This window comes from Chrysemys picta, chromosome 4, assembly GCF_011386835.1.
Source record: "Chrysemys picta bellii isolate R12L10 chromosome 4, ASM1138683v2, whole genome shotgun sequence".
NCBI classification, from domain to species: Eukaryota; Metazoa; Chordata; order Testudines; family Emydidae; genus Chrysemys; species Chrysemys picta.
The window spans coordinates 53942758-53997993 of NC_088794.1; the positions used below are offsets into that span (position 1 = coordinate 53942758).

General features: G+C 47.9%; 1 protein-coding gene, 1 long non-coding RNA gene and 1 pseudogene across 2 annotated transcripts; all 3 read right to left on the bottom strand.

The window, feature by feature from the left end:
- Positions 1–1769: 1769 nt before the first annotated feature.
- LOC101944640 (adenylate cyclase type 10-like) lies at positions 1770–10818 on the bottom strand. Its single transcript, XM_065594065.1, has 7 exons — positions 8711–10818; positions 6796–6903; positions 6236–6407; positions 3477–3762; positions 2880–2883; positions 2546–2750; positions 1770–2462 (listed from the first exon to the last, which is right to left on the bottom strand). The coding sequence occupies exons 1-7, from the start codon at positions 8792–8794 to the stop codon at positions 2299–2301; spliced, it is 1023 nt and encodes a 340-aa protein (XP_065450137.1). The 5' UTR covers positions 8795–10818; the 3' UTR covers positions 1770–2298.
- A 2217-nt stretch (positions 10819–13035) lies between these two features.
- On the bottom strand, positions 13036–29885 carry LOC135983387 (uncharacterized). Its single transcript, XR_010600981.1, has 3 exons — positions 29492–29885; positions 17701–18034; positions 13036–15752 (listed from the first exon to the last, which is right to left on the bottom strand). It is a non-coding gene; the product is annotated as an uncharacterized LOC135983387 (long non-coding RNA).
- Positions 29886–30010: 125 nt separating this feature from the next.
- On the bottom strand, positions 30011–39180 carry LOC135983383 (adenylate cyclase type 10-like; annotated as a pseudogene).
- Between the last annotated feature and the right edge of the window lie 16056 nt (positions 39181–55236).

The window sequence follows — 55236 nt, forward strand, 5'->3', positions numbered from 1 at the left end:
CGGCGAGGAGCCCAGGGCTGGGACGGGGGAGCAGCCAACATTTTTTTTGCTTGGGGCGGCAAAAAACCTAGAGCCGGCCCTGGTAGAGAGGCTAGATTTGTCAAAGAAAAAGGTTTTCCACCGCCAATCAAAGGTTCACAAGGGAGTTCTCCCCTCTTGCAGACCTCAGGAAACCCACTGTAAGGTGGTGTGAAGTGACCACCTAATCTCCCAGCCAAGCCCCCCGTTCTCACCCAGTCCCCTCACTTTGTAGGCTTTCTGAAGTCTGTACGAAGGGAGCTATGGTCCTGGAGACCTTAGGCCAGGTCTACAATTCAATGTTTTACCGGCCCAGTTAAGTCAGTTAGGGGAGTGATTTTTTTAATGAGATAGCTGTGCCAGCCAAAGCCCTAGCACATAGCAGCTATACTGGGCGGGGAAAGGGCTTTTGCCAGTACAGTTTATGTCATTCACAAAACTGGCATAAGCTGTACCAGGAAAAGAATTTTTTTGCTGGTATAACAGCATCTCCATTAGCAGGGTTTTGCCAATTCAGCCATACTGATATAGTTATACTGGCAAAGGTTTTAAGTGTACACAAGGCTTTAGATGTGCGGAGTGCCAGGAGGCTAAAAGGAGCAGGGTGATTGGGGTAGAGATGAGGGGAATTCCTCCATGCCGGCTGAGTGAAGTCTGCAGAACCCCAGTTAGCCTTGTTGGCCAACTTTACAATCTCCCACTTCCCAGTATAAGGCTCCAGATTTGTATGAGAATATCCCAAAAGCGTCAACGTTCACACAGATATCAACATCCCTTCATCGGAGCTACAACCCCTTTTCTGTTAAATCTTTTAGCTCTCTTCTTTAAAAGCATATCAATTGCAGTTTAACCACAAACGAGATGCCAGAATGGCGCCACCATTTTCTGGAAGTGTTGACATGGCAACCGTCCCTGTCCAGGAGTGTCTTTGCAAAGCACGCCTTTATCTGTTGTCCTCATTACCCAGTACTTACCAGCATAAAGCAAGAGTTCTAAACAGTAAGAAAAGAAACAAGCCATCCCAATGATTGTCTCCTCCACAACAGCCAACTGCTCCAGCCAGCTCAGTACTTGCACACAATCTTGGTACCTAGACATCATGGAGAATTATTGCACGACTCATTTTATTCTGAGGTGTTTCTCTCCTATCCCTTTATTTCCTTTCCTCTTTCCATGTCTCATTCTCTATCCTCCCATCCATCATTCCACTCATATATCTATCCTATTTTTCTCTCCAAGGATCTTTGGTCAACGAGCTTATGGAGAAGGGCTTCAAGGATGCCTGACAAGACACTGAGTGGATAGAGACGTTCCACTGTGGTCCTTCCCAGGTGCGCAAAGTATCCCTATGTGCATATAAGTGTCTGCAAGGTCCACTGTGGATAGCTAATTGCCTTTCCAGCTGGTCATTGACAAGGAAAAGCACCAGGAGCAGTGCATATAGATGCCAGGTGGCCAACCTATTACTACAGACAAACATGCCCCAGCAGAAGGAACAGTTGTGAGAACAAGTGTGTTCAGGAAGCCACTGTGGCTCAGAGAGAGTTCTTATAGATTGATGTCTAATAAGAGACAGACCAGTCTTTTAATCTGCCAGGGATGGGAGGAAATAAGGCTGCCACATGACTCCAGTTGACACTTCTGAGCCTTGTGACAGAGGTACCTGCATCCCAAGTATGGGGATCCAAACTGCCTCCTCATGAGGAAAAAATTCACTTCAGAAGAAAAGTACCAGCCAACCAAAGCAAAAAGCCAAACTTAGCCTGTCCATACTTCCTCACTTCCTGGCTCTATAGACCAGGGAGGTCCTTGGTCGCCCTCATAATGTGCCTCCCACCTCTTTCTGTCAAGGGCACATTGTTATCATCGATAGTAATTCACATTAAGAGCTGTTAGGTATGGCTCAGTATTATCCCTCCATCTCCTCCTTGGTCAGCCATGAGGTCAGACACCATAAATAGGGCCCTGTGTAAATCACATTTTTGTGGAGGACATGGAAATCGAGAAAATGCCCCCAAACCGTGATCTTTTACATATTTTTCCTTACAATTGACTAAATGTACTTATCAAATTCATTCCTTGCAAACTGTCGGGAATTTTCTTTTAAAAAAAAAAATTGATTTATACAGGGCCTTAAACATGATGTCCTTCCTAGAGACACTTCCTAGAGACACTGGTCTGTCTTCTGTCATTGTAACCACATGCCTTGCCTACTGAAGTCATTGGGATTTCTTTATATTTACTATACTTGTGTCTCCATCGACCTCCCACAGTTCCCTATTAGATTTCTTCTCCATACACCATTCTCCTTAGCCCATCCATATGGGAACATAAATTTGCATCATACCTGATGCTCAGAAAGAAAGCTTTGAAGAGCATGCAGAGAACCAGATAGTCCAGCTTCGGTTTCTTCAGACGCACACACATTTCATGGGTTCGATAGCCTGTGGAGAAAACAAATGTATTAAGTGTCTCTCCCTTAATACTGACACCTTCTCTTCACAGTATACGATGAAAGCAGACTTACCTAATTGAATAGATAAGGGCAGGTTACCCAAGCAGAGCTTCATATAGGCCAATGACTGTGCTAATTTAACTGTTGTTAATAGCCCTCCTCCGATAACCCGGAGGTGAGAGCTACGCTGGATGGCCATCAGCTCATATTTCATCCATTTATCTTGGTTACCCATCATCTGGCAGCAGAGTGAGAATTCCGTATAGGATGAAATGATCTAAAATGTTCAAAACAAGAAAAAACAAGAGCCTGAAACTGTTGACTGAATCGTTATCTGGTATAGGCTCAAAAGGGACACATGGATGAACCAGAAACCCCCACATTTCTTTGTTTCTTTTTCTCTTACAACACTGACCATTAAAAAAAATTAGGATTATTAATATTAACATTTATTATGCTCATGTCTAAAGGCTCCAGTAAGGATTCCCCCCCTGTGCTAGGTGTTGTACAGACACCGAATATAAACTAGTGTACATGAAATTAGCAATAGCTTAAAAATCAGAACCAACCTAAACTGTTACAATAAAAAAAATGAAACTGAACCTCAGATCAACTCTTTTGGGAGGCTTAAAGAGCTCAGTAAACATTAATTGTTTGTCATTTCACCACATCTCTGCCTCCCTAGTTCTTACCAAAGGCAGAGGTGCTGCAACATGACAAGGAAGACCATGGGCATGTTTTACCAGCCAAGACAGAAAGAAGCAAGGCATGCTGGAAATCTGACAAGAAAGCTGGTTTTCCATGAGATTTCCAGCCCCAGAGGCTTAGACAGTGTGAATGAGGTTCAGAAAAACATCAGAACATTGGGATGATTATCCAAAGCAAGCTTTTACAGGTCAACCCATTGTTTGTTGAAATCGGACATCTGCTCCATAACAGTCAGGACTCTTCAATCCCCTTTGGGCAGGGTGTGTCCTGTCACCACAGTTATTTCCAGTGCTGCTAGTTACTTCCTCTTCTTTGGGGGCAGGAGGAGAGGGTTCCCAGTGGCGAAGGTGGACCCATCTGGCTCTCATCATCTGATTCCTCTGCTGAGTTCACCTTCATGAGTGCTGCCAGGTGACAGAACTTCTTGCTGTTTGTAGCAGTGTCCAGGCTGAAAAGTTGCCACAATAAGGAAAGGCAGTGGCCCTGCTGGTACAGGAAACCTAATTTCTTCTCCCTGTCACACAAGAGACACATCTTTAGCCAGAGCAGATCACAGCAGCACAAAGATCTCACTATTGCTACTAATTAAACAGAGAGCAGAGGTGGGAGGAGGAGGAGGCGGGATCCTGAACTGGACATTTCTTCCTCCTCCTAGGTAGGAGAGGAGGCATGGAGGATTCCAGGGGCAGGAGAGGGGAAAGGAAGAAGTAGCAATCGGATGATGGGGTACCAGTTGGGAGAGGGTCAGTCAACGGAGGGGTGGCATTGTGGGGGAGGTGGATGTAGCAGCAGGGAGGTTGAGGGTACCTGTGGGCATTGGGAAGGAAGGGAGACATCTGCTCCCCCACTTTGGCTGGCTGCAGAAGGGAGCAGCACAGAAGAACCTGAGGCTGCTTTATGCAGCAATGCTGAGAACCCTCCCCCTTCCCTGGCCACTACAGATCAGCTTTTAGGCTCCAGCCAGGGAGGATTAGCAATTGTAGCCCTGTGCCAGCAGGGGTTGCTCTGTCAGCAGAGGGGAACAGGAGGGGCTTGGCCAGGGTATGAGGGAGCACCATTGGCTGGGTCAGACGCTTCTCCCCCACTATCCAGCAAGCATGGGGGGGGCACAGTTATGGGGAGCATCACAGGGGATAGCTGTGAGGGGGATATGGGGAAAGCCATGCTGTCAACTCTCGTGATAGATGGCATTTTTCCTAAAGCCCCAGCTCCTGGAGTCATGGGATCACAGGAGAACCTTGGCTGCCATTTATTATTTCAAAAGAACAAGGTTCATGTTGTGAAGAAAAGCTTGAGAGACTGGTGATCTTCGGGGAAGGAAAGAGAAGCCAGAAGGGCTGGGAGAGAGGAAAGAGACTGGGGTGGGAAGCTGTTTGGGGCAGAGAGAACAAGAGGGCTATTGGGGAGTCTGGACGGATTTCACATGGAGAGAAGCCTGGAGCGGGAAGGAGGGTGAAAACTCAGCTCACCATCTGGAGACTGCTGCAGTGTAGGCTGGGAACCTGCCACTGGGGACACTGTAGGGGGAGGCCAAAGTAGATGTTGGGTGTTTTATTGAGGGGTATCGGATGAAAGGCAGTTGTGCTAGGACATTTTGGTGATCCAGGAAGGAGGGTTGCTTCGTGGCAGAGAATTACTCTGTCCATCTCCCCCCACCAGTGGCTGTAAGAGGTGAATGTAATGGGGGGAAGGGGGGAGTTGCGGCAGCAGGAAGCGGGTTCCAGCAGAGATGGGGAAGAAGGTGAGCAGAGGAGGAGGGTGGCAGCAGCAGGGGAATATGATGAGGTACGCTGGGGATTCCTGGGGGAGAGGTGAGACAGCCTGACTCCCCCCTGGTGCCTCAACCCAAACTCCGTCATCCCACCCCTCAGGGCTTCACCTACTCCTCCTGGAATCCAGCCTTTTCCTGCTCACTTTTTTCCCCACTCCTGAAATCCCCCTGCTGGACTGTCCATCACTTCTACCTGTCCTCACTACCTCACCTTCACCCCCAAGCACCCCATCTTCAGGCTCCCCTTCTCCCCTCCTACCTTAACCCTTCACCTCTGCACTTCCTCCTTTCCACTGCCTTAACCCTCACCGCCTGGTACCCCGGGCTGCCTCACTGACCTCTGCCACCAACCCCTCCCCTGCTGTTTCACCACTGCCTCCCTCCACTGGGGCTCCCTCATCTCCCCCAGCTTCCCCCTCCACAGCACCTCCCCCATTATGCACCCCACTCTGATATCTCCCCTTCCTGGGTACCTCCAGCCCCTCATGCTGATACCCCCACCGCCTCATCTCTCTCTCTGCTTGAATCCCCAGCAACACTATCCTGCACGGCCCAAAGGGTCTCTCCATAACACCAGATGCTTTTCCTTGCTCCCTCTGCCCCCGTTGGCCCCAAAGCCCATGGCCCCCAAAAGAGCTTCTCCTAATCTCAGGTGCCCCTTCACCTAGGACATCCCCGAACCACTAAGATGATGACTTCTTGCTCCACAACCTAAAAGAATGCTTGTAAACACATTACGCAGCCATGCAGTAGAAAACATTCTGTTAAAGCATTGGCACTGTTCAAGTAGATTATTTATAGTGCAAATAAAAACCTTAAAACTTGTTTACATATGTTGCACCCATTTTTATCACAAACGGGTAAATTGAAGCACTGTTCCCAGACTGAAATATGAGTTTTTCTCCGACATTAGCAAGGACAGGCCAACATTTGGAAATAATGCCTTCAGCAGTAGCAGGGAGTATAAAACTATTCTCAAAAGCAAATGCATTTCTTTGCAATCGATTCCTGTTTTCCAAAATAAATGCTTTGCTTTAAAGTGGGAATGCACGTATCTGTAATTGGGAATGCACGTATCTGTAATTCTCTCTTCCCTACAGTGTGTAAACACCATTTTTTAAAACCCCCACTCTTCACATGCTTAATTTGAAGCATGCAAGTTACATGCTTCAAATTAAGCATGTGCTTAAGTGTTTGCAGGATCGAGGTCTAAATGACAACCAGAGACTAAAGTAAAATCCACCCAACTTGGTTTTACTCCAGTTCTACTTCCTACCCTTTACTGCGACTATACAAGAATTGCTGTTTCTTCTGGTGAAACGCGTGCTTTGACACTTCCATCAGAGTCTTAAAAAAGACTCCAATCAAGGTAAATGGGAATCTTCTGTTTAATAAAATCAAAGCCTTCCTGATAAATTTCTTTGCCAAATTCATTTGTCCCATGTTATAACCGACCTGCAGAGGGGAAGCGAGAGTGAGACAAAGACCGTTTGTTATCAGTCAACTGCATGTTCCGAAATGGTGGGGCTCTCAGCTGCCATTTTCTAGCATGACATCAATGCTGGAGCCAAGGGCAGAGGTGGGGAGTAGAGAGTGGGTTGGGTTAAACCTCATTGAAACTGTTGTGTCCTCCACTCCTCATTTAAGATAGCTGTGAGAGACAAATCAGTGGCCCCACCTAAGGCAAATGGGGCATGCGAGCCCATCCAGTAGTTTGGACTTTTAGTTTCGGATGAGGTTGTATGGACATAGGAGGGAGACACAGGAAACCTGCAATCATCTTCCATAGATGGCCCCAACCAGATACATGAAGAGGTTCCTCAATGTCTTGCTGTCTCCTTACCTCACCCTTCAGGCTGTAGAAGGTAGCTTCCTCAAACTGGTTAATTACAGTCGCTCTGAAGTCCACCGATTTGATCAGATTCTCTGCTGTATTCAAATTGCAAAAGGCCTTAAGCAAAGCAAACCACAGAGAAGGGTAGGTGACCATCTGTGCCGCACACTTTCTCCAACCCCACCACCAGCTGAAGAGAAACGGCTGGATTCTCTGGTCTGCTACGGCCACTGCAAGCAGCAGGAGATGGCCAGTGGAGAATCCCCTCTGCACAGGTGGAGGCAGCAATGTGTCTCCTGCTCCCCTCCTCCCACACCCCGTGGCAGAGGAAGGAGGGAGTGTTCTGAGGGCAAGGTGTGAGCAGAATGGGGTCATGGCAAAGCTTTATGCCTGATCTTCTACTGGTGGAAGCCTAAGCTAGGGTTGCCCTCATGCAGCTATCGCACGCCAGGGCAACATGGCACTGAATCACGGAGCTGCGGCTGTGCATCCCGTCTCTTCGCCACCCTAGCTGTGCTCACACAGGGGTGAATCAAGCCACAAAGCAAAGGGAGCTCTCATCACTCTGTCTAGGACAGCAACATTGCTTTCTTTCCCCTTGGAGTAACCCAGGAGCTGCCTGCAGAGCTGGGACATAATGCCCATGGGTTTCTTTGGCTGAATGTATGGAGGAAATGTAGTACTGAAGGACTGATGGCACTGAGTCCCAGTCACCCTTCAACCCCCCCCTCGCCCCCCACACAGCCCTGCCAATGTACCTTATTCCTGACCTGCGTACTGCCTCCTCCAGGCTATTCCAGTTGTGGGCACCTTCCACAGCTCGGTAACATACTCTAATTCTGACTAGAAGCACCCTATCTCTCCCATGAGCTCTCCATGGTAGAGATTGCTAATTCATATGATGATTTTTGTCATATGACTAAATGTCACCCAGAGACTACGATGGGCCTCCCAAAATCATGTCCCTAATGATCTCCTTATCCTCCCCACCCCCACCCCCTGTGCCCCAGCCTCTAGAGGACTGGGGCTAGTGCCCTAAACCACGCCTTTAAACATTCCTCACTCCCCTCCCACTACTATATTCACTATACTGGGGGGTTGGGTGAAACCGCCTTGAGGCTGGTGCATGTGATAGCTGGCCTTCACTCCGGACAAATGTGTAAGGCACTCAGCTCTTTTCTGGAACAGACAGCCAAAGCAATAGGAGCCTCCCCCCAAAACACAGGCCACGGGCAAAGCTGGAGCAGGAGTTGATCCATGTGACCTAAGCAGTTTCCTGGGAGTCTGATAACAAACATAGGGCTTGGGATTGACTGGACTGCACAGGCGTGTGTGGGTGAGAAACACCACAGAAAGACCCAGAGAAGGCAGAAGAAAGCCAGGAGAGCCACAGAAGGACTTGTAGCATGACCCTGAGAAAAAGGTGCAAGAGCGAGAGCGTTGGGGCAGAGTGCTGTCTCGAAAGAAACTTGGATTTGTGAGCAATTAACTGTCTCCAGCTGTTTGAGTCCTACAGTGTTCAGGGAAACAGAACTTTATGTACATTCCTTGTAAATCAAGAGGATTGCATCAATGAAATGCCTGACTTAGTGTTTCCTTCTAACTGAAACAACCCACAGGATCCCAAATTTTGACTTAAAGCTCAGGTAAAAAGGGGTAATAATATTAAACTGTATGTATGCTTGTAGTCTCTCATGTGCTATGTCTGTGACATTAAAATCCTGCGCCACAGCTCAGGGTCTCTAGCAAAGTAGGAAGGAGAGGCAAGGAAAATGTAGCGCCTAACACTACCAGTCTGAAAGAACCAAAGAACGTGTGTTCCTAGATGAAATCTGGGGTAGCCTGCTAATATGGCGAGAAGTAAAAGGGAGACCAACGGAAAGGACATGAACTCGCATGGGATCAAGGAAGCAAAGCAGCTCACCATGTAGTTGTTTGACAGATGTAAGTAAGCCGCTGCACACTCCAACAAGTAATACAAGCCTCTGGCGTATTCTCCCATCGCCATGCAGTGCCGGGCCAGGGGCACAAAAACAGACTCCACGATCTCTTCACATTCACAGGATCCCAAGCGCTTGATCTTCTCCCAATCCCTGTCAGACTGCTGAATGATCTCGTCCAGCCTTTCCAGAAACTCCTTCTCTATCTCTTCAGCTCTGGCCGGAGACAAGATGGCAGAGAAGGGGCAGGATTCCCAGGTCACAAGGCTTTCTTGTATATCTGTGTTTGGCAGAATTCACAGTTCTAATTCCCTGGTGCTGTTTTTATGTTGTTCTTGTGACCCAGGGGATGGTGCTCTCTGTCCCTAAACTCCTAGCCCCTCCTGTGCCTTTATGGCACTGTTCTGGAGGAAGACTATGGTATTCCTTTATGCAGGGCAAGTTTAAGGCAATCTGCGACTCTTGGCACACCCCCACATGGGGTCTTGTGGCCACTAGAGGATGGACATGTGGCAATGCTCCCCCACCACCACCTCCACCAGACATGGCAGAGCCCCCCTTCTCCCTTGGCCATGCCCTGTCTGCTGTGGGGTGGGCTCAGGCAGCTTCCTCCCTAGCTACAGTGGCTGCTGTTCCCCTGCAGACTCAGGCAGACGTCACATCCCTGCATCAGTTACTCTCCCTTCTTTTTTTCCAAGCTCTTTTTTTTGCAAGATCTGGAAACAGATTTCTTAAAAATGAAAGCTGAGATGCAGACGTCATTGCAGGATTTCTGGAGGGAACCCAGGCCCACGGCACAAGCCTGTGACATTAGTCAGCCTTGGCACCCTGTGCTTTTGGCCAGGATGCAGGCAGCCCTTTCCCTGCCTCGCTTGAGAAGACAGAATTCCATCGCTTCTGACAGCACCAGCACCTAATCCCTCCTAAACAGAATAACCGAAACCATTTCAGCTTGGAGAGCTTCCTGTCTCTTAACACGCCAGAGAGAAAGCGGAGCACAAAAGTTGGCTAAAATGTACCTGACTGAACAGCGGCTCTACAAGATAACTTTGTAAGCAGACCTGAGTACCTTACTTTGGATAGAAAAGAAATGTGACCTAATTGATTAATCTGTATCTCCTGCCCTTGGCTCATCTGCAGCAGGACTGTGAACCATAGCTGGCCCAGACAGTATGCAGCTTTCATGACTAGCTGTCTTTCCCGAGCAGGACCTTGAAAATGTGAATTGAATGTAAACAGATGGAGAGATGCCTGCCTGAGTCTGCAGAGAGCCTGAAACAATCATTCTGAGAGTGTGTTCTGCCACATCCATCTCAACCAGGGCTCCATCAACTCTGATCTTCCATGGCTGCACAAGTTGCCATTTTTTCCAGGATACCACAGAAACCACCATTTCTGCCATGGAATTCACTGTTTTGCTGCATTCAGGCACTCACCATTTTATCTTCCTGACCTGGCTGGACCTGCCTGCAGCTACCTCTTGCTCTGCAGATTTCCCCACAACAGAGAGTTATTTCAGTGCATGTCCCTGCATGGTTCCATAGAGCCAGGGAGTAGGGAAAGCACCAACTCCATGGAACAACACAGGTTGGTGAGCTAACCAGGCTGAAGAATGGTACAACAGCCAAGGTCTGAAAAGATGAGCCACTAAGCCCGCTCCCAGCTTCCCACTTCCCTGGCATCCATTGGGGAAGAGGGCTCTGGGCCAGGAGCTAAGGTTTGGGGTGTGGAGCCAGGCCATCCAGAGGGTGTAATGAAAAATCCATTCTTGGACTGTTGAAAATAAACAAATTCTACTGCAAGAATGTTTAGCTATGAGTCACGGGGGGATGGGAGGGAGAGTGAGTGGGAATGAAGGGCATTTCCCAGAGAGAGAGAGAGAGAGAGAGAGAGAGTAAATCAGGGTCAGCAACTTTTCAGAAGTGGCGTGCCTAGTCTTCATTTTTTCACTCTGATTTAAGGTTTCACGTGCCAGTAATACATTTTAACGTTTTTAGAAGGTCTCTTTCTATAAGTCTATAATATATAACTAAACTATTGTTATATGTAAAGTATAACATCATCATTGGACCTAATCACATCAGCCATACCATCAGGGGCTCGTTCACCTGCACATCTACCAATGTGATATATGCCATCATGTGCCAGCAATGCCCCTCTCCATGTACATTGGCCAAACCGGACAGTCTCTACGCAAAAGAATTAATGGACACAAATCTGACATCAGGAATCAAAATACTCAAAAACCAGTGGGAGAACACTTTAACCTGTCTGGTCATTCAGTGACAGACCTGCGGGTGGCTATATTACAACAGAAAAACTTCAAAAACAGACTCCAACGAGAGACTGCTGAGCTAGAATTGATATGCAAACTAGACACAATCAACTCCGGTTTGAATAAGGACTGGGAATGGCTGAACCATTACAAACATTGAATCTATCTCCCCTTGTAAGTATTCTCACACTTCTTAACTGTCTGTACTGGGCTAGCTTGATTATCACTTCAAAAGTTTTTTTTCTCTTAATTAATTGGCCTCTCAGAGTTGGTAAGACAACTCCCACCTGTTTATGCTCTCTGTCTGTGTGTATATATATCTCCTCAATATATGTTCCATTCTATATGCATCCGAAGAAGTGGGCTGTAGTCCACGAAAGCTTATGCTCTAATAAATTTGTTAGTCTCTAAGGTGCCACAAGTACTCCTGTTCTTCTTTTTAAGGTTTTTAAAATGTTTAAGAAGCTTCATTTAAAATTAAATTAAAATGCAGAGCCCCCCCGGACTGGTGGCCAGGACCCGGGCAGTGTGAGTGCCACTGAAAATCAGCTTGCGTGCCGCCTTCGGCACACGTGCCATAGGTTGCCTACCCCTGGAGTAAATTAATGCTGCTGTAGAATGTAGGAGTCCCATTGTGCCATGGAATGCATGGGGCCCTGACAGTAGGGATGTTCCATTCTGAGAGAGTCCTTCACACCCTCCAAACTCCCAGGCTCCATGGGTATCTTGCCCCCCATCAGGTAATGTCTTCCCCCACAGGTAGCAGCCAAATGCATATATTCCACTCACAACCTCTGGAGCCCCTAGGAATCTATTTCTTTGTAAAGTGGTCTGGTGAATGAAGACCTTGTTCCCGTACTTAAGATTTTCCTCTGGCAACATCTTGTGTTTCTTTAGTGCCTCTGGCAACATCTTGTGTTTCTTTAGTGCCTTTACAGTCTCTAGAAAGAAAATCAACCACTGGGTTCAATGCAACATCATATGTCCTGGACTAAGAGCCGCTTTTTACCATTCTCTAACACTAAGATAATGAGATGAAATTCCATAACATAGGAAATGTCTTCACTGCAGACTTAGTGTGTGACATACCAGGCCAGGAAACTCCGAAGGCCACAGTTAATGGGAAGAATCCCACCCACCCAGAAATCCTCCAAATGCCGATAGCTTAAAGAGAAGAAACACCCACTACTCTCAAAAATGTTCTTTATGGTCCAGATCTTTAGCTGGTGTAAATCAGCATAGCTCCATTGATGTCAGCACAGCTATACCCACTTACACCAGTATATGATCTAACCCAGTGGTTTTCAACCTATTTACCGTTGTGAACTGCATATGTAGCCCACAATGTGTTATGTGGGCCACATCCAATACTACCTCTACGGCCCTGAGGATGTCACATGGGCCGCAGCTCTGTGCGGATTGGGCCACAAGCAGCCCGCGGGCCGCAGGTTGAGAACCACTGGGTGGGTTTTTTGCCCAAACCTATTAGTCCATAATGCACTTCATCAAACTGTTAAAGGTTCTTTTCAGTGCAGCATTTTAGGTTTTGGCTACACTAGCACTTTTGTTGGCAAAACTTTTGTTGGTCGGTGTGTGTGTGAAAAACCACACCCCGACTGACATAAGTTTCACCATCAAAAGCGTCGGTGTGGACAGGGCTATGTTGGTGGGACAGCATCTCCTGCCGACATAGGGTGTCGCTGCTTGTTGGGGGTGGTTTAATTATGCAGATGGAAGAGCTCTCTCCCCCCAGCATAGAGCGGCTACACGGGAGACCTTACAGCAGTGCAGCTGCAGCGGTACAGATATGCCGCTGTAAGGTCCCTAGTGTAGACATAGCCTTAGTTAGTCAGAGGGAAGGGGGAGAAATTCAGTTCCCTCTAGTCACCTATTTTTGTTTGTTGCTTTCTTTTAAACAGTATTTTTCACTCCTGAATTTTTCAGGCTAATATATGATGCTGAGGAGGCAAATTTTGCTCTCCGTTACAAAGATGCAACCCCCATTGAAATCAGTGGAAGTCCTATATCTAATAAAGGTGTGATTTGAGCTAGACAAGCACAGTTCTGTTTGGGCTAGAAGCTGTTATAGTCAAGCATGAATTTGGTCTTTAATTTCTCACTGCTGCACTGACTGAGTCTAAAAAGAACCCATGGCTCGTCTGTTACATTCCAGGAAGATAAGCTTGAATTTACCTTTCTCAATGTCTTGTGGAAGTAATAACTCTAACTTCTTGGAGAAAGTAGAGGTAGTGATGTCTGAAATTCAGAGAACAAGGGAGAAGGCATATCTAAGAGTGCTTGCTGCACACATCCTTTATTCAAGACAAATGGTTCTCATACATGCTGCCTACATAGAGAAGAATCTTTACTGGCATTGGGGATCATGAAAATTTCAGGAGATGGTTGCCTGGACACAGAGATCCTAGTCAAGGGTGCACCTGCTCAACATGAAAAAGAATCAAAGAATAAAGTTCCTCTGAAAAGCAACCTTAGAGTCATCACCTGCCTTTGCTTATTGGAAAGAGAGTGTGATGAACTTTCATCGTGACCCCACCTGCAGTCTGCAGCTGAGAAAGAGAGTGCTGCCTCTATGAAAGTGGCTACCATCCCAATAGACTTGCCATTGGACATTAGCCATTTTCTGTTGTACTCTTTTGTACATGACCACTTGAACGCTCCCTTCATTTCTTTCTGCAAAAGGACCACAACCAGCATAGTATGACTGTCTTTTGTGGGACATATTAAACTCAGGTACTGACCATTCATGGTCATGAAAGTTTTCATAGCACTTTTCTCAAAAGTTAGAGGTGGCAACCGTGATGTCCTGACCTCATTTCTTTGTGGAAATGTACATTCGGCTTCATAAACACTTTTCAGAGTGTCATTTGAAATGGTTATTCCTTCTCTCCTACTCCTTAAAGCACCCTGTGGGTAATGTTGCTGACACAGAGTAGTTGCAGTACTCCACCCCAGAGATGGCTGCATTTCTTGGTGGGTGAGTAATCCATGTTTAAATAAACTGTAAAACATGACACCATTGAAAGACACTGTATAAATACTGTAAGAAGTTTTACTGTATTTTCAGTGCCCTGTTTGGCCCTATTTTATTACCACAATAAGCGTAATGCCCCTACTCCATTTGTTACATTCTTAGATCTGGTGCGATGAACGGCTCAGTGGTGTAGGGGAGAATATATAGAGAGAGGTTTAATTATTATCACAAAACACCACCACACACGGTACCTTTAATCCACCTAACTCCTCTTTTCATTAAGAACTAAATGTCCAGTTCTTTCGCAGAATCTGTGCAAAGCTGTACGTTCTCATAAATTAACATACTAGGTCAAATTCACTTTAGTCCAACTCCACTGAAGTAGGCTTACTCTTCTCTTAAATTATTTGCAATAGGTTTGGTACATATTGCACATATTTTCCTACTCGTACTGTGAACAGCAGCATTCTTTAGAGAGAGCCAATGTTTCAACATTCAGACTGCCTGAACTGAAGCAGGCTGAAAGGAATGACCCAAACTGGAACTTGATCCGAACACCTGGGCTTGGATCCTTCTTCTTGCCTCACTTGCCGTAGGATCTTACGGAGCTCAAGTTTACATTTCATCTGAACAATGGGAAGTCTCCAGCCGGGCAGCAATCCCTAGCACCATGGTAGGGCACTGGTTCAGTACTGACTCAGGGGACTAGGCCTCAAAGGTATTTAGGCACTGAGCTTCCATTGAAATCAATGGGAGTTAGATGCCTAAATACCTTTGAGGGGCTGGGCCATAGTCAATTGCTCCCTGCAGGGCCGGCTCCAGGCACCAGCCGAGTAAGCTCGTGCTTGGGGCGGCAGATTTTTTTTTTTTTTTGCTTGGGGCAGCAAAAAAGCCTGTGAGGGGGCTTTCTCCCCATCACCTGCAAGGCAAGGGAAAGAACCCCAATTAGTCATACTCCACACTTGGGAGTGATTAACTAATTGCCTCCTGGCCAGAGGAAGCATAGCAAGGGTGCTCAGGTGGGGACAGACTACAGTGGCCACTGGTTTCTGATCAAGCAAAGCCCTAGCAGCAGGTTTAACAGACAGGAAGCACCAGAGGAAGAACTCTACAGGAGTGGGTTAGGCCTCTGCAGGAGAAGTCCTGAGGCAGGGCCAGCAAGGGAACTACAGTGGATCCTGAGGCTGCAGAAGAGGTATTAGTTTGAAGATCTGATTGGACTTTCATTTGGACTTCTTCATGTTATCCCTGAAAGGGGTTTAAATTTCCATGTGCCTTGGTCAGATGGCCATGCCACAGCGTACCCAGAAGGGGCGAAGAGGAAGCCTGAGAAAGGCCATTGAAGGGCAGGAAGTGAGCCCAGTAGGTGAGGCCAGAGACAAGGACCCTGTGCAAGGCAGCATGAGGGGTGCCCACTAGGTGAGTATGTGCTACTAGTACTACACTGCCCCTGAATCCTTCTCCACTCTCCATACCAATACTTTACCTGCCTCTTTCATTTTCTTTTTTGTGCTCTGTCTCATACCTTCACCCATACTATTTCACTCAATCTCTCTCCCTCTCAGCCACTTCCTTTTTCACCCCTCTTTCTCTCCGCAGCTCCCTAGGTTTGAGTGTGGTGGTCTTGCCTCGTTCCCTCCAGGTTACTGTGAGTTCTGTATCTGATGGGACGTTTTATCTTCACTTGTCCTCTGGACACTTTCAGGGGAGCATGTGCTTGTTAGGGAAGCCTCGGCTGTCACAGCTTTTCTCTCCATCCCTGCCAAATCGGAGAGAGAAACACATATTAATAAAGAGCTGTAGAACAACTTCTCATCACTATCCGCATGGCAGTGGCCAGCGGAAGCTAGTGGGCCATTGTGCTAGGTGCTATACTGACACAGACTACAAAGATGTTCCCTCTCCAAAAGCACTTAAAATCTAAACATTTAAAAGACAAAACTCTAAAGATTAAGTTCTTACTGGCCGTGAAAAACGCATCACGGGCTGTGAAATCCCTTCTTCCCCATGAAATCTGGTCTTCTGTATAGTATAGGGTAAAAGTACACCAATTTTACAGGGGAGACCAACGTTGCTCAAACTAGAGGTCCCAACCAAAGAGGATTGTGGGGGGGGGGGGTCACAGTATTGCCACCCTTACTTCTGCCCTGCCTTCAGAGCTGAGTGGTCGAAGAGCAGCAGCTGCTGGCCAGGTACCCAGCTCTGAAGGCATCACCCCATCAGCAGCAGCGCAGAAGTAAGGGTGGCAATACCAAAACCCCCCTACACTAACCTTGTGATCCCTCCACTCCCCCTTTTGGGTCAGGACACTTGCAGTTACAACACCATGAAATTTCAGATTTAAATATCTGAAATCATGAAATTTATGATTTTTAAAATCCCATGCCCATGAAATTGACCAAAATGGGACCGTGAATTTGGTAGGGCCCTACCTTTGGGGGTTACACAGCCAGTGCCTGTTATGCTCTGTGGAACAACTATTATTTGCATTGCCATAGTGTCCAGGAGACCCAGCCACAGATCAGGACCCCCCTGTGCTAGGAGCTGTACAAGCACAGAACAAAAGGTCCCTGCCTCAAAGAGCTTACAGTGGACCAAATTCTGCAGCAGAACTCCCAAATTCCACCAACAGGGTGAATTCCTTGGAAAATTCTATGGCTGCTGAAACAGTCCACAGGGTCCTGATTGAGATGAATGGGACAGATCACACCTCTCAGCCATTTTTCCTCAAAGCCATTGTTTCAGGCTCTCTGCAGACTCAGGTAGGTGACACTGCATCTGTTTCCATTTTCTCCGTCATCATAAAGCCTATAAACATATCTGTTCCAACAGGAAAATTCAGATTATGAAGAACAGTTTTGGGGCAAGGACTCAGTTCCCCAGCAAACCCCGCAGCCATGGAATTGTGGAATACCCTAGACCCTGTGTCTAGGTGTAGCTGAAGGCAGAATTTGGGCCAGCCCAGGTTCCGCCTTCACATATTACCAGCCCAGCTAACATAGCCTCCTTCCCTGCACACAGTCCTTCCACTCCACACCTCTGCCTGCTTCTCACTACTCCTTCACAGCCCCACGCTGCCCCCACCACAGTCCTTGACTTTCCCCTACCCTTCAGCTCCTGACACCAGACCTAAATGAATTTATAATCTACATATGAGTCAGAAAAGTGGGGGACGGGAAACTGAAACACAGAGAGATGAAGTGACTTGCAGGTCAGTGGCAGAGCCAGAAGTAGAGCTTAGGTTTCCTGTCTGTGTCAGGCCAGTTTCCTATCCTCTGGACCCAACTGTCTCTCTCTAGATACCGCAGGAGTGACTTGAATGCATTTACAATAGCATTCCTAATGCTGCAACAGCTGAGTTTTTTGTACAGAATTTTCCTTATTTTTTTAAAGAAAAAAGGCATTGATGATTACCCTGAAACAGATGCTTCTCAGGAGTTTATTTCAAAGTGTGATGCGAGATTCCATTGTGTAGGCTGTGACTGTCAATAGATACATTTAAGATGTAAGAAAGTACTAAAAACTACAGGCAAAAAAAATCTAATGATCTGTACAGTTCCTTCCTACTAGAGACAGCCCCTGCACTTTATGCATGTTAACAAGAAGGATTCACAGAGCACTCTGGAAAGATCACCAAGAACACAGACAAGGAGCAGTGGGATTTCAGCACACTCTGATGCCCCGAGTCTCTGGCCAGCTCCACGTACCTGAGTCTTGTCCAATTGGTCTCACTGTCCCGGGGCAAACAAGTAACTCTGTGGAGGGCATATCCTGTGATTGTGCTTTCTGGGTGTCCTTTCTTTTATTAAAACACTTGAAGATGTGGGAATCCACCAGGGCTGCAAGCATCTGATTCATCTTCCTCTTGGTCCATTCGGGAATGATGTGGAGCAGCAGCTCAGTCGTGAAAATCAGCCCGATGATAGCCGCACATTTCACTACCAGCTGCTCCGAAGAGCTCATGTTGTCTAACTCAGCCTGTGCGATGCCTACTGAAAACGAGTCATTCAGTAAATCATCACTTCTCCATGCTGGATGCTCCTGAGAGACCAAGACAGTAAGATTACAGTGGTTAGCTTTAGCGTTGGGAGTGAGAGGAGGATGGATGTCCTGTCTGGATCCTGTCCTTTTTACCCTACAAATGAACTGACCTGAGGAAGCTAACACGTCAATTCTCTCTTCTGAAAGCTGCCTTCACCAGCAACTACTGATAATGGGCAGTCACAGGGAATTCACACACTGGATTTTTGTACTGACCATGAGTTAATCCAGGAGCCACCATAATTGCTCAGTACCTTAATTTGACTGTAGAATTTATTAGGAGGGCTGTGTTTATATTAATTCTTAATAGTTTGTCATTTAAATGAGACTTAAAGCGGCTTCCCAGAACAGCATCAGAACTCTGCTGCACCGAGCTAGAGTGCCAACTACTGGACTCGAGGCTTGGCATGACTCCAAGACTAGACCAGCGTATTCAGGGATTAGATTGGGGCAAAAAGAAGGGAGAACCTTTTACAGTACAAACGCCAGAAGAATGCCTGTTAAGCAGACTGTAGTGAGACTGAGTGGCCTCCCTCAAAGCTGGAGAGCAAGGGACCAATACACTCCCCCTAGTGGGCAGGGCTAAATCATAGAATCATAGAATCATAGAATATCAGAGTTGGAAGGGACCTCAAGAGGTCATCTAGTCCAACCCCCTGCTCAAAGCAGGACCAATTCCCAGCTAAATCATCCCAGCCAGGGCTTTGTCAAGCCGGGCCTTAAAAACCTCCAAGGAAGGAGACTCCACCACCTCCCTAGGTAACGCATTCCAGTGTTTCACCACCCTCCTAGTGAAATAGTTTTTCCTGATATCCAACCTGGACCTCCCCCACTGCAACTTGAGACCATTGCTCCTTGTTCTGTCATCTGCCACCACTGAGAACAGCCGAGCTCCATCCTCTTTGGAACCCCCCTTCAGGTAGTTGAAGGCTGCTATCAAATCCCCCCTCATTCTTCTCTTCTGGAGACTAAACAATCCCAGTTCTCTCAGCCTCTCCTCATAAGTCATATGCTCCAGACCCCTAATCATTTTTGTTGCCCTCCGCTGGACTCTTTCCAATTTTTCCACATCCTTCTTGTAGTGTGGGGCCCAAAACTGGACACAGTATTCCAGATGAGGCCTCACCAATGTCGAATAAAGGGGAACGATCACGTTCCTCGATCTGCTGGCAATGCCCCTACTTATACAGCCCAAAATGCCGTTAGCCTTCTTGGCAACAAGAGCACACTGTTGACTCATATCCAGCTTCTCGTCCACTGTGACCCCTAGGTCCTTTTCAGCAGAACTGCTACCTAGCCATTCGGTCCCTAGTCTGTAGCAGTGCATGGGATTCTTCCGTCCTAAGTGCAGGACTCTGCACTTGTCCTTGTTGAACCCCATCAGGTTTTTTTCTGCCCAATCCTCTAATTTGTCTAGGTCCCTCTGTATCCGATCCCTACCCTCTAGTGTATCTACCACGCCTCCTAGTTTAGTGTCATCTGCAAACTTGCTGAGAGTGCAGTCCACACCATCCTCCAGATCATTAATAAAGATATTAAACAAAACCGGCCCCAGGACCGACCCTTGGGGCACTCCACTTGAAACCGGCTGCCAACTAGACATGGAGCCATTGATCACTACCCGTTGAGCCCGACGATCTAGCCAGCTTTCTATCCACCTTACAGTCCATTCATCCAGCCCATACTTCTTTAACTTGGTGGCAAGAATACTGTGGGAGACAGTATCAAAAGCTTTGCTAAAGTCAAGAAATAACACATCCACTGCTTTCCCCTCATCCACAGAGCCAGTTATCTCATCATAGAAGGCAATTAGGTTAGTCAGGCACGACTTCCCCTTCGTGAATCCATGCTGACTGTTCCTGATCACTTTCCTTTCCTCTAAATGTTTCATAATTGATTCCTTGAGGACCTGCTCCATAATTTTTCCAGGGACTGAGGTGAGGCTGACTGGCCTGTAGTTCCCCGGATCCTCCTTCTTCCCTTTTTTAAAGATGGGCACTACATTAGCCTTTTTCCAGTCATCTGGGACCTCCCCCGATCGCCATGAGTTTTCAAAAATAATGGCTAATGGCTCTGCAATCTCACCCGCCAACTCCTTTAGCACCCTCGGATGCAGCGCATCCGGCCCCATGGACTTGTGCACGTCCAGTTTTTCTAAATAGTCCCGAACCACTTCTTTCTCCACAGAGGGCTGGTCACCTTCTCCCCATGCTGTACTGCCCAGTGCAGCAATCTGGGAGCTGACCTTGTGCGTGAAGACAGAGGCAAAAAAATCATTGAGTACATTAGCTTTTTCCACATCCTCGGTCACTAGGTTGCCTCCCTCATTCAGTAAGGGGCCCACACTTTCCTTGATTTTCTTCTTGTTGCTAACATACCTGAAGAAACCCTTCTTGTTACTCTTAACATCTCTTGCAAACTGCAACTCCAAGTGTGATTTGGCCTTCCTGATTTCACTCCTGCACGCCTGAGCAATATTTTTATACTCCTCCCTGGTCATTTGTCCGATCTTCCACTTCTTATAAGCCTCTTTTTTGCGTTTAAGATCAGCAAGGATTTCACTGTTTAGCCAGGCTGGTCGCCTGCCATATTTACTATTCTTTCTACACATCGGGATGGTTTATTCCTGCAACCTCAATAAGGATTCTTTAAAATACAGCCAGCTCTCCTGGACCCCTTTGCCCTTCATGTTATTCTCCCAGGGGATCCTTCCCATCTGTTCCCTGAGGGAGTCAAAGTCTGCTTTTCTGAAGTCCAGGGTCCATATTCTGCTGCTCTCCTTTCTTCCTTGTGTCAGGATCCTGAACTCGACCATCTCATGGTCACTGCCTCCCAGGTTCCCATCCACTTTTGCTTCCCCTACTAGTTCTTCCCTGTTTGTGAGCAGCAGGTCAAGAAAAGCTTTGCCCCTAGTTGGTTCCTCCAGCACTTGCACCAGGAAATCTGCCACTCCCCCCTCACTAGAAGTCCTGAGGCGGGACAGAAAGTATAAAAGGAGAACCCCAGAGCTCAGTTGGGGCTGGAACACTGGAGGGAGCAGCAGATCAGGGCTGGCTCTAGGTTTTTTGCCGCCCCAAGCAAAAAAAAATTTGGCTGCTCCCCCGTCCCAGCCCTGGGCTCCTCGCCGCACCCCCCTGCTGCCCCAGCCTTGGGCTCCCCCCCTCCACCCCCATCCCCACCCCCTGCCGCCCCAGCTCTGGGCTCCCTCATTCCTCCCCACCATTGCCCCCCACACACACCTCCTGCCGCCCCAGCCCTGGGCTCTCTCCCCTCCCCACCTGCACCCTCCTTCTGCCGCAGCCCTGGGTCACTGGTAACTCGCTCCCACGGCAGGTCATTCAGCAGGAATTTTAGATGTGCACAGAACACAGACAGGATTGGTTCCCATATGGTTACAGAACTGCAGTAAAGTGGAACAATTTTCAGCTTGTGTGATTGGAGGATATCTGGATGCCTATTATAAGACTGTCCTACATAAATGAGGAAAAGTTGAGGTGCCTTTATTATTCTTTTCTTCCACTCTTTCTTTCTATGGGGAATTTGCCAATGCAATATCACTGTCTTCCTTTTACACAAACAAACAAACAAACAAAAAGGCAATAGCTGTTGAAAATAGCAATTCCAGTCCTAATAACCACTGGGAAGCATTTCTTGCTCAATTTTATCCTACTTTTTCTACAGCAAGTTACAGTGGATCCGTATATTTGATTTGGGAGAAATGAAGTAACAGCTGCCCAAACTGAGCTTGAGCACTCCTGAATTTTGAGGTGTTCAAATCTGGAAGGCAGGTGCTGGGGGGGGGGGGGGGGGGGGGGGGGAAAAGGGGGCTGTGGCTCTGCCGGGGAGCACGGCAGCCTATATGCAGCAGTGTCTCTGGCGCTGCACGGAGCCAGACGCTGGTCTGAGTGGCACAGTAAGGGGGCTGGGGGGGTTGGATGGGGCGGAGGTTCGGGGGGGCAGTCAGGGGCAGGGAGAAGGGGGGGTTATATGGGTCAGGGGGGTGGGGGGGGCAGTCAGGGGACAGGCAGCGGTTGGATAGGCATGGGCATCCCGGGGGTTTGTCCTAGGGTGGAAGTTGGGGGGGGTGTCTCAGGAGGGGGCAGTTGGGGACAAGGAGAAGGGAGGCTTAGATGGGGTCCCAAGGGGCAGTTAGGGGCAGGGGTCCCAGGAGGGGGCAGTCAGGGGACAAGGAGCAGTGGCGCTTAGATAGGGGGTGGGGTCCTGGGGGGCAGTTAGGGGCAGGGGTGATCAGGGGACAGGGAGCAGGGGGGGTTGGATGGGTTGGGGTTTCTGTGGGGGGCAGTCAGAGGGAGTGGATGGTGGCAGGGTGGGGCTACCCTCCCTCCCTGTGGAGTGTCCTATTTTTTTAATGTTAAAATATGGTATCCCTACTCACGGTGCAGCTCTCCATTCAGGGCAGGCTGCAGCATGAGGTCTCAGCTACCTCACTCCCTCCCCCTCTTTCCTGTTGGTAGTGGCCAAGGGAATGCTGGGAAATGTAGTTCTTTCCCTGCTCCAGGGCTGGCTCTGTAGGCAGGGAGCTAACCAAGGAACTACAGCTCCCAGGGCCCCCTGTTGGTTCTCAGCTCCCATGCTGTATCCCTGCCGCCCCTGCAAATGGGCTGCCCCAAGCACGTGCTTGCTTTGCTGGTGCCTAGAGCCGCCCCTGAGTGGGGACGCAGCTGGGCTGCCGACTCTCTCTGAATCCAAGCACTGCTTCCAAGAAAGGTTTCATTATTCTTAGCCTCCTGCACCCAGAAGCTCAAGTTGAGATGGAGTGAAGTAGTGTCATGGGGTTTCCCTTCAGAAGAGCGCTAAAGGAACATCAATAATTAAGGAGTCTAATGTGCCTGGTGTAATGGGAGGGTGTATTAATATCCATCGGTGAGAATTGGAGAGCTAAGAAGGAAATGAGGCACAGCAGTCTATGATTTCTCTAGTAAAGAACAATGCAATGCAATGCCTATTAGCCTGGCTTCCTGAAGCTGCTCAGGGATCTGAAGGTAACAAACAATTCTGTATTGTAAATGGGTGAGAGATGAGAGACAAGTAGGAATAGACAGATTCAATAAAGCTTGCAGAGGAAAAGATAAGGAAAGCAAAAAAAGCAGAATGAGTTAATACTAGGCAAAGGCTGTAAGGGGAATAAGAGTTTCTATAAACATGTCATGGGAAAAAGAAAGTAAAGCCATTAATAAGTAAGAAGGTGAATGAAATCGACGATTACTCTGAGCTCCTGCGCTGCTTTTTAAAATCTCTCTTTAGCAAGCTATACATTAACAATGGCCCAACTCCTGCAAATTGCTCCCCACATACAGACTCCCATTGACTTTAATGGGGCTCCCTCCACATAGAAGAATTTGTAGGAATGGAGCCTTGGATTTGGACAATGAGAGCAAGGCAGATATTATATAAACAGTTGTTGATGAAAGGAGGTATCAGGATATATGAAAAAACAAAACACATGCAACCTTGGTCTCTGAACTCAATACTAGCTAGCTACACCACAATTGCTATGAATGTGGGCGGGGGGGATTGTACTGCACCTTTAAATTTCTGACAGCACAGATGATGCAGCATGTTCCAAAGAAGGGACCCAAACTGCTCCCTCATGGAGACTTTACTTTTGTTCTTTCTTAGTTTGTTGTGCCCCTTAATCTGAACTGAAAGTCATTTGGACTGAGTCTAGAGGGTTGTCTAGGTGTATGGAGAAACATTGAGTGCTTCTACATTTCCATGGTGCAGTTCCCAGTCTCCTAGTAGCTGGAGCTGATGTGGAAGTGGGAGAGAGATGCAAGTGAGACACTATAGTTACCCATTCTCTCAAACATGAGGATTGATTAAAGATATGCCAGTTGAAGGTATTTTTACACTGAGCTATTTGCTGTCCAAGCAGCTGTTTGTCTCCTTGACTAAGTTGGCTTGAGTTGATCTTGTGTGGGGAAGTACAGGACTTTGGAGATTAAATTCAATAGGCCAGCTGTGAGATGATGCTCTGGATTCAGGCAAGGTTGATGCACATTGTGGCTTTGAACAGACAGGACAGCACACACCCCCTTTGTGCTGATCAAAGGAAATTTGCCCTTTCATCACCCCTCCCCCTCCACCATTGTAAAATGGGGGTGTGACTCTTGGAGCCCCTCAGTGCCAACTAGCAGAGGGCCCCCCTACTGTAACTCACATCAGGTCTGACACACTCATTGTCCCAACACACTGTTGTCATGATATATATCTCAAAGGTGTCATGAAAGATATCGTATGTAAACTGGTGCCATGCTGGTCCCAAAAATCATTGTGTGATCTATGTACAGGTTGAGTACAAAGAGTTATAGATGTGTGCTGGAAATATATTCATGAAAAGTGTTTGAGAAGTAGAGCATAAAATCCAGCCTGCCCTAGGCAAAGGCATGTGTATTTACCTGTCTGACCAGCTGGGCTACCAGCAGAGGACAATGGAAGTATATTTACGTATAAGGAAAACAAAGACATCAAGCTAAACAAACGGGGGAGAAGACTCTGGACTTTGAGTAATATAAGGGGAACAAAAAGACCGTTTAGTTCTCTATCACTGCAGGGAGAGTAGAGTACAGCACCTTTTGAGCCTATGAAAGCTGGATTCTCTTGGCCTGAAAGGCAAGAGCTGCTGGAAACATGATGTAAGTGAGAAACTGCTTAGGCAAAGATTGCAACTTGCTAAGATTAAATTTTCATCATTAGAAAGTGTGTTTTGTTTTGTTTTGTTTGTGGCCTTGCCTGTCTCTTTTCCCCTTGCTTAGCAACACTTAAACCCAAGGGCTTTGTGAATAACCTTTGTCTTATTTTATAGCGAACAGGGGCTGCTAACAGGGAGTTTCGCAAGGGAGTTTGGAAGGGGAGCAGGAAGGGGGCGAGGGTCCCTTGCCAGTTCCATCTGTTTTCTCTTGATTCCCCTTAATACCTATAAGCAACTACATTCATAACTTTTTGCTTAAACAACCCTTTCAGCTGACGGGGGCTGCAGACGGGAGTTTGACAGAGGGAGGCTTACGATGGTTAGGAAGACCCGCAACACCTGTGCCAGCACTGCTACTGTCTCCTCCACCTGTGCCTGTAGCCAGACAGAGTGCCTGAGCATGGATGCCTCTACGCAGATCCTGGTGTGGTTTTGCAAAGACTGTAACTTGCAATTTCCACTTACTGATATCCAGGCTGCGGGGACCATCCAATGTGAGAGGTGCCTGCTGGTGGAATCTCGCAGGCAGCAGGTGGGAGAGCTACAGGAGGAGGTGGCTAGGTTGAGGAGCATCCGAATCCACGAGCAATTCCTCGACAGTGTCCATGTGGAGACAGCTGAGGTAGCTGTCCCAGTACACAGGACTGCTGATACACCACTGGAGGACGAGGAGATGGCTCAGGGTGGACACTGGCAGCTGGTTACTTCTGGCAGCAGGCAGTGCTCCACCCCTGCTCCGAACCCTCCTGCTGTGGTTATAGGTAACAGTTATGCTCTTCTTGTTACAGGAAAGAAGGAATCACTCCCTACAGTAAAGGAGGAGAAGCCTCATATCCCTAAGGCTGGAGGGTCTGCTGCCACCACTGCGAATAGGAAACGTAGGGTAGTGGTGGTCGGAGACTCTCTGCTGAGGGGGACGGAGGCGCCCATCTGTCGCCTTGACATTTCATCTCGTGAGGTATGCTGCCTGCCGGGGGCCCGTATCCGAGACGTTACGGAGGCATTGTCGAGGATTATCCAGCCCTCTGACTACTACCCCATGCTACTCATCCATGTGGGCACAAATGATACTGCGCGGTGTGACACTGAGTGGATCAAGAGTGACTACAGGGCTCTGGGAGTACGGGTGAAGGAGTTTGGAGCGCAGGTGGTATTCTCTTCGATTCTTCCTGTCAAAGGTAGGGGCCCGGGCAGAGACAGATGCATCATGGAGGTGAATGCCTGGCTGCGAAGATGGTGTCGCCAGGAGGGCTTTGGCTTCCTAGACCACGGGATGCTATTCGAGGAAGGACTGCTAGGCAGAGATGGTGTTCACCTTTCGAGGAGAGGAAAGACCCTATTCGGACACAGACTGGCTAACCTAGTGAGGAGGGCTTTAAACTAGGTTCGACGGGGACAGGTGAGCAAAACCCACAGGTAAGAGGGGAACATGGAGACCGGGGAGATGGGTCGGAAACGAGAGGGAGTGTGGGCTATATTGGCAGAGAGAAAGGAGAGTCAGGACAAAACTGGGAGGAAAGATCAAACCAGTATCTTAGATGCCTATATACAAATGCGAGAAGTATGGGGAATAAGCAGGAAGAACTGGAAGTGCTAATAAATAAATACAACTATGACATTGTTGGCATCACTGAAACTTGGTGGGATAATACACATGATTGGAATGTTGGTGTGGATGGGTACAGCTTGCTCAGGAAGGATAGACAGGGGAAAAAGGGAGGAGGTGTTGCCTTATATATTAAAAATGTACACACTTGGACTGAGGTAGAGATGGACATAGGAGATGGAAGTGTTGAGAGTCTCTGGGTTAGGCTAAAAGGGGCAAAAACAAGGGAGATGTCATGCTAGGAGTCTACTACAGGCCACCTAACCAGGTGGAAGAGGTGGATGAGGCTTTTTTCAAGCAACTAACAAAATCATCCAAAGCCCAAGATTTGGTGGTGATGGGGGACTTCAACTATCCGGATATATGTTGGGAAAACAACACAGCGGGGCACAGACTATCCAACAAATTCTTGGACTGCATTGGAGACAACTTTTTATTTCAGAAGGTTGAAAAAGCTACTAGGGGGGAAGCTGTTCTAGACTTGATTTTAACAAATAGGGAGGAACTCGTTGAGAATGTGAAAGTAGAAGGCAGCCTGGGTGAAAGTGATCATGAAATCATAGAGTTTGCAATTCTAAGGAAGGGTAGAAGGGAGAACAGCAAAATAGAGACAATGGATTTCAGGAAGGCAGATTTTGGGAAGCTCCGAGAGCTGATAGGTAAGGTCCCATGGGAATCAAGACTGAGGGGAAAAACAACTGAGGAGAGTTGGCAGTTTTTCAAAGGGACACTATTAAGGGCCCAAAAGCAAGCTATTCCGCTGGTTAGGAAAGATAGAAAATGTGGCAAAAGACCACCTTGGCTTAACCACGAGATCTTGCACAATCTAAAAAATAAAAAGGAGTCATATAAAAAATGGAAACTAGGACAGATTACAAAGGATGAATATAGGCAAACAACACAGGAATGCAGGGGCAAGATTAGAAAGGCAAAGGCACAAAATGAGCTCAAACTAGCTACGGGAATAAAAGGAAACAAGAAGACTTTTTATCAATACATTAGAAACAAGAGGAAGACGAAAGACAGGGTAGGCCCACTGCTTAGTGAAGAGGGAGAAACAGTAACAGGAAACTTGGAAATGGCAGAGATGCTTAATGACTTCTTTGTTTCGGTCTTCACCGAGAAGTCTGAAGGAATGCCTAACATAGTGAATACTAATGGGAAGGGGGTAGGTTTAGCGGATAAAATAAAAAAAGAACAAGTTAAAAATCACTTAGAAAAGTTAGATGCCTGCAAGTCACCCGGGCCTGATGAAATGCATCCTAGAATACTCAAGGAGCTAATAGAGGAGGTATCTGAGCCTCTAGCTATTATCTTTGGAAAGTCATGGGAGACGGGAGAGATTCCAGAAGACTGGAAAAGGGCAAATATAGTGCCCATCTATAAAAAGGGAAATAAAAACAACCCAGGAAACTACAGACCAGTTAGTTTAACTTCTGTGCCAGGGAAGATAATGGAGCAAGTAATTAAGGAAATCATCTGCAAACACTTGGAAGGTGGTAAGGTGATAGGGAACAGCCAGCATGGATTTGTGAAGAACAAATCATGTCAAACCAATCTGATAGCTTTCTTTGATAGGATAACGAGCCTTGTGGATAAGGGTGAAGCGGTGGATGTGGTATACCTAGACTTTAGTAAGGCATTTGATACGGTCTCGCATGATATTCTTATCGATAAACTAGGCAAATACAATTTAGATGGGGCTACTATGAGGTGGGTGCATAACTGGCTGGATAACCATACTCAGAGAGTTGTTATTAATGGTTCCCAATCCTGCTGGAAAGGCGTAACGAGTGGGGTACCGCAGGGGTCTGTTTTGGGACCGGCTCTGTTCAATATCTTCATCAACGACTTAGATATTGGCATAGAAAGTACGCTTATTAAGTTTGCGGATGATACCAAACTGGGAGGGATTGCAACTACTTTGGAGGACAGGGTCATAATTCAAAATGATCTGGACAAATTAGAGAAATGGTCTGAGTTAAACAGGATGAAGTTTAACAAAGACAAATGCAAAGTGCTCCACTTAGGAAGGAAAAATCAATTTCACACATACAGAATGGGAAAAGACTGTCTAGGAAGGAGTACGGCAGAAAGGGATCTAGGGGTTATAGTGGACCACAAGCTAAATATGAGTCAACAGTGTGATGCTGTTGCAAAAAAAGCAAACATGATTCTGGGATGTATTAACAGGTGTGTTGTGAGCAAGACACGAGAAGTCATTCTTCCGCTCTACTCTGCTCTGGTTAGGCCTCAGCTGTAGTATTGTGTCCAGTTCTGGGCGCCGCATTTTAAAAAAGATGTGGAGAAATTGGAAAGGGTCCAAAGAAGAGCAACAAGAATGATTAAAGGTCTTGAGAACATGACCTATGAAGGAAGGCTGAAAGAATTGGGTTTGTTTAGTTTGGAAAAGAGAAGACTGAGAGGGGACATGATAGCAGTTTTCAGGTATCTAAAAGGGTGTCATAAGGAGGAGGGAGAGAACTTGTTCACCTTAGCCTCTAAGGATAGAACCAGAAACAATGGGTTTAAACTGCAGCAAGGGAGGTCTAGGTTGGACATTAGGAAAAAGTTCCTAACTATCAGGGTGGTTAAACACTGGAACAAATTGCCTAGGGAGGTTGTGGAATCTCCGTCTCTGGAGATATTTAAGAGTAGGTTAGATAAATGTCTATCAGGGATGGTCTAGACAGTATTTGGTCCTGCCATGCGGGCAGGGGACTGGACTCGATGACCTCTCGAGGTCCCTTCCAGTCCTATAATCTATGAATCTATGAATCTATTACAAAACAATCTCAGTGCTGTGTATTAAAGTGAAGTGTGAGGCTTCAGCTAACCTAACAGGCTGGTGTGTGCTCTGTCTCTTTGGAGGCAGTGAGCGTAAAGTGAGAGGGACTGGATGCTGCAGGGAGACGTTTCTGGGGAACTTGGCAGCTGGGACTCACTGATTGTTACCGGCAAGCCAACATTTAGACTGGCAGAGTCTTGAGGAGTTTGCTGGCAAGGCAGACAGACTGGTGTGTCAGGGACCTGCCACACAGTTTAGCAGCACCAAAGCTCTTGCTCTTGCTAAGGCAGAGTGGTAACAGTGGCTCACAGTTCTGAGTGTTCTGAGCATGACGTCATAGGGGACACTTACGGTTTCTCACTGATGCCAAGATAATGATAGACCACGCCAGGATTCACAACTCCTTTCATCTCAGTCCGGGGGAGCTCTTCAAAGAAGTAATGAGGCAGCCTGGAGTTGGCATAGGTCAGAGCATCACAGGACACTAACCCCGGATAATACAGCATCATCCGGGCAGCGAGATTCGCCTTCTGGCCAATGACTGTGTGGTGGAGAGAGCAAGAAAATGGGCACTGAAAAGTTAACTGAGCTCCCGCTCATCCTCCTGTGAACAGCTCCATATGTATCCATGCATACATACCCCTCCACCAGCAAAAATACGCAGCCTACACACACACTCTGTGGGTACCCAGGGGATACCAAACATGCACAGGACCAGAGAAACAGACTGTACCTGTGTATTCGTGCCTTACATGATGGCCAACTACTCTGCAGAAACACTGGCCCGCTGGTAACCCCGATGGAAACTAGCCTAGCAAGCAATGAGAGCAACATGGAGTCAGCAATCCCAAATGTCCAGTCCCTCTCCCCACCCCCACTTCTGTAGTGCTAATTTGTATTGACTATCCCCACATCAGCCAGCTAGGTCTCCCAACAGCCTGTGTGCAGCTCTGTGTGTGTGCAAAAGGGATGGAGAAGAGGGCAAGGAGCTTCCCTCACGCACGTCCCCATGTAATGACAGTTCTTGTGCTTCCCGGAGTGCAGAATGCCATGAGCTGGCATTGCTGTTGGAACTAGCCTCCCCAGAGAGATGGGCCACAGCCCCACCTGCTCTCCACCCCAGCTAGCAGAGCTGACTCCAGGCTAAAGGGAGCCCATGTCCATCCTTTGCAAGTGTGCCACAGAGGCCACATTCCTTAGGCAACTCCACAGGCACAATGTCTCTTTGACCTCCCCATGGGTGGTGAGTCCCTGTTCTCCCTGTAATGCAAAGCCACAACTGAACCCTCATTTCCTGGTGTGGAACTGGAGGTGAAGCCCTGGCTGAAAGTTCAGGGAAGTATTCACATTTTCTGAACACATTCATCTGCCCACAGTAGAAATCCTGCATGCTTAAAATGCTTCCATGGGTGGGAGAGTGGTGAGATGGGTGTAGAGTTTCAGCCCTCCCACCTTGTATCATCCAGCTGTCCAGGCTGTTATACCACACCCACTGCTATGGTATGTGTATGTCTCCCATATTTATAATGGGTGGACACAGCAAAAAACTGCTTAACTGTAATTGTCCCTGGACACTGATCTCGCAGGGTACTCACACCTGGAATTTAATTCTCTCACGTGTGACTGGTTGAATTTCCCTGGCTCTTCATGGTTTGCATGCCCCTTAAAAGGAGTGGCTACTGGGCAAAGCACAAGACATACACACCCCTTACTGGCTATCACGCACTATTCCCGGCTGAATATAAATGCTGCCCTCTGAGTGTGCTAGTCTGAATTCTCCTTGCTGGAGAGTCAGGAGCTGGAGGAACGTCCCAGCAGAAAAAGGGAGTCAGGTTACACAAAAACTTAACAAGGTTAGTGCCAGTGGTGTAAAAAGGGAGTGGAGTTTGGATTGGTTTTGACATTTATAGACACAAAAGGGGACAAAGGCTCTGGTCCCACAAACATGCAGGAGTTTTATTTGAAGCCTCGGTGAAGTCAGCAGTGCCTGCGTGCCAAGCCACAGGCCTCAAAAATTCAGCAACCAGACCAGAGCATGCTGGAGGATAGCAGAGGGTGAAGGGCTCTCTCCAAGCACTGCTGGAGTCCTGCTGGCTGACAGGCCTCGGGGTCCCCTTCAGCAGGGAGCTCCTCCACCGACGGCAGCCAAGAAGGACTTGATGGGTCCTTCAGAGGCCAGTGGGGTGGGGGGTGACAGTCAATAGAGGTTTGGCTCATGCTCTTTGTCCTGTTACCAATGCTCTCAAGGGGAAAAATGCCTTTAGAGATCAAAGAATTTGCCATTCTCACGCAAATAGAGCTGAGAATCCTGCCCAGCTGGCGTCGTTAGTCTTTTACTCTCTCTTTTCTGCAGGGACTGGACTTGTGGATTGGAGTTTCTTGGGCTGTTGTGGGATAGGTCAGTGAAGGTGGTTGGCTTTGCATTTTGCTCTGAATGATGCTGAGGTTCACGGTCATCCTGAGCAGGTTCCAGATTCATGGCCAGTCACCACAAAAGCTCCATCAACTGCACCTACCAGTATCACCTCTGAGGCTGAGGTTCTATTACTCCAGTGGCACATAGCTGTCTTAGGAGGTCTGGGTCATGTAGAGTGAGGGGGAGCCCAGGTAAACTGGGCTAATCCCAAATTTTGTCTCCCAGCTGTCATGTCACTGCCTCCTGCCCATAGGGGGGCCCTCCTGTTGGGACGAGGGAGTTTCAATGACAAACAAGCCCATTAGCACTCCTGTAGGCAACATGGAGAACTGCACCTTCCTGCTTACTTTATTTTCATGAGCATCTCAGAACAGAAGTTGAAGATTTTAAATGCGCTGTCCAAGGCGTGGGCGCTCTCGTCAGCCTGCTTATCCCCAGGGAGCCCGAACACACACAGGAATGTGCAGCCCTGCCAGGGAGGGGAAAGAAAACACCAGAGGGGTGAGGGTTTTTCCAAAGAGCAAATCAGTATCAATGTCTGTGGCAAACAGTTCCACTGTGCTCCAGCTCTCCCACCCACCTGTTAGAATAGTGCTGTCATACAGTACCCCCAAAATGCTCTGGGAGACCCCACCACCGCCTCAGACTCAGTCTCTTCAGCACCAAGCTTTTTATCATTCCTCCTGATCCCTGCCCTCCTACTCCCTTCTCTATCCCTAATGACAATGCCACTGTCCCTCCTGCCTCCTACTAGTCCCGGAGTCTCAGGGGAATGTTTGCCAGCTCCAGCTGCCCAACTGGAATGGCCTTGAAGCTCTGACCCACTTTGTCAAACATAAAGACTGTTGATTTTGCCGCTGAAGACGTGGATGATGTTTGAGATCTTCACATTAGCATCGTGGATGGCCTTGCACAGATGCAAGGTATTGGCGCTTTTGTCAAACTGCAGGTTCACAAAGACAATTGTGACCGGCCGAAGCTCAGATAAATATTCTAGAGGTTGGTTGTCGTCAATCTGAAAGAGAAGAGCCAGATGTACTCAACAGTCCGTACTCCTGGTGAGCGGGAAGCATTCACTACTTCATATACCCCTCCTCCAGCTGGGCTGACTCTGCTCTCAGATACAGGTGCTAACTCCACGAGGGCAAAGATGTTTGATCAGCTATTGCCATAGGAAGGAGGGGGCCCCCATCAATGGGAAGCACTCTCCAGTCTCAGGACGATGATCCTTTCAGCACAGGACTAGGAAATGAGGCTAGGCACCAAGGGGATAAAGGGGGAGATAGCTGAGCAGAGCCTGTCAATGTGACTTTGCTACAACCCAGGTCTCCCCATAAACTTTAAAATTTTAAACAGAACAAAGGAAAAACTTTTTCATACACCTTACAATTAGCCTGTGGAACACATTGCCTGCAGTCAAGAACTCGGCAGATTTCAAAAAATTATGACAACATCCAGTGTTATAATAGTAAGGATTTTTTTTAAATAAAACCCAATAGTTTTGGAAGGGATCTAAACCCTCATGCCTCAGGTCATAAACCAAGGGAGGGGGAAGGAAAAAACTTTCCATGTGAACAAGTTGATCCACAACTACCCACTGCAGGGTTTCTTGTATTTTCCTCTGTATCAGAAAAATTCTAGCTGTGTAAAGCACAGACCGTCAAGCCAAAAAATAAAATTCTGTGAAGTTACTGCAGTACCTTCTCCACAATGTTTCTCATCACATACTTCCGGAGGGACTTCTCCAGCTCATCATTAGGAGACAATGTGGAGGTTGCTCTGAGGATACCTAGGGGAGGAAATTCAATGCTTTCAATAGCAGAAGGAAGACTTGTGGTTAAACCGTAGGGTTTTATTCCTGGCTTTGCTCAAGGGCAGACTTTTACCAGTAGGGACTGGACAGTGCCTGGATGGGGTTGGAGATTCTTGTCTAACCTATTTCACTTACAATCTTGAAAATGCAAATCACAGTTCCATAGGCACCGAGTTTCTAATCTGCCGGGGGGGGTTCCCCCCCGGCTCCCTGCAGGCCCCGCCCCCACTCCACCCTTTCCCCCAAGGCCCCAGCTCTGCCCTGCTTCTTCCCACCCCCGCTCCGCCCCACCCCGCCTCTTCCCTGCCCCTTCCCACCCCTTCTCTGCCCAGTTCCATCCCTCCCCCAAGCACACTGCACCCTTTCTCCTCCTCCCTCTCCCCCAGTGCCTCTTTGCACAGCGAAACAGCTGATCCGTGGTAGGCACTGGGAGGGACGGGGAGGCGCTGATCGGTGGGGTCCACCGGTGGGCAGAAGGGACTGGGGGGAGGTTCTGGTAGGGGGGCTGCCAGTGGGTGCTCAGCACCCACTATTTTTTTCCCGTGGGTGCTCCAGCCCCAGAGCACCCACGGAGTCGGTGCCTATGCACAGTTGGGATTTTCTATTAGAAAATTCCTTGTGTGCTTATATCAGCACCACTGAAAGCTTGCTCACCCAGGAAGACTGTAGGCACTGAGCAGGGTTCCCTATAGTGTCTCTTCTTGCCAGCCAGGGGTCTCCATAGAGCTGACACAGAAAGTAGGGAGAGGGTCTCTTCTCCTCCACAGTCAGCGTAGCTGGTGTCCAGACAGTTTGAAGACAGCAGGAGGGAGAAGGAATTGAAATGCAGCTGGCTGCCTCGGGATTTTGGTGGCAGGGAATGGAGGAGGACACAGGAACTCAAAGGGGTACAGGGCAGGGGCCCCCATGTGCAGTCCATTCACCCTCTCACATTTACACTGACGGAAAACAAAGGAATCTCAGCCTGCCGTCTCCCTGGGGTCAACACAGTAGAAGGAAGAGGTACTCACTGTTACTTTTGTAGATAAATCTCTGATAATTTTCATATGACTTTACATTGTGCCTCTTCATATAACCTTGTGGTGGGTCTACCCACGTGTGACCTCTGTTTTCATGGGACTTTGCATCAAAGCCTCATTTAGAAACTTTGCATTGCCCTTGGTATAATATTATAGCCCCTAAGGATAGAATAAGATAGAAGAAAAATTTCTTTTTGCTAGCAGTAGAACAAGAGCTCTCTCCCCCCCCGCCCCCTTTAATCAATTGCCCTGTTGAATGAATGAGGTGTGGATGAGCAAGGCATGGAAGGCAGCACCTCCAGACAGCCTCAACTGTTGGAGAACAGGAGTACTTGTGGCACCTTAGAGACTAACAAATTTATTAGAGCATAAGCTTTCGTGGACTACAGCCCACTTCTTCGGATGCATATAGAATGGAACATATATTGAGGAGATATATATACACACATACAGAGAGCATAAACAGGTGGGAGTTGTCTTACCAACTCTGAGAGGCCAATTAAGACAACTCCCACCTGTTTATGCTCTCTGAAGTGGGCTGTAGTCCACGAAAGCTTATGCTCTAATAAATTTGTTAGTCTCTAAGGTGCCACAAGTACTCCTGTTCTTCTTTTTGCGGATACAGACTAACACGGCTGTTACTCTGAAAACTGTTGGAGAGAGGCTGGGAGCCAGACCCAAGGACAATAAAACGTGTCAAGTGGGCTCATTAAAGACAAGCAGACATACGGACGGCCTCGGGGAGGGGGGGGTTAGAAGCAAGCACCTTCTTTTGGAAACACCCTCTTTGCAGCATTGGGACAACACTCAAAAGAAAGCAGCACAAAGGACCAATGGACACAGACACAGAGTTTGAATCTGGTATAGATTTGCATAAGAGGAAAGCTGCTATAAAAGTGAGGTGTCTTGCAGAGGACCCCGGGTCTCGTCTTGTCAACATGGGAGCATTGATCCGGATCGGCAGAAGCCCAGCTCCACCCCCTCCCCCATCTAACTCACCTGGCCAGTGAAGTTAAGGGGAGCAACTAATTGGTAACAACAAGACGGAGTGTGTTTGTGTGTGTGTGAGTGTAAGTGTAATATATTATATGCATATGATACAGTGTTAATGAATACATGTATTACTAATAAATGTGGCGTTTTGTCTTATTCCCCCTGAAAAGATCCTGTGCAGTACTTTACTACATTTTGGTGGAGAATGCGAAAGGGGGAGCAAGCATAGAATCCACAGTTATTATAAAACTGGTGTGCACACCGCCAGCTTTAGCAAGCCTGGCACTATAGGAAAAAGAGTGTAAACTTTCAGTTAATTAATCAAACTCTGAAGGATATAGGAGTTTAGGTTTAAATTGTGTTATAGAGGTACATACACCCTCAGCCGTAGCAAGACTGAGCTAAAGAGGAGAACTTGGTGTTTCTCACTCTGATCCGGGGAAGGATTTGTATAATTGGTGTATGAACCCTCGGTGGTAGCAGACCGAGTAATACAGAGGGAAGCTTAGTGTCTCTCCCTCTGGCCCAGAGTGGGTTAAAAACATAAGATACAGATCTTGTTCTGTTAAACCAAACTCTGAAGGATATAGGAGTTTGGGCAGTGTAGTGTGGTTTATGTTTGTTTGGGGTTTTTTTTTTTTTTTTGGTAAGTAATATTGTGGTAATTTCACAATTTTGAAGAAAATGTTTAAGGAATGGGACCAGGAAGGGTGGGGGCTAGTTGGAAAGCCCACCCTTCTTGCTAAATTAGTAGTGAAACAAGGCTTGTGCCCATGGAAAGAAACTGTTTATTGGAAAAAGCAGGATTGGGCCCAGGCAAGCAACAGATAGAGAAACTGAAAAACAGGTTGGGTACAGAGAGTTAAAACAGCACTCTCAAATCTTACAGCAGCAGTAACATCAGGAGAAGAAACATTTGAGACCCCAGAAGGGGGCAGACCTTTGGGACCCCTCTGGAGATTGGGAAGGGGGATATTTGGGTAAATTCCTCCTCCCAGGGCCAAAATGCCATTGAAACAGTTAACAACAGTGCTTGCTTCTGCCTCAGATCTCCAGGCCATGGCAAAATGGCTGGAGATTTTAAAACAGAAAATTTTTTCTAGATGGAGTGTTAACGCCCTTTTACTGAGAGAAAGGGAGGATTTACACTCACAAGAAATGCACCACTTAATTAGCATTTGTGCAGCCCCAAGTACCAAACACACTGTGGCAGAGACTAAGCAGGTTCTGCCATGGTGAAAGCACTGTGCTAATTTGTTTCCAAGCTTCTATTTTTCAGGCTCTGAACCAGAACATCAGGAGAGCTGGTACCAGCTGAAGAGTTATAAAATACCATGGTTATAGTGTCATGACAAAGTCTGTGTTCAGTGTTCTGTGTTGCATGTTCTGTGTCTGTCTCTGATGGTGTCCTGTGCTAGCATTGGGTCCAGAAAAAGAGGGGATACTACACTAGACAGGGCAAATGTCTTTTCCTCTCTCTTCTTCCCCCATGTCCATCGAATTTATCAATCACCACTTGTGTCCAAAACATTTTGGTCCCCAGTACATCAGGTTTATTTTTTGTTAGGTTCTCTAATAGTAATTTTGTTGTTAATTTGTTATTAATACATTTGTATTGTTAGTTACATTTGCTTGTATTATTATTAATTCCACACTTTCCTCTATGCACTCTGGTTCTACTTCCCCAAGCCCTGAAGGGTAATTCTTGGGCCCCCATAACCTGTAAGACCTTGGCCCATAATTGTATGGCCCCATCTTTCAGGTCCCCAGAAACCTCTGAGAACAATTGTTAAAAATAGGGAATTCTACAACATTTTAGCAACTGAATGTTAGTTTAAGTCCAAATCAGCTTAACCTTGCATAACAACTGTGATACTCCTACAAAATCTTATTTGTTGTGTGTGCTTAAGAAAGTCCTGACCTCAGTGACTTTTATTGTTTGATGGCTATTGCAGCATCAAACTTGGGCCTCATTTTGTTTGTCAATGTACCCAATTATTGTAATGGTAATGGTTTTGTTGTATTTCCAATTATTATAATTGTTTGCATTTGTGTTTATTTTATATCTGGTGTTTAGTCAATTGTAATGGTTTTATGTAAGCGGGGGAATGGTCCCGCTATTGTGGGGAAATTTTCTGACTTCTGCACTACCCCGGTGAGGTGGGCTAGCGAAAGGATCTGAGTCCCCGCTCCCACTTCCTTTACCCAGAGGCCTCCCTGCCCTTGAGGGCTCCCCTTTCACTCTCCTGTCTGGCTGAGTCCTCGTAACCCCAACAAGGCTGGGCCCAGGATTCCTGGGGGGCTCGACCCCCAACCCTGCTGTGGTCACCTAGGACAGGGGCTAGGGTGTCCCCACTCCGGGGTACTCTCTCTGCACTGGGCACCTCCCTGACCCACTGATTATTCCATACAATTTAAAGCAAATACAAGTTGTTTAATTAACAATTAATCTAAAGAAAAGAACAAGGAAAAATGGGAAAGGTTAAAGGAAAACACATCACCCTGCTCTGTGGCAGGGAACATTACAAACAGTGTCTCTGGAAGGTCAGGGCAGTTCAGTCTGTTCCTTGTAGGTCCCAGGCCTGCTTCTCAGGCCCTGTCTGTGCTGCAGGGACGCTGTGGGTTGGACACTTGCTCTGGTGGTGGCCACACGCTCTCAGGCTCTAGGTGGCAGGACCCTTCTTCCCAGTGTCGCCCCCGCCCGGTCGGGGTTATGATCCCCCCTCCAAGTCTGGCCTGCAAGGCCTCTTGGCTGAGGCGTCTCCCTGTGCTGGGCCCACTGCCCAGGGTCCCCCTCACTCTCCCCAGCTGCTCACCGCACTCGGACTGCACACGGCTCCGGACTGCCCCAGCCCCGGCTCCAGCTCCACTCTGCCTCAGCACGGCTGCTGCAGCTGCTGCTCTGCCTTCAGCTCCCTGGGCTGCTTCTCTGGCCTCTCTGGCTCTGGTTACTACAGCTCTGCCCCCAGCACAGCTCTGCTCTGCAGGCTGCTTCTGTGACTCCGCTCCCAGCTCTGACCTGCTTCCTGGCTGCTTCTCTGGCCCCTCTGGCTCTGGTTGCTGCAGCTCTGCTCCCAGGGCAGCTCTGCTCTCTCTGGGCTGTGCTCTGGCTTTGGGGCTGCCGCTCTGCTTCCAGCAGCTTAGCTCAGGCCCCTGCTCTCTCCTTAGCTCGGCCCCACTCTGTCTGACTCAGGCCATTCCAGTTCACACGGAGGACGGGACCCCCTCTGGCCTCCTGACTCCCTGATTAGCCTGCCCGCCCTGTCAATCAGGCTGATCTGGAGCATTGGCCTCTCCCCATTGTACCTGGGGACTGTCAGTCTCAGGCTCCTGATTTGCCATCAACCCTTCCCCTTTTAGTGCTGGGAGGTAGCCAACCAAAACACCCCCACTGAATGTTAGTAAGGGGGCAACAGTCCCCTTACATTTAGTTATATTCACCTGGTTATAATTGTTTGGTTTGTTTGCAACAAATACAAAAGATTTATATGGTGACCACTCAAGAATTGTTCTTGAGAGGTCAAAAGGGGGACAATGTAGATAAATCTCTGATAATTTTCATATGACTTTACATTGTGCCTCTTCATATAACCTTGTGGTGGGTCTACCCACGTGTGACCTCTGTTTTCATGGGACTTTGCATCAAAGCCTCATTTAGAAACTTTGCATTGCCCTTGGTATAATATTATAGCCCCTAAGGATAGAATAAGATAGAAGAAAAATTTCTTTTTGCTAGCAGTAGAACAAGAGCTCTCTCCCCCCCCGCCCCCTTTAATCAATTGCCCTGTTGAATGAATGAGGTGTGGATGAGCAAGGCATGGAAGGCAGCACCTCCAGACAGCCTCAACTGTTGGAGAACAGGAGTACTTGTGGCACCTTAGAGACTAACAAATTTATTAGAGCATAAGCTTTCGTGGACTACAGCCCACTTCTTCGGATGCATGTAGAATGGAACATATATTGAGGAGATATATATACACACATACAGAGAGCATAAACAGGTGGGAGTTGTCTTACCAACTCTGAGAGGCCAATTAAGACAACTCCCACCTGTTTATGCTCTCTGAAGTGGGCTGTAGTCCACGAAAGCTTATGCTCTAATAAATTTGTTAGTCTCTAAGGTGCCACAAGTACTCCTGTTCTTCTTTTTGCGGATACAGACTAACACGGCTGTTACTCTGAAAACTGTTGGAGAGAGGCTGGGAGCCAGACCCAAGGACAATAAAACGTGTCAAGTGGGCTCATTAAAGACAAGCAGACATACGGACGGCCTCGGGGAGGGGGGGGTTAGAAGCAAGCACCTTCTTTTGGAAACACCCTCTTTGCAGCATTGGGACAACACTCAAAAGAAAGCAGCACAAAGGACCAATGGACACAGACACAGAGTTTGAATCTGGTATAGATTTGCATAAGAGGAAAGCTGCTATAAAAGTGAGGTGTCTTGCAGAGGACCCCGGGTCTCGTCTTGTCAACATGGGAGCATTGATCCGGATCGGCAGAAGCCCAGCTCCACCCCCTCCCCCATCTAACTCACCTGGCCAGTGAAGTTAAGGGGAGCAACTAATTGGTAACAACAAGACGGAGTGTGTTTGTGTGTGTGTGTGAGTGTAAGTGTAATATATTATATGCATATGATACAGTGTTAATGAATACATGTATTACTAATAAATGTGGCGTTTTGTCTTATTCCCCCTGAAAAGATCCTGTGCAGTACTTTAAGAACTACACTTTCACCCGTGGGGTAGTGCTGTAGGTATTCAGTAGATTTCCAGAAGAACTCATCGAACTCAATCTCAGAGATGTTCTTTATGTATCTAGCCTAAAGGCACACAGAATTAAAGGTGTCTGTCAGCTTCCACAAGCCTAGTGCAGAATTATTCAATAAAACGCACTCCCATCCTTCACTGTCACCTCCATCATCAACCTCCCTGTCAACTGGATGGAGGACACAGCAGTAATCAGAAAAGATTTTTTGGCTGGAGCAAAACAAGTGCCGACGCTCCCAACGAATGCAACAAAAAGATTCTGCAGCCTCCAAAGCAGCGGTGAAAAGCCTTCCAATTCCACAATCTTTCTCCTGCTGGGTATCTGTGCAAGCCCCCAATCCTGAAAATGCTTACATACGTGCTTAACTTTAAGCACCTGATTGGCCCCACTGATTTCAATGGGCTTACTCAGATGCAGGTGCAGAACTGAAGCCCAGCTTCTTCTCATGACACCTGTCACTGAACTATCTCAGTGCCTCCAGAAAGATACTAACTAAAATCACAATAGGCCCACGGTCTGATTCTCCTCCCCATTCTCACTGCTGCTTTCCAAGAACCGATGCAAGGTGTAAGAGGGGGGTGCTCAAAATAACTGGTGGGCTGCAGGTAGCAATGCTCCCACTTCCACTCCCTGGCAGGTTGGTCGTATTTTCAGAGTTCAAAGCGGGGACACCAGGATTGGCGAGGGGGATGGATCAGGGAATTGGGTGTTATCCTGTCAGGATGAGTACTTGGGGCCTTTTACAGGAAAAGGCAGGGCAAGTGAGAACAGTATTTACCCTTCTGTGACCCCTTTCTTGTTCTCTCCTAGCCCTAATATCTCCCATTCCAATCTAGCTGTACCCTACCACACCCCGACCACCCCCTCCACAGTCACTGATTCACCCACACCCTCAACCGACTCCATCAACCTTCCCACCCAACTCTTCCCTCAGCTCCCCACCTGCTGAGAAACACGCCCAACAAACATACCTTTTCCCCCAGGCTGAGATCCTCCCTCTTCCTAACAGACCTCCACAGCTCAGGCCCACACCCTCAGCTCTGAGCCCTGGCCATCAGACAGCCCCAGTCTCAGAATGCCCCCACACATCCCTCCAGGTCTAGCAAATCCATCCCCAGGCTCCAAAATCTTCCCCCTCCTACCTGACACCCATCACCACCAATCTCAGATGCCCCACAGGTCGGAACCCTGCCCCCTGCCCAGAAAGCTCTGGTATTCGCTGCTCTGCACCTCCTCCCTCTGCCACTTGCATCCCTTCTCTTGCAGAGACTCTTGCAGGGGCTGGAGGCTGCAGGGAGCATGGGTAAAGAGCCCCATACTCTGGCTCTGTGGCTCTGTCCCCTGCACTACAACAGCTACACTACCCAGTTCTGAGATCACTGGTGGAGCTTACCCCCCTTATTCCCTAACGACCAGCCACTCCTGGCAAGAGGAAGCCAAAGTTAAGTCCACATTCTACTATGCCTTCTTACTTCATCGCCACTTTCAACTTTCGCATCACCATCCCTCTCGGCCCCCTCTGCCCAGCTGGTCCATTGGATACAGGCCCAATAACAGATATACACACAAGCATACGTGTGAGGTTGCATCCAGCAGAAGACAATGGGGCACGTAAACACACCCCAACCTAGATAACAAAGCAATACACACACCACTGGTTATGAACAATTGTTGCACACTCCACATTGCCCACCTTAACAGATCTTTGATCTTTAATTGTTTCTATTTCTATCATGTTCCTGTTACAGAGTTCCCAGCAGTTCGGCGATAGAATAACCTCGCTTGCTTTTGCTAGGTTTTGGGCCAACTGAACTTCATCCACTGCTCAGCCAATTACCAGAAAATATTGGTGCTTATTGTCTCCAACAACAACTTTGGAGATGTGACCTGCAGATAGCCCTGACAAGAGAAACAAGATTGTTATGGAGGGCATTTTTACTTTACCATTTGTAATATATATATCTCAATTATCTTAGAAGCGGATTTTGGAGGCCAACCTATTTTTTGGGGGGTGGGAGGTTTGGATCAGTTCTTGACAATGTGATATTTATTCCAGGAATCTGAGGATTTCTAGAACAACACTCTCCAATGAATTAAACAGCATGTCAGTTAATAAATAATAATAATGCACACATAATTATAAGGGTCACACGGTAGCATCTGTTATAAGGTTACAAATCGGTTTCCATTATAACAATCTGTTTATATCTGAAGAAGAAAGCAGTGTGCTGTAATCTTGGACGCCCATTCCGACAATATCTGGATCTATGAGATTTGTAACAAGCTGTGTTACTCTCTGTGACGTTGCAGTCTATATGGTTTTATAAAAATATGTTAATGAGTGAATATAATGTAATTGGAATATGCTTCATGCAAAAGGTCTCTTGTAAGGTATCATTACAAAGCTTATAATCTACTGAGTGTGATCATCCTATTTGTATAAATGTACCACTCTTGTATCTGAAACTAGAAATATGAAATATAACTCTGAGGGCCTATTGTAATTATATAAAGTGTGGGCCATTAATGGTGGTTTGGAATCTTGATGACTCCCATTAACCAGGACAATTGTCTGCAGATGGCTGTGTTTTACCTGTAAGTCTTCCTGTATACGTGTGTGCTGGCAAGTGGGCAATGAAGTCTTGCAGTGACATGTGATCATGTCACCTGAACTGGAATCCATCTTTAACCTGGTGTCTTTCCATTGAGAAGGAGGGGGTGGGAACCCAGAGAGGGACAAAGGATTCCCGCCTTATGCAAAAGATATATAAAAGGGTGGAACAGAACAAAGTGGAGGAGCCATCATGAAGAATCCCCTAGCTACCACCTGAGCTGGAACAAGAGCTGTACCAGGGGAAAGAATTGTGCCCAGGCCTGGAAAGTGTCCAGTCTGAGGAAAAAACTTACTGAAGCATCTCTAAGGGTGAGATTATCTGTATTCAGTTTGATTAGACATAGATTTGCACATTTTATTTTATTTTGCTTAGTGACTTTGTTCTGTCTGTTACTACTTGGAGCCACTTAAATCCTACTTTTTGTATTTAATAAAATCACTTTTTACTTATGAATTAACTCAGAGTGTGTATTAATACCTGGGGGAGGAAACGACTGTGCATATCTCTCTATCAGTGTTATAGAGGGCGAACAATTTATGAGTTTACCCTGCTTAAGCTTTATACAGGGTAAAATGGATTTATTTGGGTTTAGACCCCATTGGGAGTTGGGCATCTGAGTGTTAAAGACAGGAACACTTCTGTTAGCTGCCTTCAGGTAAACCTGCAGCTTTGGGGCAAGTAATTCAGACCCTGGGTCTTTGTTGGAGCAGACGGGAGTGTCTGGCTCAGCAAGACAGGGTGCTGGGATCCCGAGTTGGCAGGGAAAGCAGGGGTAGAGATAGTCTTGGCACATCGGGTGGCAGCTCCCAAGGGGGTTTCTGTGATCCAACCCGTCACGCTCTCAAATTGGGCTTGTCAGCCATAGGTGGATTCATCAGGCACTGACTAGACCTCTTATGCGTACACCATGAGCCAGTGGATCAACAATTGCCTATTATTATACCTGATCATAAGTTTCCACAAAGTTCACCTCTTTGCCAATGAGTAATTTATTTCAAATATGGAGCATAATGTTTACACTCTTCTCATTTAAAATAATTGTTCCCATGCTTTTTTCTTCACAGACCAATAACTCAAAAACAACTGGAGCTTGGTACTTGGCATGTAGCAAGTGCCCACTGAGGCATACATTCATGAACAAGTTTGAGAAACATTGGCTGGATAGCAATAAAGTGATATGCAATTCAATAATCCCTTCTGAACCTGCTCAGTGCAGCATCTACTAAGACTTTGAGTTGAACTCAGTAAAAAGCACTCTCTCATTTGGGACATCACTGTACATTCTGTCTGTGTGGTCTAACCAGGGGGCCAGCAAGCAGAAGGATTTTGCTTTCAGTCTGCTGCTGCTGGGAGTTTGCGTGAAGGGAGCTTGTAAATGTCTGCTTGAAAACACACACAGAAAAAACATCCAGATGTAATCTAAAACTCCCCAGCTTAATATAAGGAAATGGCAAAAGAGCAAGTTCCTGAAGATCCCAAACTTAGGTGGCTTTACATTCCTTTGCCAAACAGAAAGGAACAGAGGTACTGTGAAGGCACTTCCCACAACCCTAATGGCTAGCAACTTCCTGTTGCTTTCCATGGATGTGAAATACTCAGAAGTAGAGCTGGTAAATAAAGGGGGTACTCTTTCCACTGACAATTTCAATTCAAACAAAAAAGAAAGAATTTTCATCTAAATTTTCCACTAAAAATTTTGATTTTCAGCAGAAATTCAAATGCTGAAATACTTTGGCTGAAAACAAAACAAAAAAATGGATTTGGAAATGCTGCCACTTTATTTATGGGAGTTGTAGTTCTGATGCCTCAAGCTGCCATTATTCTCTATAGGTTGGGCTCTCTAGTTTGACTGCTAGTATCAGAGGGGTAGCCGTCTTAGTCTGGATCTGTAAAAAGCAACAGAGAGTCCTGTGGCACCTTTAAGACTAACAGATGTGTTGGAGCATAAGCTTTCGTGGGTGAATACCCACTTCGTCAGACGCAAGATCTGACGAAGTGGGTATTCACCCACGAAAGCTTATGGTCCAATATATCCGTTAGTCTTAAAGGTGCCACAGGACTCTCTGTTAGTTTGACCTCATCACCCATGATGCTTCTTAATGTCCTCTCTTAGTGAGGGGAAGTGGTTAATAATCGGAGGAGTCTTTGTTCATTGTGTACAATGGGAGATGTAGTCCAGCTAGGGAGGACATTAGATGACCAAAATACAATTCCCATGAGGCACTGTGGCAGGATTTCTAAATCGAAATATTTCAGTTTTCAGCTGTCTAGGATTTTTTGATGGAAAATTGAAATTTTCCGTGGAAAACAGACACTCTTCATAACAAAAATTGCTTAGTAGAAAACCCAATTTTCCGTTGAAAAACAGTTTTGATGGAATTTTGTCCATGAGTCCTAGTCAGAAGCTATTCAGAGACAGTCATAGCTCTGTAAAAATAAACTAGGTACAGTCAGCACCGATGAAAGGTGCCAGACTGGCACCAATAAATTGTAGTTGTTTATTCACATAATAGATACAGAATGGCCAGCTCTAGGACCAACTGCCCCAAACTGCCTCCCTAAGGTACTTCAGTAGTTTGATCCCCAAGGCCCATTCAGTCCTTGGCTTCTCCGATGAGACTGTTGTTTCTGAATGTAAGGATGGTTTATGTGTCACAGATATATGTCTGCTATGAACTAAAACGAGACCTGCAATGCATTTCAAATGAGCCAGCAAGCAATCAGATAGGAACGAGTCTTGGTCACCACTTCCACAGGCTCAATTTGAACCAGCAACTTAGAGGTGAAATGCTCTTTATTCCAGTCCCCAAAAGACTCTCCTCTCTGACCAGAAATACATTTTCCCTACCACAGAAGCGGCTTTTCCCATGCAGCTGCCGAAAAGGATGCAACTGATCAGATCACTGAGCAATTAACATCTTTTACAGACTCCTGGCACACTAGAAATTGAACAAGATTTGGGCAGGGTGTTTCTCAGCGGCATATCTTGGGAGCAAGGGGAGTGGGGGATCATGTGACTGTCCACTCAGGAAGCAGAATTGCTTACTGGTTAGGGCAAGGAACTGGCAGTGAGGAGTCCTGAATGCTCATCCCATCTCCACCACCAACTCACTGTGTGACCTGGGGCAAGATATTTCATCTCCATTTGCCTCTGCTTCCCCCCCTGCACAATTGGGCGAATGCTTCCTATTCACTTTTGTAAAGTGCTTTGGGAATGTGCTCTCTAGTGACTGCAAAGTATTGTTATTCCACTAGTAGCCATAGTACCTATCTTCACTCGGAGCTTCAGACCCACTTCAGTTTCACGAACCCCATACTCTTTCTGGATCCTCAGGCTACATTTCAGCACCAGTGTAATGATCTCTCTCAGCTGGCTTCGTTGCACTTTCCACAGTGCTAGCAGTGTATCCCCTGGGGAAGGCAGTGTGACAGACACTTATGGGATACATGCTCTTCTTGTTTCTAAAGTGCTGACAAAGCCACTTGGCTTTTCAGCAAGCCACAGCAGATCTACCTGTTCCTGCCCAGCACTCTGACCCACAGAGAGATTGCTCACTAACCACCCCAAACTCCTTAGCACCTCCTGGCTGTGAACAGACCAACCCCCTCTATGCTTCTAGCAGCTGTCGGTTGTGACTACCTCTTCCCACTCAGGGTATGTCTACACTACAAAATTAGGTCGAATTTATAGAAGCCGGTTTTATAGAAATCGGTTGTATACAGCTGATTGTGTGTCCCCCCACATAAAATGCTCTAAGTGCATTAAGTCGGCGGACCGCGTCCACAGTACCGAGGCTAGCGTCGACTTCTGGAGTGTTGCACTATGGGTAGCTATCCCACAGTTCCTGCAGTCTCCGCCGCCCATTGGAATTCTGGGTTGAGATCCCAATGCCTGAATGATGCAAAACAGTTTCGCGGGGGTTCTGGGTACATGTCGTCAGGCCCCTCCCCCTCCGTCAGAGCAACAGCAGACAATTGATTCGCGCCTTTTTACCTGGGTTACCTTTGCAGACAACATACCACGCCAAGCATGGAGCCCGCTCAGCTCAGCTCACCGCCACCATATGTCCTCTGGGTGCCGGCAGACGTGGTACTGCATTGCTACACAGCAGCAGCTAATTGCCTTTTGGCAGTAGACGGTGCAGTATGACTGGTAGCCTTCATCGGTGATCTGGGTGCTAGCAGATGTGGGGCTGGCAGACGTGGGGCTGCATTGCTACACAGCAGCAGCCCCTTGCCTTTTGGCAGTAGATGGTGTATTACGACTGGTATCCGTCGTCGTCATACTGCAGTTCGATCAGATGATGGCTGAAACGCCGAATGTCCCAAAGTCATATTCTGCTGTCTTCCCAATGATGATGGCGGCTATCAGTTGTAGTATGCTATTTTCTGCCAAGCGCCCAGTATTTTCTGCCAAGCACCCAGAAGATGCCAAGGGCTATCAGTCATGCTGCACCGTCGTCTGCCAGCTTAAGATGTAAAAAATAGATTTGTTCTGTATTCATTTGCTTCCCCCTCTCTCCGTGAAATCAACGGCCTGCTAAACCCAGGGTTTTGAGTTCAATCTTTGGGGGGGGACCATTCTGTGTGATAGTTGTTTGTGTTTCTCCCTGATGCACAGCCACCTTTGTTGATTTTAATTCCCTGTACCTGTATGCCATGTCGTCACTCGCCCCTCCCTCCGTCAGACAATAGTTTCGCGCCTTTTTTTAGACCAGACACCATAGCACTGGGATCATGGAGCCCGCTCAGATCACCACAGCAGTTATGAGCACTATGAACACCATGCGCATTGTCCTGGAGTATATGCAGAGCCAGGACATGCCAAAGCAAAACCAGGACCAGCCAATGAGGCGATTGCAACACGGCGACGAGAGTGATGAGGAAATTGACATGGACATAGACCTCTCACAAAGTACAGGCCCCAGCAATGTGCAAATCATGGTGTTACTGGGGCAGGTTCATGCCGTGGAACGCCGATTCTGGGCCCGGGAAACAAGCACAGACTGGTGGGACCGCATCGTGTTGCAGGTGTGGGACGATTCCCAGTGGCTGCGAAACTTTCGCATGCGTAAGGGCACTTTCATGGAACTTTGTGACTTGCTTTCCCCTGCCCTGAAGCACCAGAATACCAGGATGAGAGCAGCCCTCACAGTTGAGAAGCGAGTGGCGATAGCTCTGTGGAAGCTTGCAACGCCAGACAGCTACCGGTCAGTCGGGAATCAATTTGGAGTAGGCAAATCTACTGTGGGGGCTGCTGTGATCCAAGTAGCCAACACAATCAAAGACCTGCTGATATCAAGGGTAGTGACTCTGGGAAACATGCAGGCCATAGTGGATGACTTTGCTGCAATGGGATTCCCAAACTGTGGTGGGGAGATAGACGGAACCTGTGACAGCGTACCCCATAAGGCTTTATGGGGGGGTGTTTATAAATGTATGTATGATATAACTGAAATATGTTTTGTGCTGCCTGTACCACGTAACATATCTCTGTAAAGGTTATGGTCTACTAGATCTATTCATCCTATTTGTACATATATATCATTTTCTACTTGAGGTTAAGAATATGGGCTGTATGCTTGCTTGATTTCTAAGTAAGCTTTGTGAGGCATTTGGTCAGCTTCTTTAGGAAGGAATTCGCCAGGTTAAGTACCTGATCAGGAAACACTTGGGGAACAATGCATCTTGGAATGCTCCAATCCACATGAGAAGTCTTCCTGGAGACATGCAAGATACCATGTGGACAATGGCGTCGGCCTGTAAAGACTGAGTCATGCAGGGGCATGTGACTTGCCCAGGTGACTCCAAAACTCCATCTTGGAGCTGGACTTTGCATAGGAGGGAGGAGGGGGGTCTCCACCCACAAGAGAGAGTCTATTTAAACCTGTGGGAGACCCCCTCCATTTTGGTCTTGAGCTGGCTAAAGAAGGAGCCTCTCCACACCCCCCCCCAGGATACCTGAAGGAGACTGAAACAAAGGACAGTAACTACAGGGGGTGTGAGTGATTGCTGGACCCAGGCTAAAAGGAGATTAGCCTGTAAAAGGGAGTGCTCTGGAACTGGTGAGGAAATTATCTGTATTTAGTTTGATTAGACATAGATTTGCGCATTTTATTTTATTTTGCTTGGTGACTTACTTTGTTCTGTCTGTTACTACTTGGAACCACTTAAATCCTACTGTCTGTATTTAATAAAATCACTTTTTATTTAGTAATTTACTCAGAGTATGTATTAATACCTGGGGGAGCAAACAGCTGTGCATCTCTCTCTATCAGTGTTATAGAGGGCGAACAATTTATGAGTTTGCCCTGCATAAGCCTTATGCAGGGTAAAACGGATTTATCTGGGTTTAGACCCCATTGGGAGTTGGGCATCTGAGTGCTAAAGACAGCACACTACTGTGAGCTGTTTTCAGGTAAACTTGCAGCTTTGGGGCAAGTTATTCAGACCCTGGGTCCGTGTTGGAGCAGATGGGAGAGTCTGGCTCAGCAAGACAGGGTGCTGGAGTCCTGAGCTGGCAGGGAAAACAGAAGCAGGGGTAGTCTTTGCACATCGGGTGGCAGCTCCCAAAGGGGTTTCTGTGATCCAACCCATCACAGAACCCATATCCCTATCTTGGCACCGGAGCACCAAGCCACCGAGTACCTAAACCACAAGGGGTACTTTTCAATGCTGCTGCAAGCCCTGGTGGATCACAAGGGATGTTTCACCAACATCAACGTGGGATGGCCGGGAAAGGTACATGATGCTCGCGTCTTCAGGCACTCTGCTCTGTTTCGAAAGCTGGAGGAAGGGACTTTCTTCCTGGACCAGAAAATAACCGTTGGGGATGTTGAAATGCCTATCGTGATCCTTGGGGACCCAGCCTACCCCTTAATGCCATGGCTCATGAAGCCGTACACAGGCAGCCTGGACAGTAGTCAGGACCTGTTCAACTATAGGCTGAGCAAGTGCCGAATGGTGGTGGAATGTGCATTTGGACGTTTAAAAGCGCGCTGGCGCAGCTTACTGACTCGCTCAGACCTCAGCGAAAAGAATATCCCCATTGTTATTGCTGCTTGCTGTGCACTCCACAATATCTGTGAGAGTAAGGGGGAGACATTTATGGTGGGGTGGGAGGTTGAGGCAAATCACCTGGCCACTGATTACACGCAGCCAGACACCCGGGCGGTTAGAAGAGCACAGCAGGGCGCGGTGCGCATCAGAGAAGCTTTGAAAACGAGTTTTGTGACTGGCCAGGCTACAGTGTGAAACTTCTGTTTGTTTCTCCTTGATGAACCCTCTGCCCCCCTCCCCACCCGGTTCACTCTACTTCCCTGTAAACCAACCACCCCACCCTCCCTGCCACCCTTCGAGCACCGCTTGCAGAGGCAATAAAGTCATTGTTACTTCACATTCATGCATTCTTTATTAATTCATCACACAACTAGGGGGATAATTGCCAAGGTAGCCCGGGATGGGTGGGGGAGGAGGGAAGGAAAAGGACACAGTGCACTTTAAAACTTTAACTCTTATTGAAGGCCAGCCTTCTGATGCTCGGGTAATCATCTGGGGTGGAGTGACTGGGTGGCCAGAGGCCCCCCACTGTGTTCTTGGGCGTCTGGGTGAGGAGGCTGGGGCCTGGTCTACACTACGGGTTTAGGTCGACTTTAGCAGCGTTAAATCGAATTAAGCCTGGACACGTCCACACGACGAAGCCCTTTCTTTCGACTTAAAGGGTCCTTTAAACCGGTTTCTTTACACCACCTCCGACGAGGGGATTAGCGATAAAACCGGCCTTTGAGGGTCGGAATTGGGGTAGTGTGGACGGAATTCGACGTTATTGGCCTCCGGGAGGTATCCCACAGTGCTTCATTGTGACCGCTCTGGACAGCACTCCCAAAACTCAGATGCACTGACCAGGTAGACAGGAAAAGACCCGAGAATGTTTGAATTTCATTTCCTGTTTGCTCAGCGTGGAGAGCACAGGTGACCACGCAGAGCTCATCAGCACAGGTAACCGTGATGGAGTCCCAGGATCGCAAAAGAGCTCCAGCATGGACCGAACGGGAGGTACGGGATCTGCTCGCCATATGGGGAGATGAAGCTGTGATAGCTGAACTCCGTAGCAGTAAAAGAAATGGCAAAGTATTAGAAAAGATCTCCAAGGCCATGAAGGACTGAGGCCATAACAGGGACACACAGCAGTGCCGCGTGAAAATTAAGGAGCTACGGCAAGCTTACCACAAAGCCAGAGAAGCAAACGGAAGGTCCGGGGCAGAGCCGCAAACTTGCCGCTACTACGCGGAGCTGCATGCGATCCTAGGGGGTACAGCCATCACTACCCCAACCGTGTGCTATGACTCTCTCACTGGCGAAACACACAGGGAAGACGGTTCGGGGAACGAGGAAGATGAGGATGGAGGTACTGTAGGTAGCTCACAGCAGCAAGGAAGCGGAGAAACCGGTTTCCCCAACAGCCAGGATATGTTTGTGACCCTGGACCTGGAACCAGTAACCCCCGAACTCACCCAAGACCCTCAGGGCACACAGGAGACCTCTGGTGAGTGTACCTTTGTAAATATTTGTAAACATTACACATGGTTTAAAAGCAAGCATGTTTAATGATTAATTTGCCCTGGCAATCGCGGCCAGTACATCTACTGGAAAAGTCTGTTAACGTGTATGGGGATGGAGCGGAAATCCTCCAGGGACATCTCCAGAAAGCTCTCCTTTATGTACTCCCAAAGCGTTTGCAAAAGGTTTCTGGGGAGGGCTGCCTTATCCAGTCCGCCATGGTAGGACACTTTACCACGCCAGGCCAGTAGCACGTAGTCTGGAATCATTGCATAAAAAAGCATGGCAGCGTATGGTCCCAGTGTTTGCTGGCATGCAGACAATATCCATTCCTTATCTCTCTTTCTTATCCTCAGGAGAGTGATATCATTCACGGTCACCTGGTTGAAATGGGGTGATTTTATTAAGGGGACATTCAGAGGCGCCCGTTCCTGCTCTTCTGAACAGAAATGTTCCCCGCTGTTAACCACGCAGTGGAGGGGAGGGGTGAAGTGATCATCCCAGAGAATCGTGTGTGTGTGTGGGGGGGGGGGGGGTTTACTTGGGTTTGTGCCGCATGTTAACCGGGAAACCGCAGCCCCTCCTTTTACATTGAAAACCCATTTTAAATGGACAACCCAATTCATCCTTGATATGGGAAATGCGCTGCTGTTTGCAACCTTTCCCGCATGTTAAGAAGGTTAAAAAAGCCAAAACACTGTGGCCTACCATGGCTGCCTGCAAGCCGAAATATGCGACCTTGTAATGAAAGAGTGTACCCATTGTTCTCTAAAATGTGTCTTTTTTAACCACCTCTCCCTTCTCCTCCACCAGCTGCAAATGTTTCTCCTTTGCAGAGGCTAGTGAACATTAGAAAGAGAAAACGTAGGACGAGGGACGATATGTTCACGGAGCTGCAGATGTCCTCCCACGCTGATAGAGCACAGCAGAATGCGTGGAGGCAGTCAATGTCGGACATGAGAAAAGCACAATATGAACGAGAGGAGAGGTGGTGGGCTGAATGGTGGGATGAAAAGAGCAAGTGGCGGGCTGAAGACGATAGGTGGCGTCAGCTTGCAGACAGACGGCAAGAGTCAATGCTCCGTCTGCTGGAGCATCAAACTGATATGCTCAAGCGTATGGTTGAGCTGCAGGAAAGGCAGCAGGAGCAGAGACCACCGCTACAACCCCTGTGTAACCAACAGCCCTCCTCCCCAAGTTCCATAGCCTACTCACCGAGACGCCCAAGAACACGGTGGGGGGGCCTCCGGCCACCCAGTCACTCCACCCCAGATGATCGCCCAAGCATCAGAAGGCTGGCCTTCAATAAGAGTTAAAGTATTAAAATGCAGTGTGTCCTTTTCCAACCCTCCTCTCCCACCCATCCCAGGCTACCTTGGCAATTATCCCCCTACTTCTGTGAGGAACTAATAAAGAATGCATGAATGTGAAAAATCAATGACTTTATTGCCTCTGCAAGCGGTGCTCGAATTGGGGAGGGGAGGGTGGCGTGGGGTGGTTGGTTTACAGGGAAGTAGAGTGAACCGGGTCGGGGGGGGGGTTTGGAGGGTTCATCAAGGAGAAACAAACAGAAGTTTCACACAGTAGCCTGGCCAGTCACAAAACTAGTTTTCAAAGCTTCTCTGATGCGCACCGCGCCCTGCTGTGCTCCTCTAACCGCCCTGGTGTCTGGCTGCGCGTAATCAGCGGCCAGGCGAGTTGCCTCAACCTCCCACCCCGCTATAAAGGTCTCCCCCTTACTCTCACAGATATTGTGGAGCGCACAGCAAGCAGCAATAACAATGGGGATATTCTTTTCGCTGAGGTCTGAGCGAGTCAGTAAGCTGCGCCAGCGCGCTTTTAAACGTCCAAATGCACATTCCACCACCATTCGGCACTTGCTCAGCCTGTAGTTGAACAGGTCCTGACTCCTGTCCAGGCTGCCTGTGTACGGCTTCATGAGCCATGGCATTAAGGGGTAGGCTGGGTCCCCCAGGATCACGATAGGCATTTCAACATCCCCAACGGTTACTTTCTGGTCCGGGAAGAAAGTCCCTTCCTCCAGCTTTCGAAACAGAGCAGAGTTCCTGAAGACGCGAGCATCACGTACCTTTCCCGGCCATCCCACGTTGATGTTGGTGAAACGTCCCTTGTGATCCACCAGGGCTTGCAGCAGCATTGAAAAGTACCCCTTGCGGTTTACGTAGTCGGTGGCTTGGTGCTCCGGTGACAAGATAGGGATATGGGTTCCGTCTATGGCCCCGCCACAGTTTGGGAATCCCATTTCAGCAAAACCATCCACTATTGACTGCACGTTGCCCAGAGTCACTACCCTTGATATCACCAGGTCTTTCATTGCCCTGGCAAATTGGATCACAGCAGCCCCCACCGTAGATTTGCCCACTCCAAATTGATTCCCGACTGACCGGTAGCTGTCTGGCGTTGCAAGCTTCCACAGGGCTATCGCCACTCGCTTCTCAACTGTGAGGGCCGCTCTCATCTTGGTATCCTGGCGTTTCAGGGCAGGGGAAAGCAAGTCACAAAGTTCCATGAAAGTGCCCTTACGCATGTGAAAGTTTCGCAGCCACTGGGAATCGTCCCATACCTGCAGCACGATGCGGTCCCACCAGTCTGTGCTTGTTTCCCGGGCCCAGAATCGGCGTTCCACGGCATGAACCTGCCCCAGTGACACCATGATTTGCACATTGCTGGGGCCTGTGCCTTGTGAGAGGTCTATGTCCATGTCAATTTCCTCATCACTCTCTTCGCCGCGCTGCAATTGCCTCCTCAGCTGGTCCTGGTTTCGCCTTGGCATGTCCTGGCTCTGCATATACTCCAGGACAATGCGCGTGGTGTTCATAGTGCTCATAATTGCCGCGGTGATCTGAGCGGGCTCCATGATCCCAGTGCTAGCTATGGCGCCTGGTCAGAAAAAAGGCGCGAAAGTAGTATCTGATGGACCAGGAGAAGGAGGGAGGGCGGGAGGGAGGGAGGGCCGAGTGACGACATGGCGTACAGGTACAGGAACAGGGAATTAAAATCAAGAAAGGTGGCTGTGCATCAGGGAGAAACACAAACAACTGTCACACAGAATGGTCCCCCCAAAGATTAAACTGAAAACCCTGGGCTTAGCAGGCCATTGATTTCACGGAGGAAGGGGAAGCAAATGAATACAGAACAAATCTATTTTTTACATCTTAAGCTGGCAGCCGACAGTGCAGCCTGAGTGATAGCCTCTCCAGTATGATGATGACGGATACCAATCATAATATACCATCGTCTGCAAGGGGCTGCTGCTGTGTAGCAATGCAGCCCCACGTCTGCCAGCCCCATGTCCGCCAGCACCCAGCATCGCCCTCGGCCTCTCAGACAATACTGGGCAATTGGCAGAAAATAGTATACTACGACTGGTAGCCATCATCATCGAAACAGTAGCATGTCTGCCCAGGTGGCCATGATTGACAGCCACTCCAGTACGACGACGATGGGTACCAGTCATAATATACCATCGCCTACCAAAGGGCAAGGGGCTGGTGCAATGCAGCCCTACGGCTGCCAGCCCCACGGCTATCACTCATGCTACACCGTCTACCGCCAAAAGGCAGTTAGCAGCTGCTGCTGTGTAGCAATGCAGTCCCACGTCTGCCGGCACCCAGAGGACATATGGTGACGGTGAGCTCAGCTGAGCTGAGCGGGCTCCATGCTTGCCGTGGTATGTTGTCTGCACAGGTAACCCAGGTAAAAAGGCGCGAATCTATTGTCTGCCGTTGCTGTGACGGGGGGGGAGGGGCCTGACGACATGTACCCAGAACCGCCCGCGACACTGTTTTGCATCATCCGGGCATTGGGATCTCAACCCAGAATTCCAAGGGGCGGCGGAGACTGCAGGAACTGTGGGATAGCTGTGGGATAGCTACCCATAGTGCAATGCTCCG

Bases quoted from the DNA above. Each gene is read 5' to 3' on its own strand.
- LOC101944640 (XM_065594065.1), bottom strand. From the start codon at position 8,794: ATGGCGATGGGAGAATACGCCAGAGGCTTGTATTACTTGTTGGAGTGT. The intron at 3,763-6,235 runs GTAAAGGGTAGG...CTGTTTAATTAG, and splicing joins GCAATTCTTGTATAGTCGCA to TAGCAATAGTGAGATCTTTG. The intron at 2,463-2,545 runs GTAAGTCTGCTT...TTTTCTCCACAG, and splicing joins GCCCTTATCTATTCAATTAG to GCTATCGAACCCATGAAATG.